Source organism: Hemiscyllium ocellatum, chromosome 42, assembly GCF_020745735.1.
Source record: "Hemiscyllium ocellatum isolate sHemOce1 chromosome 42, sHemOce1.pat.X.cur, whole genome shotgun sequence".
NCBI lineage: Eukaryota > Metazoa > Chordata > Chondrichthyes > Orectolobiformes > Hemiscylliidae > Hemiscyllium > Hemiscyllium ocellatum.
In genome coordinates, this window is record NC_083442.1 from 32360843 (window position 1) to 32432931 (window position 72089).

General features: G+C 43.4%; 2 protein-coding genes across 3 annotated transcripts in view; both read left to right on the forward strand.

Annotated features, from left to right (window-relative positions):
- The window catches only part of LOC132834721 (calicin-like), a 1788-nt gene extending 615 nt beyond the window's left edge, over window positions 1–1173 (forward strand). The window contains exon 1 of the mRNA XM_060853684.1: window positions 1–1173. This exon is cut by the window's left edge and continues 615 nt beyond it. Within this exon, the coding sequence (XP_060709667.1) occupies window positions 1–1173 (1173 nt within the window).
- A 4225-nt stretch (window positions 1174–5398) lies between these two features.
- Window positions 5399–54272, forward strand: tubgcp4 (tubulin gamma complex component 4). 2 transcript variants are annotated; one of them, XM_060853532.1, is made up of 18 exons: window positions 5399–5602; window positions 11224–11352; window positions 14429–14551; window positions 15749–15802; window positions 16313–16369; window positions 20046–20125; window positions 22475–22679; window positions 26250–26415; window positions 27405–27529; window positions 28240–28290; window positions 31159–31264; window positions 33524–33631; window positions 33990–34128; window positions 36363–36540; window positions 46910–47044; window positions 48510–48626; window positions 49508–49647; window positions 52882–54272. In XM_060853532.1, exons 1-18 carry the CDS (start codon window positions 5525–5527, stop codon window positions 52892–52894), a joined length of 2004 nt encoding a protein of 667 aa, XP_060709515.1. In that variant the 5' UTR covers window positions 5399–5524; the 3' UTR covers window positions 52895–54272. The 2 variants fall into 2 exon arrangements, with proteins under 2 accessions (XP_060709515.1, XP_060709516.1); XM_060853533.1 differs by lacking the exon at window positions 5399–5602 and having other exon boundaries at window positions 11223–11281.
- The last annotated feature ends 17817 nt before the right edge of the window (window positions 54273–72089 follow it).

Consider the following 72089-nt stretch of genomic DNA (forward strand, 5'->3'; position numbering starts at 1 on the left):
TTAGAAGACAGGAAAGGTTACTTTCCCAAACTTTTCTCTTACATTTACCTGAACGGTATCGCTGACGAGGTTCTGTCAGACATCAGCAGCAACGAGCCCCTCATCAAGAACAACACCACGTGCGTGTGTGCTATTGTGGACGTGCTGAGCCATCGCAAGCAGGAAAACCTGACCAGTCTCGCCTACTTCCAGCGAAAGGGGGCTTTGCTCGATGTGGCCCTTGTCCTGGGGGGTCAAAGTTCAGATGGCAGTTTCCGCAACACAGTCTACGCCTACGTTGTTGATGAGAACAAATGGATTAAAATCACCCATATGCCGTACCGTGCGGCGGCTCTGGGCGCTATTTGCACCAGCAAGTACCTGTATGTGACAGGGGGCACCAATGAGCAAAATGCCAGCCTGAAGGCCGCGTGGAGGTATGACCTGGACAAAAATACCTGGAACAAACTGCCAGACCTCCCACTTGGACTGGTCTTCCATTCCATGGTAGCCTGCAATGGTATCGTGTACACAGTGGGAGGGAGTGTGGCACCAAGGAAGTACATCTCCACCATTTATAGGTACGATGAGAAGAAGGAGAAATGGACTTCTGTTGGAAGGATGAGTGTTCCCATGGATTGTGCTGAAGTGGTGACCAAAGGCGACAGATACATCTACATAGCGACTGGGAGGTGCATGATCAATGACCGAATTTCCAGGGTTGGTGTCATTGACTGTTTCGACACCATAACAGGGGAGGTCAAGCAAAGCTTGACATTCCCCATCGAGTTCAAGCACAGGCCAGTCATCTCCTTCCAAGGGGACACAGCCCTCATCATACAGAGCCACAAGCACACCATCGAGGTCAGCTTGCAGAAGTTCAAAGCCAATAAGTTGCCCAAGAGGATCCCGCTGCTCCCCAACGCAACCAAATTGGAGGTGTGTCATGCCATGTGCCTGATCAGAGACATGATATTTGTCTGTGGTGGGACCTCAGCAACAGACGATGGCAATGTCAAAGAATATTCTGTCAACAAAAATGCCTACCTGTTAGAGTCAAAGATAGGAGCATGGAATGAGGTGGCGAAGCCTTCTGAAGCTCTGGAAAGTTCCGCCTGCTGCAAAAGCAAACTCCAATGCAAGTTCTTACAGAAGCCAGAAAAATCCCTCTCTAAACCCAAGCTTGAGCATTAAAAAGATATTAGATAAATATAATATTGAGTATAATATTTTCTGTCCGATTCGCATAAAAGAATAAAAGTGTCAAAAACATGCATGTTGTTGGAAAATGCATTATAAAATTATGACCAACTGTCCATGTGGAGTTTGCACATTCTCCCTGTGTCAATGTGGTTTCTTCTGGGTGCTCCGGTTTCCCCCCACAGTCCAAAGATGTGCAGGTCAGGTGGGTTGGCCACGGGAAATTGCACGGTTATAAGGATGGGGAGGGATCGGCTGGGACTGGGTGGGATGGTGTTCAAAGGGGTAGTCTGGACTCAATGGGCTGATTGGCCTGCTTCCACACAGTAGGAATTCTACGAAAATGTTATCCATTACTGTCCTCAATTACATGTTCCTTTTACTTTTCCTCATGCTAGGTTAACATTTACTGTCCATCCCCAATTGCCCCAAAGAGGGTAGCGGTGGGCTGCCTTCTTGAACCTCTGCAGTCCTTGGGGGTACAGAGACAGTGCTGTTTGGAAGTGGACCCGAGAAGGTCAACCCAGGGACAGTGAAGGAAGGATTATAAAGTTCCAAGACAGGATGGTCATAAAAGCAAAATATTGTTAATGCAGGAAATCTGAAATAAAAACAGAAGATGCTGGAGAAACTCAGCAGGGTTGGCAGCATCTGTGGAGAGAGAAACAAGTTAACCTTCCAAGCCTGTAAGGAAGGATCTTATTAAACTGGAGAGAGTTCAGAAAAGATTTACCAGGATGTTGTCAGGAATGGAGGGTTTGAAATGTACAAATCGTCTGGAAAGACTGGGACTTTTTTGACTGGAGGCTGAAGGCTGATTTTACTGGAGTTCATAAAATCATGTGGGGCATGGATAAGAGTCTTTTCCCTAGGCTCAGGGGAGTTCAAAACCACCTCAAAATCTCACATTTTGTTATTCATTCCCAACCTTTAGTTTTGTGGTACCTTTCTGTTTTCTACGCTTTGAGACTATGAACAAATAAAACAAGGAGCATGAACAGTCCATTCAGCCCCTTACGTCTTTCCCACCATTCTGTAAGACCATGGGTGATCTGATTGCAACTTCAAATCCTGGCGAGCTCTCATAACCTTTCAGCCCCTTTGCTTAACAAGAATGTAGCAACCTCTGCCTTAAGCATATCACCGCTCTGCTTCCAGCGCTTTTTCAGAGAATTCCAAAGACTCCCAACCCTTTGAGGGAAAACAGTTGACCTCTGTTTCAGCAAAATCTGATTTTTAAACAATGATTCTAGTTCTAGATTCTGTCAGCACATGGTAGAATTTGAATTCAACGAAACAATAATTCTGGAATTAGGGGTCAAGTGATGACTGTGAATCCATTGTCAATTGTCAGAAAAATCCATCTGTTTTTCACTCATGTCCTTTAGGGAAGGAAACTGCCATCTTTACCTGGTCTGGCCTACATGTGACTCCAGACCCACAGCAATGGGGTTAGCTCTTAACTGTCTTTAGGGCAAAATCAGGAATGGGCAATAAATGCTGCCTAGCCAGCAATGCCCACAGCCCATGAATGAATAAAAAAAGTCTTCCCACATCCACCCTGTGAAGACCCCTCAGGATAACGTATGTTCAATTAAGTTACCTTTTACCCTTCTAAACTCCAGTAGAGAAGCCAGTCTGACCTTCCTTCATAAGAGAATTCTCTCAGTCTAGGTATTAGTCTAGGAGGAGAAAGTGAGGTCTGCAGATACTGGAGATCAGAGCTGAAAATGTGTTGCTGGAATGAAATGTCGAATTTCCTGTTCCTTGGATGCTGCCTGACCTGCTGCGCTTTTCCAGCAACACATTTTCAGCTAGGTATTGGTCTAGTAAAGCTTCACTGAGCTGTTTCATTAGTGTTTAAAGCAATGCTTTGCATAAATTAGGTATTCAGAGAATGGAGGAGCATAAGCATGAGCAGGTTAAACACTTGCATGGATAGATGGGCAAATTAGCCTGTTTCTGCTGTCAGTAACATGCAATATTAATGGAGATGGAGGTTGTTGTGTCAACAGAGTTAGGCCTGTATCAGTTAACCATCTGTGTGGCTCAGTACAACACAATTATACTGTTCATGGCACCTTGTCATTGCTGAGAACTGCAGCAAGATAACTTTGGAGATAGGTGAAAATGTCTCCTTTAACCTGCAATTCCTATCTCAGTGTACAAATGGCAAAATAAAATATGCATTTACAATGGTTAGTAAGTTTGCAGGTGACACCAAAATTGGTGGCGCAATGGACAACAAAGAAGATTAGCTCAGAGTATAAAGGGACCTTGATGAGATGGGCCGATGGGCTTGCCAATGGCAGATGGAGTTTAATTTAGACAAATGTGAGGAATTGCATTTTGGTTAGGCAAATCAGGACAGGATTTAGACACGATATAGGGTCCTGGGGAGAATTGCCAATCAAAGAGACTTTGGATGCAAGTTTGTATAGTTCCTTGAAGGTGGAGTCACAGGTAGACAGGGTAGTGAAGAAGGTATTTGGTACACTTGTTGCCTTCATTGATCAGTGCATTGAGTATGGGGTTGGGATGACATGTTGCAGCTGTAAAGGACATTGATTAAGTCACTTTTGCCATAGTGGGTTCATTTCTAGTCACCCTGCCATCGGAAGAATATTGTTCAACTTGAAATGATACAGAAGAGATTACCAAGGACGATGCTGGAGGGGTTGTTTTATCATGAGAGGCTGAATAGGCTGGAGATATTTTCCCTAGAGCATCAGAGTTTGAGGGGTGACCCTATCGAAGTTTATAAAATCAGGGGCATGGATAGGGTAAATAGCCAAGGCCTTTTCCCCAGGGTAGGGGAGTCCAAAACTAGAGGGGTAGGTTTAGGGTGAGAGGGAAAGATATAAAAGGGACTTAAGGGGCAACCTTTTCACACAGGGGGCAGTGCGAGTATGGAATGAGCTGCCTGAAGTGGTGGAGGTTGGTACAATTACAGCATTTAAGAGGCATCTGAATGGGTATATGAATAGGAAGGGTTTAGAGGGATTTGAGCCAAGTTCTGGCAAATGGGATTAGGTTAATATAGGATATCTGGTTGGCATAGATGAGTTGAACAAAAGGTCTGTTTCCCTGCTGTACAGCTCTCTGACTCTACGACTGTGATTCTGCTTGACCTATTTTCCTTATTTCAGAATAGATAATGAGTCAAAATAGATCGGTATTGTCAATATGTTAGCTGTCCTCCACATGTAGGAAATTGGGAATGTAGATGTGGCGATGTGGCTTTCTGATGAATAAAAGACTGGAAGTTGGCTACTGTGGTACCACTATTTAAGAAGGGTGGTAAGGACAAGCCAGAGAACTATAGTCCAGTGAGCCTAACATCAGTGGTGGGCAAGCTGTTGAAGGGAATCCTGAGGGACAGCATGTACTTGTATTTGGAAAGACAAGGACTGATTAGGGATAGTCAACATGACTTTGTGCATGCGAAATCATGTCTCACAAAATTGATTGAGTTTTTTAGAAGAACAACAGCACCTTCCAACCTGCAATCTCTAGCATCTAGAAGCACAAGGTCATCAGATACATGGGTATAGTAGCATCTGCAAGTTCCACTCCAAACCATCCTGATATGGAAAGATATTGCTGCTCCTTCAGTGTTGCTGAGTCAGTATCGCTCCGTAAGGGGACTGTGGGCCCATCTATCCAATACTATCCAAGGAGGAAAAACTAGTTAAGGCAAATCAATAAAACTAGGAAATGAATTTACTCGATGTAGTAAAGTTCCATTTTGAAGTATACAAGGGGAATGGAACCAGTTTTTAATCCTTTCCACATTTCAAGAAAGATAGACCGACATTTTCCTGGCTATCATCAGTTCTGAGGAAGAGTTACTCTCCCCAAATGCTGCCAGACCTGCTGAGCTTTTCCAGCAATTTCTAATTTTGTCTCAAGAAGCACAAACACCACCAAAAATGGTTGGCTGCGCCACTGGATTCCATGTACAAATATTAAGAAATGTGGCTAAAACATTGACACTTGTACACACACATATGATCAGACGACCATTGTTATTAAACAACACAGAATGTCACAAAAGGGGGTGGGGGAAATACACAAGCCAGCATGAAAGATGGCAGCAGCCGCAGCCTGTTCCACCAGGTTCGTGCCAGCAACAAAGATGGCGGGTGGAGGAACTTGCCAGGACTAAACATAGCGGACAACGACGCAATCACTTTGAGCTTTCGGTTGCCAGTCTCAAATATGGCGGCGTCCGTCGGCGCCATTCGGCGCTCCGCGCAAACTGGTTGTTTCTAAAAACAAAAAAAAGCCCAAAAGGAATCGGAGCGTGAGGGCGGCCGTTGTCACTGGGGTCTACAGCGAGGAGATGATCCACGAGTTGCTGCTGGCATTGAGCGGGTACCCGGGTAGTATCTTCAGCTGGAACAAGCGCAGCGGCCTACAGGTGAGGCAGAGCCTGTAGCACCATGGCAACCGAGAGCTCTGGGCCCTTCTCACAAATAGATAGATAACACTAGCAAAGGAAACAACGGAACCCAGCTTTACTTTATTCAGAGAGTGAAACAGCGAAATAAACTATTGCACATAGAAGTATTGGGGCGCAGAAGGTGGCCATTCTGCCCATCGAGCCTGCCCTGTTTATGGACTGTCATTAGCTGATGCCAATCTCCTGCTGTTTCCCCACACCGTTATACATTATTTTTAGCCTGGTACTCATCCACTGCCCTGACCCACATTTCCATGGATTTCTGTCTGAACCACTTAGAGTCTGCAGCAGTTAAAGAAGGCAGCTCACCACCACCTTCTCGATGGGCAATAAATGCTGGGCCCAGCCAGTGACGCCCACATCCCACAATGATTTTTTTAAAAATTGAGATGTTAACAGCACAGAAAGAGATCCTTGTTCCCGTCTGTCAGCAAACATCCATCTATTCTAATCTAAAACAAAGAACTGCAGATGTAGGGGATCAAAAACAAAGAGAAATCTTCTGTTTTTGTTCAGTTTCCATCTATTCTAATCCCATTTTCCAGCACTTGGAGTTTCAATGAGTAAACACCTTGAGAGGTCCAGCTTCTGTCATACTTTCAGACAGATATTCACCAACCTCAAATGATTTGGATGTGAGCATAAGAGGTACAGTTAGTAAGTTTGCAGATGACACCAAAGTTGGAGGTGTAGTGGACAGCAAAGAGGGTTACCTCCGATTACAACAGGATCTTGACCAGATGAGCCAATGGCTGAGAAGTGGCAGATGGAGTTGAATTCAGGCAAATGCGAGGTGCTGCATTTTGGGAAAGCAAATCTTAGCAGGACTTACACACTTAATGATAAGGTGCAAAGGAGTGTTGCTGAACAAAGAGACCTTGGAGTGGAGGTTCATAGCTCCTTGAAAGTGGAGTCGCAGGATAGTGTAGAACGCATTTGGTATGCTTCCCTTTATTCATCAGAGTATTGAGTACAGGAGTTGGGAGGTCATGTTACGGCTGTACAGGACATTGGTTAGACCACAGTTGGAATATTGCATGCAATTCTGATTTCCTTCTTATCGGAAAGATGTTGTGAAACTTGAAAGGGTTCAGAAAAGACTTACAAGGATGTTGCCAGGGTTGGAGGATTTGAGCTACAGAGAGTGGCTGTACAGGCTGGAGCTGTTTTCCCTGGAGCATTGGAGGCTGTGGAGTGACCTTACAGAGATTTACAAAATTATGTGGGGCATGGATTGGGTAAATAGGCAAAGTCTTTTCCCTGGAGTCAGGGAGTCCAGAACTAGAGGCATAGGTTTAGGGTGAGAGGGGAAAGATATAAAAGAGACTCACGGGGCAACTTTTTTACGCAGAGGGTGGTATGTGTATGGAATGATCTGCCAGAGGAAGTGGGGGAGGTTGGTACAATTGCAACATTTAAAAGGCATTTGGATGGGTATACGAATAGGAAGGGTTTGGGGGGATATGGGCTGGATGCTGGCAGGTGGGACTAGAATGGGTAGGGATATCTGGTCGGCATGGGCTGGTTGGACCGAAGGGTCTATTTCCATTCTGTACATCTTTATGACTGACTCTAGCTGAAAAAAATCGTCCTTAAATCTCCTATCCATTGCCTTAAAACTGTGTCCCCTGGTAATTGACCCTTCTACTAAAGGGGAAAGGTTCCTTCTGAACTAGTCTATATATCCTCCTCATCATTTTCTATAACTCAATGAGGCTATAAAGGCTGCCAAGGCTCATAAGGTGGGCTGAGCATATGTTTGTTTGGGGATGGCCATCATCGGATGAGGTACTGTACCCCTAGGGCCAGACATACTATACCCACTCACCCAGAAGGATAAGAAATATTGAATTTGGTGATTGAGAGATACTGGCCCAATGTGTCTTGTTTGCTTCAAAATGGAAGTCCAGCACATTCACTTCCTAGCATGACTGGTTTTCACTCACTTTTCCCCCTGGACAATTCACAAAACCATTCACTGAACGAATATCTTGCTCTTAACAGCTGAGTGTGTTCATATTAGTGGCAGGAGAAAGTGAGGACTGCAGGTGCTGGAGATCGCTGCTGTGTGACCAGCTGTGCTTTTCCAGCACCACACTCTTCAACTAATGCCAGTGGCAGCCAGGTCGTGATCAAAAGAGGGAATGGTGCTGTGCAGTGGGGTGGTTTTCAGTTTGGTGAGAGGGATGTCAGTTTCCTGTTTCAGTAGTAGAATGCAAAGATTAAAATGGAAGAAACAGGAGTATCTGACATTGTACATTTATGGCTTATCTATGGTCCCAGCACCACTTTTCTGCCCACTCCCAATATCCCTTCATTTGAAGAACCAAAACTATACCTATCTCAGTCTGAAAAAATCTCCAAAGGAGAAAGTTCCAACACCAACAGAAAGACCAACTTTTACTGTTTTTTTCCCTTCTGTAAAGGTTTGTGTTTGTGGCTCTGGTGCGTGTTGCCCGCAACTCCAGCTCTGCAGTGTTCCCATTGAAGTTTGATTGAAGAGGAAATGGTCCTGGAGATAAAATGTCTTCACTAGTTTTGAGAAGATTTGTAGGTCAGGTTGAGGCTCTGGATGTAGGTTTGCTCACTGAGCTGGAAGGTTCTTTTTTAGATGTTTCATCACCCTACTAGGTGACATCATCAGTGAGCTTCCCAATGAAGCACTGGTGGTATGGCCCACTTTCTATTTATCTGTTTAGGGTTCCTTGGGTTGGTGATGTCATTTCCTGTGGCAGTGTCATTTCCTGTTCTTTTTCTCAGGGGATGGTAAATGGGATCCAAATCCATGTGTTTGTTGATAGAGTTCGGTTGGAATACCATGCTTCTAGGAATTCTCGTGCGTATCTCTATTTGGCTTGTTGTAGGATGGATGTATTGTCACAGTCGAAGTGGTGTCCTGCCTCATCTGTATATAAGGATACTAGTGGGAGTGGGTCATGTCTTTTTGTGGCTAGTTGATGTTCATGTATCCTGGTGACTAATTTTCTGCCTGTTTGTCCAATGTAGGGTATGTTACAGTTCTTGCAAGGTATTTTGTGAATTACATTCGTTTTGCTTGTTGTCTGTATAGGGTCTTTCAAGTTCATTAGCTGCTGTTTTAGTGTGTTGGTGGGTTTATGGACTACCATGATGTCAAGGGGTCTGAGTAGTCTGGCAGTCATTTCTGAGCTGTCTTTGATGTAAGGGAGAGTGGCTAGGATATCTGGATGTGTTTTGTCTGTTTGTTTGGGTTTGTTGCTGAGAAATCGGCAGGCTGTGTTCATTAGGTACCTGTTCTTGCATACACCTTTACAGTGTATTCAAAAAGAGTGGCCTTTTGTGGTGTGGATGTGTTAGGTTGTTTATTTCTGGATTTGATTTAGAATGTATAATCACTCTATCAAGGAACCCATCAGCCTTTTTCTAGGACAGCTAATAATAGGCAATTTTTGCTAGTGGTGCCATTTCCTGGGAATAAATTAAAAAATTCTGGGTTCACCTGGTTCCTTTCTGCTTGAATAATATACCTTGTGTCTCAGAGGCATGAACTGAACCCAGTTCTCAAACTATACAATTTTGACTAGTCTAGGTGGTAATGTACAATAATTAGCACAAGCATAATAATCTTCCTTAATACCCACCCTCAGCCACTCACTCAACCTTCTCTTTTACGACTGTCTTTAAAGCCAATGTCTTTGGCCAAGTTACTAGTAACCTGGCCTAACATATGCTTTGGTTTAATGTGAGGTTTTGTACGATGATGCTCCTGTGAAATTAGTTGGAATATTTATTATGTTAAAAATGTTACATTGTCACAAGATGTTGTTAATTTTATCCCCTTTGTGACAAAAAAAGGCCACAATAACTGACTCAATTGGTGGTGGTCCCTCAAATAAGTTTGAGAGTTTGTGGCCGAGCTCTGTACTGTACATAGACCCAGATTTCTCTCCACTTGCACCAGGAGGCAAAGGATTTCTGAAGAAGCTTTGTATAAGTATGGAGCAAGCTTTCTACCTGTGCCTTCAAATGGGTTAAAGACACACCTGTTCCCTTACTGCAATGAACCCATACCATTTTCCTGTATAGACTTTTTTGAGGCAATACTTTAGGCCAACCTTAATGATGTTTATTATTATAGTAAATAATAGTATTTAATTTTATATTATTGCAATCTCCATATTGTTCCATAATTTGGACAGTCTTGCAGTGATGTACTACACATTCGGGGGTCCTGTACTTCAATGGATGCACAGAATTGAGATTCTCTCTGTTTCTCTTTTCTGCTTTTTAAAATTCTTACATGGCTGTAGGTGCCACTGACTGAGCCAGTATTCACTGCCCATCCCTATCTGTACTTGAACAGAATGGCCTGCTAGGTATTTCAGAGGGCAGTTTAGAATGAACCAAGTTGCTCTAGGTCTGAAATCCTGCCTACACCAGACTGGGTATGGACAGCAGAGTTTCTTCCCTGAACAACAGTGGTAGATTGTAATGACAGGAGACGAGCACTATATTTCCATGCTGTTTTCAGCCAGTGTCCTAGATCTGTGCAAATATCCTGCCTACCTTGGTCTTAGTTTGCAAATAAAATGATGTGATATTTGTGATATGTGATATTCTGACCTAAAAAAACCCATCTCCAATAATTGGACTATAACAGTGCATTCAGCTTTGTTTATAACTTCACCTTTTTAAAGTTAAAAATCACACAACACCACGTTATAGCCCAACAGGTTTATTTGGAAGCACTAGCTTTCGGAGTGCTACTTCTCCCACAACCATGTGATGAATGAGCAGCGCTCTGAAAGCTAGTGCTTCCAAATAAACCTGTTGGGCTATAACCTGGTGTTGTGTGATTTTTAACTTTGTCCACCCCAGCCCAACACCAGCATCTCCAAATCACGATTACCATCTTTTAAAAACTTTTCTTTAGGTGCAAGATCTTTGAATGCCTTTCATTCTGACTTTAGACAAGCTTTAACACTAACTTGACCTGTTTCCACACTGTACGGAATCTAATCTAAACTCATGTGTTACGTAGAATGTGATTATTCTCTGGTTAAAGGGAAGTTCAGGATTGATATCACGTAAAGAGTGAACAATGCCTGAAATGGTCCTCCATTTATTGAGGATGGGGCAGGATTTGAAAATCAGCCATGGCCTGATTAAATGGCACAGCAAGCTTAAAGAGCTGTATTGTTTAATCCTGATCCAATTTGTTATATTCTTACATAAGTTAGAAAAGGCAAAACTCCAGCTTCATTCAAGCTGCAGTCAGATACTGTGGGGGGAGCTGTGAACCTGCATAAAAAGTCAACTTGAGTGAATTAAATCTGTACTGATTCGTGTAAACTCAACAACTGAAGCATTTATGTTTTTAATGCGTCATTCAACGTTCATAGTTTTGATTTCTATGTTATAGAAGGTTGTAGTTTGAGTTACATACATTATTGGCTTTGAGAGAAGAGAAATTTAAATAATCTCTTTCTTTGTCAGTCAGACTAGTTGTTGTATTGTTTTCGGGCTGGGCAATTGTAGTCACCATTGCCCACAAGCCATGTACATTTTTAAAAACAAACATTATTTCCATTTGTACCTAGGTATCTCAGGATCTGCCTTTCCTTCACCCCAGTGAAACCAGCATTTTAAATCGTCTGTGTAAGTTAGGCACCGACTATATACGCTTCACAGAGTTTATTGAACAATACACTGGACATGTACAGCAGCAGGTAGGTTCTGTACTGAGAAGGTTTCCTCTTCCTTTCCTGACTGACATGATGCTACTTGCTTTTTGGTACTTTGCCTGAATGAGCATTTTTTTTTTATGAAGGTATCTGGATAGTGGATGTCAGCAGAACAGGCAGAAATTGGAAGGCATCAAAATCAATCTTATTCCTTTTGTCCCTGACCTCTAAGTGCAATCAATTCCAACAGGAAGCTCTTGTAATAGCTCAAGAGCAGGACCCTCAGCACAGTTTCTCCTTCCTAAAGCAGACTGCACTGAGCTAGACTGAAAGGGTAGATCTGGGGTATCAAATAACGTTGGATAATTGAGACTGCCTGTTGATTGAACTGGGCTATTTTTTAATACATTTGTGGAACGTAGGCATCACTGACTGGATCTGCATTTATTGAACTACCTTCTTAAATAGCTGTGGTTTATTTGGTGTCCTTAAACCCATAATGCCTTTAGGGAGAGAGTTCCAAGTTTTCGGCCCAGCAACACTCAAGGAATGACCGTATTGTTCCAAATCAGGGTAGTGAGAGAGGCTTAGAGGGAAACTGCAGGTGTTCCCATGTATCTGCTGCCCTTGTAATTTTGAAAGGTAATGGTTTGGGTTTGAAGGTGCTGTCTGAGGAACATTAGTAAATTTCTGCAGTGCATTTTGTGAACTGCTGTTGCTGAGCATCAGTGGTGCAGGGAGGAGTAGGTGTTAGTGGATGTGGTGCCATTCAAGTGGGCTGCTTTGTCCTAGATGCTTTCAAGCTTAGAGTCATAGAGATGTACAGCATAGAAACAGGCCCTTCGGTCCAACCTGTCCATGTCGACCAGATATCCCAACCCAATCTAGTCCCACCTGCCAGTACCCGGCCCATATCCCTCCAAACCCATCCTATTCATATACCCATCCAAATGCCTCTTAAATGTTGCAATTGCACCAGCCTCCACCACTTCCTCTGGCAGGTCATTCCATACACGTACCACCCTCTGTGTGAAAAAGTTGCCCACCTCTCCTCTGGAGTTCATCTCTCATCCAGAACTCGGGCTGTGATGAGATGAAGAACTGAGTGCCTCTGGTTAACCCAAGTTAAACATCACTGAGCAGGTGATTGCTCAACAAGTGCTTCTTGTTGCCAACTGTTGATGATGACAACCTGCCATTATGTTACTGATGATCAAGAGCAGATGCATAAAGCCAATAATGTATTCCCCATGTTTGACCTGATGCTTTGAGATTTCATGGAGTTTGGGGTCAATGTTGAGGGTTCCTCTGGTAACTCCCTCCCACCTGTATCCCATTATGCCACCACCTCTGCTGGGTTTGTCCTGCCAGTGGGACGGAATTTAACCGAGGATGCTGCTGTTGTCTGGAACGTTGTGTTTAGGTATGATTCGGAGTCCGACTATGTCAGTTTGTTGCTGTAGTATCTGTGAGACAGCTCTCCCCATTTTAGTCCTGGACTCCAGATGTTAGTAAGGAGGACTTTGTAGGTTTGACGGGATTGTGTTTTCTGTTGTTGTTTCTGGTGCCTTAGTCTGTGTCACGTAGTTCACAGGATTTCATTCCTGTGCTTGATAGTTGAGTCATTTAGGCTGACTGAGACGTCAGGTCAACTATCATTATTTTTCCTGCAGAATTGTCTTAAAATGCAAAGTAAAATTTAATCATAGAAGTTATGCACAAACATAAACCATTCTGCCTATGCTTATGGCAGTCCTTTAACTAGAGAAGTCTGTTCTAATCCCATTTCCATCGCATTCCTTTTCAAAGACTTATATAATTTCCATTTAAATGATGCAGTGTCTGCCACTTTGGAGAAGCATTTTGTGCTGTAATAAATCTCTGTGAAAGCATTTCTTTCTGTTATTCTCCTGCTGCAGCTCAGCCGGTTTCCATATTATTGATATAAGTAATCCATATCTACTTATCCTCTGAAAAACCTTTCATAATGTTGATCCTCCTTTAGCCTTTCCCTTCCAGTGAATATGGCGTCAATATTTTAAGTTGTTTATCCTAAATATAACAGGAATACATAGAGCACAGAACAGAGAGAGAAGCCATATGACCCAAACACACACATGAGCCCCTCAAACCCGGAATCGTTCTTCAGTGCACTTTTCTAATGAGCTTCCTACATGCACAGTAGCCAAATAATAAAATAACAAATAACTAAGATGGTGCCGTAAGTAGCAAATTGTAAATTTTTCACTGTACTCATTTGAGTACATGTGACAATAAAGCTAATTCAATTCAATTCATTGTAATCAGTAACTGAGGTCTGCTTAAAATTTCAACTTGACTTCCTTTCTTTAATCTTCAACTAGGAATAGGCAATAAACACTGGTCCAGCCAGCAACGCCCACGTCCCACCAATGAATTAAAAAAAGCCCCTATGTCAAAAGCTTTAGAAATACCTTCACTTTTTCTTCCACATTCTCATGTTTATCTTTATTTTGTTTTCATTGTTTTTCATGTAGCCTTTCTGAGCATGGTAATAGAACCAAAACCAAATTCAGAATTCCATTAGATATAATGACAGGAGTATTATTGCGAACATGGTAATAGTGACACGGGTTATTAAGAATTCTACGTTATAACAGGAGGGTTATTGTGGAAGCAATGAAATTTGTTACAATAATTGACAATGTCAAGAATTAAACACAACTACAAAATTATAGTTGTAACAAATTCTACTATTTCCAGTTATTTTCTAACATTTTAACATTGCATTATAGCTGACACATTGTAAAGTAGGTATTTAGCTGCAGATAATGAATATACCTCAGTTTTCACTACATAAAGAAATGGGTATAATCAACAGAAGCCTTTGTTGGCTTAATATAAAACATTTAAGCACAATACATAAAGGGGAGTATGACTTTCTTTTCCACTTTTATACAAAATACAAAGAAAGTGCAACACAACATCAGGCCATTCATCCCAGCTGCTCAAAGTTAGCCTCTACCTTTGACAAGAGAAAATGGTTACAATCTCATTTACCCACCCTGTTCCTTTACCTATTTTTCTTCCTCTGATCTAATCTTGTCCTGCCTTCTTTTATGTGGTGAATCTTGTTTGACAGGAGTGCCACCCATCCCAGCAAGGCCAGGCTGGATTGCATGGGATTTATCTTCGTGCCTTTTGTACCGGGCTAGACTCCATGCTGCAGCCCTACAGACAGGCTTTACTTGATCTTGAGCACGAGGTACTTGTATTCAATTTATATCACAAATTGTTCAAATGCTAAATATGAGACTTGTGAATGGTTTTGCTATCATTTGAAAGAACGCTGCAGTATTGTTAATATTTCAGTAAAATTGTCAGGTTGAACCGAATACCCTACTCTGTCACAATTGAACTATGGAAGAACAACCAGCAATGCAGTTCTAGTTTCTTTGTTACTGAAATCTGATGCCCGCTCTCCTCGTTCTGAGATCCCATGGTGCTATATAAAGAACAGCATAGAGATCTACCGCTGTGCTGGTCAACGCTGCTCCCTCAACCAACATCGTTCTGATGTACAAACACGTGAAAATGACAGAGGCAAAGACCAGCTGGTTTATCACACCCATCCCATACAGTTATGGTGTAACTGAGAATCGCCAGTACCCCCAGCCAGCAGAAACCTCCTGAGATTCAGAGAACAAAACCTTGGGAAATTTCTCTCTGACCTGTTACTGAGATTTTTAAAAAAAACAAGCTTTAGGACTTCACGGTGACGATTTGGCACGTTGCTGAATATCCTTTAGTACATAAAGAAACAGCATGCAATTAGCTAGTACCTTTCCCAAGTTCACAATCTCATGACATTCCAAAACTCTTTCTAGCCAGATAAGTACTTTTCATGTATATCTGGTTGTAGTTGGGATGAACAGCAGCCAAGTTTAAGTGCAGCAAGCATCCAGAAGCAGCAGAATAATAAATAACCAAGTTTTCTGTTGTATTTTTAAACATTCTTTCATGGAATGTGAACATCACATTGTTAGGTCAGCACTTATTGCCCAAGCCTAATTGCCCTTGATCAGAGTGGCTTGCCAGCCCATTTCAGAAGGACAATTAAGAATCGACCACATTGCTGGTTGAGTCTGGAGAGATATGTAGGGCAGCCTGGGTAGTGATGGCAAATTTTCTTCTCGAGAATATATTAGTGAAGCAGATTGTATTTTTATGACAACCTGATAGTTTCATGGTAACTATTAATAGGATTAGCCTTGCATTCTTCATTTTATTAATTGACTTTGAATTCTACCAACTGCCCTGGTGAGATTGAACGTATCCCCCCAGCAGTACAGTATTACCATTATGCCTCTGTCTCCCTGATTGACTGCTGAAATTGACTATATGAAAGTGTTCTTTTTTTTCTAAAGAATTCTAATGTTGTCTTTGCATATCTACTTTGCAGTTCTTGGCAGACCCACATCTCTCCATCTCTCATGTAAACTACTCTTTGGATCAGGTAAGCCCCTGTTGCCACATTTTCAAATTGGCCCATTCCTGAAATGTGTCTCGAAATGTTTGCTGCATTACAGTACCGAAGATGAATCAGTGAATCTCTTGATGGGAAAGCTTACAAACACAGGACAGTGGACTGTGCAATCAGGATTTTAGGAGCTAGGACTTAAGATCAGAAATAAACCATTCACCCCCTCTGGCCAGATGATAAATGAAATTCTTAAGGATAACATGGAAGACTCTAAAGTAATGCAATTATGATTAGGGTATGCAAGTATAGAATTAATTATATTTACTCAATTGTACTGTTAGTCCTCTCATACCTTTCATTTTGTTTTTTTGATCGTAATCTAGAATTGTGGCTCTCCCAAAAACTGGGCCGAGACTGTCTTAATCCTTAAATGACAATTGATGATGGCAATAGAAGCTTTTAAGTCCTGAGACTTGCCGAGCCAAGATGTTCTGACACAATATTGCCTTCTCTTCGCTGCCTAACATTTTATTTCATTGCCAGTTTCAGCTGCTGTTCCCATCTGTTATGGTGGTAGTTGAACAAATTAAATCTCAAAAGGTAAGTGTTAGTTTTAAAAGATATATTTGTGACCCAAATTACCACCCAGGCTATTACTGTTCACAGTTCAGACTGTCTGCTCTTCTCTTGCAATACTTATTCAGTGAGATCCATGTAATATACTAATTTGATGATGCTTTCTGATTTAACTTCTCTTTCCCACCTTTGGGGTGTATAGATGAGAAATACATTAGGCACGGCTCTGTTGTAGTTTGCTCACCTTGGAGTCAGGAGGTTGAAGATGCTGACTTTAGAATGAGATGTGAAACAGAGTCCCTACCTACCCTGTCAGTGAGTGCAAAAGAGTTTGTGTACTGTATAGATTCCAACAGATCTATCAGACTTCAGGGAAAGAAGTAGGAGATTACAAACTTTTTTTTTAAAAGTACCTGCAATCTTAATGGGTTAATGGTTAGTAAATATGATAAATCTTATAGAGATACCAAAAAGAAATGATGTCTGTCTACCTTGTGTTCAAGGCAGGCTTAATAACTGTTTACACCATTTGCAGAACAACAAATTAATATTCAGTTCAAGGTCAAATATTCATTACCTTTTTAATTAACCTCAGTTCTGTGAAAGACATCTATACTTTATCAGCAAGCTTTGATATTTGTAGCTGTGCAGTTTCAGTGTTGTCTTTTTTGATCTCTTTTATCTTTTTTATTTATGTGGTTATAATAAATGGATTGTGCAATTCTTGTTTGAAGCTGTTATGTATGCTGCCTTGCTTGGTGTGCTTTTCCAGCCCCCTGCTTGTCTACTTACATTTGCTTTAGCTGTCTGTGAAATAAGCTCCGGCATTCACTCTCTAAACTTCTCACATCTGTCTCACGATGTCTCTTTTTCTCTCCCTTTCTTTCTCACGCTCTCTCTCTCTCTCTCTCTCTCTCTTTCTCACGCGCTCTCTCTCTCTCTCGCTCTCTCTGTCTCTCTCTCTCTGTCTCTCTCTCTCTGTCTCTCTCTCTCTGTCTCTCTCTCTCTGTCTCTCTCTCTGTCTCTCTCTCTCTCTCTCTCTCTGTCTGTCTGTCTCTCTCTCTCTCTCTCTCGTCCTTAAAGCCCATTCCCTGACGAAGTCCTGAATGAATATCTCCTTATGTGCTTCATTGGCCAAATTTTGTTTGATAGTGCTGCTGGTGGGACTTTTTGCTGTGTTGGTGGCACTATATAAATGCAAGTTATTGTCTTTTGGAAATATAATTGAATTCTGTAATCATTGGGTTTCAGGAAAGTGGGGTAAAAGACTATGTCACCTTGAACTTGTCACCTTGCATTCTTTGTGTCATTTTGTGACTGTTGGTAGTCTGTTGAACTATGTAAGACTTGGAGCAAATGGCAACTATTACAGTCCTGTCGTTTGTGATGGGAGTAATTTCTAATGATTAATTAAGAGTGTCATGCAAGGAACATCATTCACAGTCGAAAGTCACATCGACTGAAAACATTATTTTTTTCCTGTGGCGCATTGGCATTGATGCATAAAAATAAGCCTATTAATAGCATTGGGCTAATCCGCACAACAACAACTTGCATTTATATGGTACATTTAACACTCCAAGACACATCACAGGAGCATTATCAGGTCAAATTTGACATCCAGCCCTGTGACCTATTAGGACAGGTGACCAAAAGCTTGATAAATCACATGTTATAAGCAGCATCTTGAAGGAAGAGAGAGGGATGGTGACTTATAAGGAGGGAATTCTAGAGCCTTGGCAGCTACACAAAGAAAACCCAATGACACCAGAAGCTGTAATATAGAACACCCAATATAGCATGTAAGAAATTGGTTTTACAGGAGTAATCTCTTTCATACGTTTAAAAATTGTGACAATATCTTATGTGGTATTGTAGCTTACTGCAGCATTCTGCATTAATATCAGAAGGTCCCAGTTTGTGGGTGGCACGGTGGCTCAGTGGTTAGCACCAGGAACCCGGGTTCATTTCCTGCCTCAGGCAACTGTCTGTGTGGAGTTTGCACATTCTCCCCGTGTCTGCGTGGATTTCCTCCGGGTGCTCCGGTATCCTCCCACAGTCCAAAGATGTGCAGGTCAGGTGAATTGGCCATGCTAAATTGCCCGTCATGTTAGGTGAAGGGGTAAATGTAGGGGAATGGGTCTGGGTGGGTTGCGCTTCGACGGGTCGGTGTGGACTTGCTGGGCCGAAGGGCCTGTTTCCACACTGTAAGTAATCTAATTTTATTTTGCGACACATACCATGTCAGTGTTTGCACTCTACATAGGCTTCATCTTGCTCTCCTTCATCTCATTCTCTCAGCATATCCTTCTGTTCCTCTTTCCTGACTCGATCCAAGTTCTTCTTAAATGTATCTGACCTCCTTTCCTGACATGGCCTGCAATTTGACTCCAGATCCACAGCACCTATCCACTGAAATGGCTCTCACTAGCCACTCGATTCAAAGAGCAATTAGTGATGGGCAATAGATGCTAGCCCAGCCAGTGACGCTCACATCCCAAGAATGAATTTAAAAAGAACTACTCAACTGGATCACTCCCTGTGATAGAGAGCTCCACATTCTCACCACTCTCTAGGTGAAGAGGGTTTTTCTGAATTCCCCACTGAATTTGTTGGTGGCTGTGTTATATTTATGAACTCTAGTTTTGATCATCCCCACAACTGTTTTTTAGAATCCCTGCAATGTGGAAACAGGCCGGGAGAATGTGCAAACTCCACACAAACAGATGGCCAAGGTTGGAATCGAACCCAGGTCCTTGGCACTGTGAGGCAACATTGCTAACCACTGAGCCACGGTGATGCCCTTGGAAACACCTTCTCCAAGCCTGCCTTACTGAGCCCTTGCGTGATCCGAAAGACCTCTATTTGTTCAGCCCTCAGTCTTCTAATTTTTTCCAGCCTGGTCTGGCTTTCCTTATAGGTTTAGCTTTTCAGTCCCTGGTCTGTATGAAATTAACTGGTCTCAGTAAAAGCAGGATAAAAACAAGGACTGCAGATGCTGGAAACCAGATTCTGGATTAGAGTGGTGCTGGAAAAGCACAGCAGTTCAGACAGCATCCAAGGAGCAGGAAAATCGACGTTTCGGGCAAAAGCCCTTCATGAGCAATTCCTGGTGAAGGGCTTTTGCCCAAAACGTCGATTTTCCTGCTGCTCAGTAAAGCATCGAGGAGAAAGTGAGGTCTGCAGATGCTGGAGATCAGAGCTGAAAATGTGTTGCTGGAAAGCCCTTCCTGATGAAAGGCTTATGCCCGAAACGTTGAATCTCCTGTTCCTTGGATGCTGCCTGACCTGTTGCGCTTTTCCAGCAACACATTTTCAGCAGTATTAAAGCATGTACTGCCCAGTCAGCCTCTGTGTCACTGGGCGGAGGATGGTAAAATGTCGTCAGAATACCTTTGCTTGCTTGCTATGGAATCTTCATTTGTGAGTATATAAACATGGATGTTGGGTGAGGACAGGATTCAGTTTAATGTGATGCTTTACCTTATCATGCTGATACTCAATATCTCAGCTATTGCCATGGGAAGCTGTTGGTAGCTGGGTGACCCCCTGAGAGCCAGGAGGAAGGGAGAGTAGAATGGTGTCTCCAGAAACTAAACGTAATCGTTTTTAGTAATGTGTTGAATTCTAAGCTGTAAATGAATGGTTACTTATGGAAAAGATAGGTAGTGTTTCACTGTTCCTTCATTTTCCACCTTAGATTCATGGCTGTCAACTGCTGGAGACCGTGCACCAACACAGCTGTGGAGGGCTTCCACCAGTCCGCAGTGCACTAGAGAAGTAAGAAACCAGGCAGTTTATTCATACTCTGTTCCACAGGGCTTTTGTCTTTATTAGGAATGTAATCTTTGGTTGAAGACATTTCTTAGTAAATTTCTCATGGTTGTACACATAAGACATAGGAGCACATGGCTGATCTGATTATGGGGATGTGTGGGGAGGGCGGGTGAGGTGAGGTGGGGTCTGGGTGAGATGCTTTTCAGAGGGTTGGCGCAGATTTGATGGGCCAAATGGCCTCTATCCGCACTGCAGGGATTTTATGATTCCATGATCTGTCTGTATCTCTCTGCAGATTCTTTCTGTCGTCTGCATCGTTTGCCTTTTCACCTATTTTCTGTGTCATCTGCAAACCAGGCTACAGTCCCATTCACTTTCCGCATGCAAATCATTAACATCATTATAAATAATTATCACTCCTGCACTGATACTGGCATTCCACTAGTTATAGGTTGCCATCCTGAAAATGCCTCCCTTATCCCAAATCTCTGCCTTCTACTAATTAGCTAACCTTTTATCCATGCTACATACAACCTCCAATAGCATGTGCTTTTATTAAGTAACCTAATGTGTGATACCTTACCAATTGCCTTTCTGAAGATCCAAATATCTTACATCCACTGCTTTCCCTTTATCTATCCCGTTTGCTACTTTCTCAAAGAATTCCTAATAGGTATGGTTTCCCCTTGTTGAAGCCATATTGACTCTGCTCAATCATATTGTGTATGCTATAATTCTGTGCTACTGCATTTTCTATAAGAGACTCTAATATCCTCCCAATAGCAGACATTGAGCTAACTGACCTATACTTACCAGTGTCTTCTTTCCCTATTTTTTAAATAAAGGTGATGCATTGACAGTTTTCCACTCCAAATGGTAATAGTGTTGGGAGAGAGAAACTTCAGAAAGCCAGTGTTCAGAATAACCTAGTGACCAGAATCTGTAACTGCACTGTAGCATAGGAAGTTAAATGGCAAATATTGTCACAACAATCATTTGGGAATTATGTCAGAGAAATGGGACTACAAAACCATAACAGCAGGACGTGCATGCCCCGCTCAGATAGGGACCAAATGTAGGCAAATGGGGCTAGTTTAATCCTGAAAACTGGGCAGCATGCGCAAGTTGGGCTGAAAGGCCTGATGCCATGCTGTAGACCTATATTTAAAGATACTTGTTTTATTGGTAAATTTTCTCAGCTGAAAGAAATGTTGTTAGGCATTTGTTCTGCTATTCTCATATGTTTTTAATATGGTTATGTGAATTAGTACAGATGTGTTAGAATTTAATCTCCTGCTGTCGAACACTTCATATTAAATGGATGGAGATAGTCCCAGTTTCCAGATTGTTGACAAAGCAGCCCTTTGTGTGGTGTAGCATTCTTCCTGACATAACCCAGAGTCCACGTACAATCCAGCTCTCTTTCCACCATCTGCTTCTTAGGATTCTGCTGGGTCTGGCTTCAGTATGAGTTTGGCACCTGTTGTCTCCTCTGCTATTCAATGAGACAAAATAAAAGTTATGCTATCAGATAAGGCTGTTCAAGCAACCGTAGTCCCAGTGCCATTAGTACAGTCAGCCCTGTAATACTCCCCCCTCATTGCCACAGTCCAGGTTGATGTACTCCCAATTCAAGATCTGAGCTCAGTGGAGACTCCAAATGCTGCTTTCCTGAGAGTTGTTTTAGAACAGCAAGCTACTTCATCCTTGCAATGGGAAATGGAATTCCTTCCAGATTATGGGGAAAGGGAGGATATTATGTGCCGAACTCAGCCTTTGGTATTACTTTACAATTTAATGTTCCTCATTACTATCAGTACTGCCATCAGTAGGACAGGAAGGACCTTGTTGCAATATTTGCCATTAGAGCTATGAACAGGAGGGATTTCAAAATTTTATAATCTAATTACAGGTGAAAGTTCAAAGTGCAGAATGTCACAAGGGTTAAAATTTCTAGGAGCAAAGCCGGGAAGTAACAGCTGAGTGATTTTGAACTTGGATACTTCAAAGCATTGGAAAAAATGGGATCGGGATTAACACAGTTTTGGGAATTTGGGAAAACAATTAGTTTGGAACAAAGGCAAGAATGATACGTTTCTCAACTGCCCTTTAGTATGCCGTGGAACACCCTAACGCCGATGGAGTACTTCTGAAGTGTAGTCACTGTTGTAGTGGCATAGGAGATATTTGCACTTACCTTGATTTTCAGTGGTTAAGAAAGCAGCACTGGAAATTTAGGAGGTAAATGGAAAGGAACAAAGATCATATATAATATCTGATAAAATAATGAGCTGAGGGTCATTGGTAATAAATGCAAATATGTTAATGAGTTGCTGCCCTGTCCCAATGCAGGATCCTAGCAGTGTGCCATGGTGTGATGTACAAGCAGTTATCTGCATGGATGCTGCACGGGCTGTTGTTGGACAAGTATGAAGAGTTTTTTATCAAGCAAGGGCCATCCTCTGGCAGTGTTAGCTCCCAGCCCGAGGAGGAAGATGAAGAAGATCTGGGAATCCGAGGCTTGACCGGGAAGCAGCTCCGGGAGCTTCAAGACCTGGTAAGGAGTGGAAGCACCACTAGCTGAAATGACTGCAGTTTGTAAGGAAGTATCATATGCAGGTATTCCTGTGAAGCTGTGTGAGTGTACTAGATGGGCGAAAGTGAGGATTGCAGATGCTGGAAATCAGAGTCAAGATTAGAGTGGAGCTGGAAAAGCACAGCAGGTTAGGCAGCATCCTGATGAAGGGCTTTTGCCCGAAATGTGGATTTTCCTGCTCCTCAGATGTTGCCTGACCTGCTGTGCTTTTCCAGCACCATTCTAATCCTGACTCTGAGTGTACTAGATGACAAATGATGAGTGTACATTAGACAAGTTTATTCATTCATTACCACCTGCATTTAATGCTACATAATGTGAAGACTGTACCTTTTTGTGGTGTCTTGCGAACTGTTTAGTAGGAGAAACAGAACAGAAAGGATAATAATAAAGGATTTTTTTTTAGTTCTAGGCAAGCATTTTCCAGGTCTCCCCGAAGCATTTAGAAAGATTGATAGGAGAACTCAACTGGAGCCAAAAAAAATCAGTTTCCCCACAGCAGGTTAAAGTTTTTGCTATCAAGTGCTCAGCATCTGTTGGAGTGGTGGAGGTCAGGTGGCTCATGTGAGAGGCATTAATGCTTTTCACCTTGTCTCTCAGACATCTGCCGGAATGATAAGCCAAGATTAAGTGGTGATCCTAGATTGTACAAATTCTTGGGGAAAAAAGAAATTAGAAAAATAAAGAAATTAAAAAGTCCAACATTATAGACCTTCATCAGTACAATTGTAGGGAAGGAAATGTTGTCTGCATGTGTTTAAATATGGTGCCCATTGGCACAGCAGGCATCAGAACTTGCCACCTGCAACATTTGGTATTTTACCTGCACATGTAAATGTAATGAACTGAGAAGGAAGGAATTGTGTGGAAAAATTCACTCCACCCCTGATCCGAAGTCACCTGCTTAGTATGTAATTTTCATTTTTTTGAAACCAGTGTTGAGGAGTCCAGAAGTTAAGTCCTGCTTGTCTTTCCAGTCGGGTTTATTGATGATAGCCTGAATGCCTGCCTAGCTTGACCAGGTCAGGCTTCACCCTTAACATTGTAATTGAATTGAACTGAATTAGCTTTATTGTCACATGTATTCATATTAGTAGTTAAAAGTTTACAAGTTGCTACTTACAATACCATCTTAGGTACACAGGTGCCTCGGTGCAGGTTATTGAGTACAAATTCTTAAAGAAAAATAAAGTTAAAATGTCCAGCATTACAGACCTCCAAAAGTACAAAATCATAGTCATAAATTAGAAAAATAAATAATTTTTTTGAATAAAAGAGCTTCCATCATAATATAACAAAGAGGGAAAAAAAGAAATTTTGGAAAAATTTGAGGCAAAGTTGACTTGGCTCTAAGCCCAAGCACCACCCCTCCCCCACTATTGGAATCCCGGGCCGGAGCCACCATGATGCCAAAGAAAACACCGCATGGAGTCACAGACTGACACTGACAAAAATGGCCATTGAAACCAATGAAAAGGGCCCCAGGTTGCCTGCTGAAAGGAATCCTGGGTATTTAACAAGTCAGATTTCATGTGATTGAGATTTCTGTTGAGTTGATCAACATAGAGTCTTCACTCTGTAACATTGTAAACTTCTGTACAAAGGAGCTCCTTGATTGTAAAAGAGTGAAATAACTTAAAAAGTTTATACTCACTGAAGCTGGGAAGAGCAAGCCTATCCAGCCTGAAATAAAATCCACCTCCCCACAACAAACCCACCCTTCCTAAAACCTCCAGGTGGGGATGGAAAATTCCATCCACTGTCTTCCAGTCAATAATTTAGTAATTCTGTCTAAATGTACATAGCTCCCTCTGTGTGTGACTTCAGTCAAGATACTTTGAATTCAGACAGAGCTATCCCAGCCATCAGCAAGCACAATTTAAAAAATTCGCCTCAAGTGTTTTTGTTTTATTTTGCCTTCCTGTTGTAATAACTTGTATTTTAATTTAAACCGAACCTGTCAGTGGCACCAGCTTGGAGAAGTTATTTGACCTGACAGTGTGAAAGAGCTGAATTAATAGACACAGCTGAAGAGCCTTAGGTTAATGACCGTATCACCATTGATGTTCACTGAGCTTCCCCGGTTAGCTCAGCTGCTTCAAGCCTCTTGTCCTTACGTCACTGGCTTTCACCCCAGGAGCTGACTTGGAAAGCAGCCTAACCTGTTGGGTTCGAGAGTCCATTCCATTTGCTAGGGCTAAAGAGTTTGAGCAGTATCAAGCCAATATATAGTGAGAATTGCTCAAGATTTGCCATGGAGTTGTTGTCTGTGGCTAAAATATGCTTCAGCTGGCAATGCTCAAGACAAGGTGCCAGAGTGCAAAAGCCTTGCCTCCCTCCCATTGCTGAAAGAACCACAGTTTATATGTACCACAGCTCTGAAATGCAAAAGAAAGAGAGAAGGGAAAAAGAGAAGGGAAAGAGGAAAGACTTGCATTTCTATTCCACCTTTCTTAACCTCCGGGCTCTCTCCAAAGTAATACAATAAGTTATGTACTCTTGTTGTGTAGTTACCATTGCAATGGTGTAGACGAATTTGTGTTTGCTTTGATTTATGAGGGCAGGTTGAAGAGCAGCATGGCTGCAATCTATCAATTATGGCTCAGTTGGTCACATGCTTACATTTGAATGATAACATTTTAGGTTCAAATCTCACTCCAGGGCTTGAGCACACAACCAAAGCTCCATCTGTCTGCTCAGGTGGATGCAAAATATCCTATCACACTTTTGCAAATAAATAAAAAATGACTTGTCACTGATGTGCTACTGTTTGTGTCTGCGGTTTGTTTGATTGCAAATTGACAAGTGCATTTTCCATATTACAAACGTGACTACCCTTCAAAAAGTAATACAGACATCTGGGAGCTGTGGGAAGCACTGGATAAAAACAGGATTTTCTTTTCGTTTTGGATTGGTGTAATGTGGGAAACTTGTGCACAGCAAACTCCCAAAGGAGAAGTGTGACATTAACCAAATGATACGCTTTCCAGTGATAGGGGCTGTCTTTAGCCTTCATGGGAAATGATCTGACTGCAGTAACTGACATTACACAGGCCCACTCACCAGCACAGAATGATCCTACAAATTGCAGTGAATTATTGTGGGTCTGTTTTTGATTAGCATTCTTTAAGAGGGGAATAGCTTTAGATTTGCTGGTAAAGATTTGTTAGATTTGTTAAAAGATGCCATTGGCAATATTCAAAGAGTGTGCCTGACGTATACGAGGCTGTTGTGTTTGTCTATGTAACAGTTGCCTTTGGAGTTCAGAATACAGTAATTCAGATGTTCCAGTGTTTGTGAGCCCTTTTTAAGTAAAGAAGGCTTTCCCCCACATTACAACAGTGACTATTCTGGAAAGTACTTCAGTATTGGGAAGTGAATCACAAGGATTCAAAAGGTAGAAATGCAGTTTATTTCACTATATAGATCCTACACAAGAGGGATGTCATGGTAATTTAGTTGTTTAGTTCATTGAACAATCACTGCTGCTATGCAACACCAGATACTGACGTTTTTGTCTTTTACTGATAGCGGTTAATCGAAGAGGAGAACATGCTGGCTACGTCTCTGAAGCAATTTTCACTGCGAGCTGAGATGCTGCCCTCTTACATTCCTGTCAGGGTGGCAGAGAAGATCCTGTTTGTGGGAGAGTCCGTGCAGATGTTTGAGAACCAGAATGTGAATCACACCCGGGCAGGTAGGGCTCTGTGCATGGTACGTGCCTGATTTTCAGTGGGTCAGGGTAGTGTCCATTATGCTCGCCCATCACACCAGGCTCCGAAAGGCACTGGGTTCAATGGATCCTCTGCTAGGGCAGCTGATCTCCAGCCTTGCACACCATATCATCTGGGAAGCCATATTACTGTAACATCTATCACTCTGAGCATCTGAATGTGGCCTCAGCAATGTCACTCACATCATATGGGCAACTTCAAACAATCATTCCAGTACTGTGGAGCTCGACGGAGGGGATCACAAGCAGATCCCTTATTATTTTAAATAGAAAACTGCTAAGACTGGACTGCGAAACAGAAATTTTGGAAATGTGCAATGATTCTACAGCTAGTATATTAAACTCAAAAACAAAAGCTTAAGAGTTAGTGAAATAACAGAGGCTGATTTCCCGTTACTAAATTACTCTTTATATACACGTGGTTGACACTGGTCTGGCTCTCTCAGAGCCAACTCTTAGAGTGAGCAGGATTCCTGACACTCCTGTTCTTACCTGTCAGCCAGGGCTCCCTGATTAGACCAGATTAACTGCCCCAATCAGGGAACTCGCATTCTATGAGGCTGACCTTATTACAATTGCTACAGTTAGGAACAGGTGTATGCCAGTCAGCCCCTTTTGTCTGCCCTATCAATCAATAACATGATGGCTGACCTGATTTTGGCCCCCATACGCTTTCCTGCTTACCCCTACTACACTTCAACTCGCTTGTCATCTGTCTGCCTCTTCCTGAAAAGTATTCACTGACCTACCTCCACTGCTCCCTGGGGAAGAGAATTCCACTGATGGCGAATCTGATGTACCTCATTTCCATTGATTAACCTGACTTAGAGACATTTTCCAAAAGCTTCAAGTACCAGACAGGTTAAGTTAAATTTCAGAATTTGCAGGCGTCACTGTCAGTTCCTTACGTACCAAACCTAGTAATGTTGTACATTGTATGTGTGTTTGTGCAGGGTCCATTTTAAAGAATCAGGAGGATGCTTTTGCGGCAGAGCTGCATACACTGAAACAACAGCCCCTTTTCAATCTTGTGGACTTTGAAAATCTGATTGACAGGATCAGAAGTACAGTGGCTGAGGTAAGGGCGTAATCATCAAAGTAATTTGAGACATTTTCATATGGGTGTTGTTGTGCAGTTACCAATGTGTGCACTGGTTCTGCTAGCTTGAACTAGCCCAGATGTTTAAATGAGTAAATCCACTGTTTATATGCGATGCTAAACTCTACAGCCAGGATGGTCTCATATCTTCTCAGTCTGTGCTGCATTAGCTGTTCGCTGTGCTAACCACATTAATAGTGGGAAGAGAGAGTTTTAAATTCCATAAACTAAATAAAAGTCAAATGTGCTTACAACTATTGATCAACATAGCCCTGGGTCAATACAGGGTAAAATTAGTCACAGTTAATGTTTTTCTTTTTAATGGAGAGATCCATGTGAGAAATAGACAATATTTTTGTGAATCTTTGATGGGGACAGAATTAGGCTTAGCGTTAGTGCTGCCACAGTCACTATTTAATGGTCCTGGTTACTTGGTGTATTGGAGGGCTGCCTGTCAATGCAATGCCTACAAGATCATTCCTCAGAAGGAAGTTGATGCCTTCAGGAAAATTGAGTGGGGTGGGGAGAAAAGAGACTTAGGCCTGGAGTTGGACTGAGGTGAGTTTTTTTCGGATAGCTGTCGGACTGTGTCCCTGTGTTAGGTGTTAGTACACTCCTATGTTTATCTCCATTTGGATGGTTACTTCATAGCATCAAATAACCCTGTGTTTCTCTTTTTGTGTAACAAGCATTTATGGAAGTTGATGGTGGAAGAGGCAGGGTTGTTGGGACAACTTAAGGTAAGGTTGACCAGTAGTCGACATTCACTTTTTCTGTGGTTCTTAATTATATTGCTTTTAACATATCCCAAAACTTACTGGCATATCTATCAGATCCTTTTTGTTTAGATCCATTCTTGTGTCTGCAGAAAGTAAGAGTATTGCTCATTATCAGTTAATGTGATTTATTGCAAAACAAAAACTTTTTAAAATTCCTTTCAAGACCTCAGGACATGTCAAAGCTGTCCATAGCCAATGAAGTGGTTTTGAAACATGACCACTGTTATTACATAGAAAATGCAGCAGCCAATATGCACAAAGCAGTTGATTTTGACCAGGTAATCTGTTTGAGTGATATTGATTGAGGCCTGTTTATTGGTCCAGGACACTGGACGGAACTCCCCTGCTTCCATTTGAAGCAGTGCCATGGGATCTCTTACCTCCGTCTTGAACCGGGGTATAGCTTCGGTTTATCATCCCATCCGAAATGTGGCATATTTGACTATTTCATCAGTATTTCATCAGTACTACTCCAATAGTGCCGTTTTATACAATATATTTAGAAATCCTGATATAATAAGTGCAGGATTGCACTGTTTACATATTACTTAGCAGGTCTGACAGCATCTGTGGAGAGAAAGCAGGGTTAACATTTCGAAACGAGTGAGCCTTCTTCAGAACTGGGCCACTGGACTCTGAATGTTAACTCTGTTTCTCTCTCTCCAGCAATTTCTGTTTTTGTTTTAGATCTTCAGCATTTGCGGTTCTTTGTTTGACTTTAAAGTTTGGCCCGTTTGAGATAATGAATTTCCATTTCTCCACGTAGCTGTTAATAGCTGGAGAGTGGGAGATATCTGAGCATGTGACACACTTGGAGTTGATGCATGTTGTTGGGACTGGCTTTGCTCTGCATTTAATTCACGCTGTAGTTTGTCTAAGAGTGTTTGATACTGACACCTGATGTCAGGAATTGGAAGTACTGAAATTGTATTGAGTTTCCCAGTACAAAGATCGCTTTTATATATGGCAAATTCACAAAAGTTTATTAGCTTTTTTGAAAAGAGAAACACAGATGCTTCTGGTGGAAATGTGGCGCTACAGATGAGATGTGATTATTGCCCGCAGTAGTGTCCAGTGTTTATTAACATTTGAAGTGAATAAAAAGCTTCCACTATATTTACATCATGCAATAGAATCATAGAATTGCCACAGTGTGGAAGCAAGCCATTAGCCTTATCAAGTCCACAGTAGCCCTCTGAAAAGCATCCCACCCAGACATGCCCCCTATCCTATCCTTTCCACCCTGCATTTCCCACGGCTAATCCACCTAACCTGCATATCTTTGGACTGTGGGAGGAAACCAGAGCACCCAAAGGAAACGCACGCAGACACAGGGAGAATGTGCAAACTCCACACAGACAGCCTGACGATGGAATCGGACCTGGGTCCCTGGTGCTATGAGGTAGCACTGCTAACCAGTAAACCACGGTGACACCCTGGTGTTTATTTCAAGATTATCTTTGGAGCTGTCATGATGGTGAACCTTTAGGATTATATAAATGTGACGTACTGTTGACTAGTTTTTCTCCTACATAAGCTGCAAACAAGTATTTGCATACTTTGTCCTCAATAGAAACCTTTATTTTTCAGTGAAGAAGTATTGAATAAGACGGTACATTGCCTTCTGCCCAACCTCAACTCAAAAGCTACTGAAACCCTCATTTATGTCTTGATCAGATACAGACTTGATATTCCTTGTTACATTCTCCTTCATACTTGTTCCATCCCCTCATCCAGGGATCCGCTGTCCATATTTCAGTAACAGATAAGTCCTACTGACTGCTTTACCATACTCCCTTTTCTGGAAGAGGAGAGATTTTCATTTACAGAGCTCATTTCATAATCTAATGACATCCTAAAATGTCTAAAAGAGCCTTGCCTGTTACCTATTCTGATGCCCACTGCAAATAAACAGTTGACTGTATGCACATACTCAGGTCAATCTCTCAGATACAAGACAAAATAATTCCCATATTTATTTGTGCGCTTCTATATAAGAATTTTTAACTGAAATTTAACGTACGGATGAGGATTTGGGCTCAGGATAGGACTTACTGTTTATTTTGATGTACTGGAATAGTTTCTAATGTACTTTAACTATGATAGTGTACTTTAAGTATGATAGGGTGGTTTTCCTTATGTTATTACTCATTTGTGTGTAATTTTCTTAATGAATGAGCAATGTTCTCCAAAATGAATAATGCTTATGGATAAATACATTGAAATTGAATTAATTAATGTACAGTAATATTGGTCAGGAGATAAACGTTGACCAGAACAGCAGAGAGTCACCAGTCTCCTGAACACTCCAGTTGGCTATTTAATATCTACCTAAGAGCAAATGGAGCTTTGATTTACCATTCCACCTGAAAGACAGCTCCTCTTCCAGTGCAGCGTTCCCTGGGTATCGCAGGGTGAATGTTGGCCAAGACCTATGCTCAAGTCTCTGGAGCGAGACTTAAACTCAGATGTGGTAGCGTTATCTCTGAGCCAAGGCTAATGTTTGAATGATTCTTTCCAATGATCTCAGGGCTATGGCACAAGCCTTGTCTTCCAGTAACTTTAAACCCTCAAGCTCTTAATACTCTTCTTCACTGTTAACCAGTAGCTACAGCCTGATGTGCTATAACTTCTGTTCTCAACATTGTAGGATTGCTCAAAACAAAGTTTACAACTGTCATTATAGAGAACACTGCAGATCAATACTAAACTATTTCCTTTACTTTCCTTGCATTTCTTCAATTGTATTGGTAAATACAATTTAGATACTGTTGACTGGCAGATGTGGACTTCACTAAATATTCAGTTCTGTCATGGGCTGTTTTACAGATAATCAAAGATTTCTATCTGCTGGGTCGAGGGGAACTCTTTCAGGCTTTCATCGACAGTGCCCAGCATTTACTGAAGACCCCACCAACTGCTGTCACTGAACATGGTAACATGAGATTATTAATGGAAAGGAGGGAGGAGGGGTGGGAAAGCCGGTGTGTTGGGATCAGAATGCTGGTGTTTATCAGTATGTTTGCTAGTACTCATTTGGCAATATATATAATAACTGTGAAAGCACAATTTCACCAGAGGTTTGAAGAAGGGGAAATCCTCCTGCATTTGTTTGGGATGGCATTGCGCTTTAGAAATTAATCCCTGCAGGTACTTTGTTATAATAATATAATTCACCTGTTAGCACTCCAGATATAACACACTGCAGATTCCCTCTCCTCATTTTGCTCTTTTAAGTCTCAGATCAGTAGTTTTCTGCCAGTTACAGATATTAAGAGATTAGATTAGATTACTTAGTGTGGAAACAGGCCCTTCGACCCGCCGAAGCGCTACCCACCCATTCCCCTACATTTACGGGCAATTTAGCATGGCCAATTCACCTGACCTGCCTATCTTTGGAGCACCTGGAGGAAACCCACGCAGACACGGGGAGAATGTGCAAACTCCACACAGTCCAGTCGCCTGAGTCAGGAATTGAACCCGAGTCTCTGGCGCCGTGAGGCAGCAGCGCTAACCACTGTGCCACAGTGCCGACCACTAAGATGAAGAGGTTGGAAATAGGAGCAAATCAGCATGAATGGGGGAAGGGACATGTGGGCGCAAGGGGGAGAGGGGCATGAATTTGAGACCTCTTAGACTTCCTTTTTCTGACACATTCTCCCCCAAGATATCGAAGCTGTGGAATCTGAGTTGGCCCTACCTCATTATCACTTCCTGTTGGTCTCTTTCAAGATCATTGGGCTTCAAACTGTTGAAGTGCCACTCCTGAACCATCTTTGTTTTTCTGCCTCATTCCATATTTTCAGAAGCCTACTTCTGTGACCAGTCATTTCACTACTTCTTCTGCCACTAGTCTGTGAGATGTTGTGCAGTATTTTCTAAAGAACCTTACAACCGAATGTTGTTATTCACTCCTGCCCTGGGACTTTCACGGAAAAACTCTCAATCTAAAAACACTCTTGTCCATTAAGTGTCTTTCTATTCTTTGGTGACTGACTCCAGGAGGATGGTCTTCCAAAGCTGGTGACCATAGCTAGACTGACCAGGTTTCTCTGGGACTGAACTGTACTGCTGCAGCTTCTATGACATCATGTATCTCCTAAACATACCGAACTGAGGTTCAACCGCAGACTGAGTAGTCTATGTGATTCAATCGCACAGCCTTCACAGCTGGGTTCTGGCTCTAATTAACACATGAGGCATTACTTTATTTATTACTTGGTTAGCCAAAAATGTAAGTGAGCTTAATTACATAGTAAATTAATAGACTCTTGCCTATTAGATCTGTTCAGATATGGGCTGTGAATAAGCTGTTGACTGCATGCTCACAATTGGGACGCGCTTTCCCTGTTTTTCCAATGTGACACATTCCATGAGATTTTTCCTTTTCTTTATATGCCCATTTCACTGCCCTTCTATGGTCGTGCTTCTGATGTCTATATTCTATCAGGTCAGCATGAGTTTCAGTTTGTGAACCCTGTGGCCACGAAGTTGAACTTAAGCGCTTAGATGAGCAAACATTGAACCCGAAATGACTGGAACGGTTATGGCTCATCAGTACCATTTCTCCATCACCCAGGAAAGCCACTTCGTGTTAGCATTTGGATGTTTCTATTCTGAACCACCGAGTTTGTTTTTCTCATAGGTTTGCAATACAGAAAGGCAAGGAGTAATTCAACAGATAAGGTTACAAGATAGTTATAGTGTGTGTAGAGATGGTGTTTCCACTTACAGGGTGACCAAAATTAGGGGCCATGAGTATCAGAGAATCATTAATAAAGCCCAATGGGGGAAATTCAGGAAAAAAAGGTTTCTTTATCCAGAGAATGATGAGAAGCTGGAGTTTGTTTCCACGGGGAGTAGTTGAGGCAAATAACATGGACCCATTTGAGAAGAAGCTAGGAAAACACATAAGGAAGAAAGTTCTCAAAAAATATGTTGATTGTGTACATGAAGAGCAAAAGGACGAGGCCCATATGGAACATAACAACACAATGATTCTAATGGGTGGGGTTCTAGCAGTTCTGCCTTGGTTTCAATTTTGGAAAAAGTAGAAAAGCAAGCTTTATAATATCTCAGACTCCAATATTCATTATTAAACTCTAATCTCTCTCATTTTGGAGATGAGCGCAAATAGGATTATTGAATTTCTCATGAATTGTTTCTCCCCTTTGCCTCTATCACTGCATTTCAGATGTCAATGTAGCGTTCCAGAAATCAGCACACAAAGTGTTATTGGATGACGACAACCTACTCCCACTCCTGCACCTCACTGTCGAGTACCACGGCAAAGACCCAAAAGGTAGGTCAGGGCATGTGCCTCTCTCAATCATTCTGCACAAATGCCAGGTCTAGGTATACATGTATAGGACCTGTTTCAGATGGAAGTACGCTGGTAAAATGTATATTCTGTAAAGTTCATCTTCTGTTTGTCATCCTTAAATTAGGAAATCAACTCTCCACAGTATTTGAGCTAAAGTCTCACCAATGCTTTGTAGAACTGAAGCATGACGTCCTTACCTTTATGCTCAGTTCCTCTCATAATAAACGATAGCATTTTATTTGTGTTGACCATGGAATTAATTTTGTGCTCAGTTATAATTTTCCTGTCAGTTTAATGAATTGTTTCGCCTTCCACCCAACCTGCCAACTCATCACAGATACTGCACAAAGCCGTGATAACTCCCTGCGTGAATCCTCCCCTCGTGAAGCCCCTGCTTCTGGCTGGTCTGCTCTGGGACTCTCGTACAAAGTGCAGTGGCCTTTGCATATCCTGTTTACACCAGCTGTACTAGAAAAGTAAGTTTACTTGATGTATTTTGTTGTTTTTATTTTTGCTGTCAGTTTGAGGAGCGCTTCAGTTAACATTGCTGTTTCTGCCCTGCCGGCCACTGAACAGCGCAGGTTGTATTTGTTGCTACTGGCACCTTTTCACCACATCATTTGAAGTGTGCTATGCTTCATACCTGCTATCCTAGGCAAGGTGTTCAATGATAGTGGAGGAGTGGAGTCTGTTCCTGTCCTAACCCATTGTTCATCCATGTGCTTTGACTGACTTGCTTTCCCCTTCCTAACCAGATGGCTCACTGTGGGACTGATCTGGAAATCAATAGACAATAGACAATAGTTGCAGGAGTAGGCCATTCTGCCCTTCGAGCCTGCACTGCCATTCAATATAACCATGGCTGATCATTCTTAATCAGTATCCGCTCCCTGCCTTATCTCCATAACCCTTGATTCCACTATCTTTGAGAGCTCTATCCAACTCTTTCTTAAATGAATCCAGAGACTGGGCCTCCACTGTCCTCTGGGGCAGAGCATTCCACACAGCATTCAACCCCAATGCCTTGTCCAAGGAGTCATCACAAATGTGAAAAGATTTTAAATTTCTCTATTTTTCTGACTAATGAACTCCAGCAAAAAGAAAACACTCAACAGATTTCTGTATTTAACAAGTAATTAACTGGTCATTACAGACAAATTGACTTGAACCAAAGGAGTTAGAAAATGTGAATTGCAGCCATACAACTTTATAGCTTAGCTCCATACTGTCTCTCCCCCCACTGAGGCAGAGAGAGATTTTTCAGTGTTTTCTGTTTGTAGCCTCAGTTGCACTGCCTTGGTCAGGAGTTAATCAGAAAGCTGTTGTCAAGACATTTTCATATAATTTAGACACAATTGGCTCTGTATCTTGTCTACATCTTCTCTTTCTGTCTGAGGAAGGTGGGACATTGTGTACAGCTCACAGTGTTTTCTGGTAAATGCGAGACTGACTTTTTTGAGGAATAGCAAACTCTCACAGATTGCCACTCCACCCTTTTCTTAATAAAAGAAGTGAGCTCTGCATTTCTGATAGGAAATTCCAATCGGAGTTCCTTCAGAAGTAAGTGGAGCCATTTTCCATTCTGACAATTCTTTCACAGTGCAAACCCATTAGGGAAAACAAAGCACACCCCCTTTTTCATAGCAGTCAGAGTTAAAGGTCCTGAATCACTGGCAGACACTTTGAACGCAACTGTCAAACAGTAAATACATAATGTAAGTGTGAGGTTAAGGTGATGGCAGTGTAGATTGCCAGATTGATGAGTGCTGCAGGATGTCATTGACGCACAAGGATGTGGAGGCCAAGTCACTGAGTGTGTTTAGGTATATAGGATAGAGGTTCTTGATTAGTAAGGAGATCAAGCATTATGGGGAGAAGGCAGGAGAATAGGATTGAGAAATTTATCAGGCATGCTTGCATTGCAGAACAGATTTGTTGGCTGAATGGCCTAATCCATTTCCTATATCTTTTGGTCTTTGGGTAGATCATGGATACAGAGCAGGGAATGGGCGTTGTTGGGTCCAGAGTGAGAGATGGATACTGTCAATGCCAGAGTGGGTGCAGGGTGTTGGGAGGGTGCAGGGGGAGTGTCAGGTCAGGGTCTCGGAGGGTGTAAGCAGTCTGCGGGAGGTGTAGCTGAAATCAAACTCAGATCGGATGGGTTCTCCCATTCAGTTCGACAGATGAGAGTTCAGCGAGGAGACCCGTTGTTCAATATAGAGTTTTCTGTGGTTTTGTGTGTAGCTGAGCCATGTTTGATTTCCAGATATGATTGCAAATATTACATATGAAGTTGCTGTTGGCGGGGTGGTCGAAGGCACAGGCTTTGTTCAATATTTGCTTGTTCTGTAGGAACCTGACTGTTCTCCTGAAATGTTGAAATTGCTTCAAGACAGATATGTCTCTATTTGCACCTGCCCAGGGTTGTTCTGTTTATCTACATCGCGTGATTCAATCTACAGGCTCCGAGATTGGCTTTCAGAAAGTCCTAAGTTTAGGACATGTGCAACAGTATTGTGAGAACTTTTACGTTGATGAAAAAAAAGGGCTTTGATTTAATGTCTTGCCTGAACAAAGACACCTCCTTCAGCATTTCCTCAGTACTGCGCTGTGAGTGTGGTCTGATTACCTGCCACAGAATGGAAACAAAATCTCTCGAGTGCTGGGCTCCGTCCGCGTTTCTCACTCTGCCTCTCATTCTGTCTCTAAGGTACAACATTGTCTTCAAGTACCTGCTGAGTGTGAGGCGAGTTCAGGCAGAGCTGCAGCATTGCTGGGCTGTGCAGATGCAACGGAAACACCTCAGTTCAAACAAGTCGGACGCCACCAAATGGAGACTGAGGAACCACATGGCTTTCCTTGTGGATAACCTGCAGTATTACCTCCAGGTAACAGAATAAATGGTCACCTTCAGGGAAATATAATACAGGGTTACAACATAACCAAGGCTTGTATTCCTTGGGATATATAAAGGTAAGGAGCAATTTACTATAACTTTTAGGATTATGACTAAGGTAGATTGAGAGAAACCTTTTCCATCTGGTCAGGGAGAAAGTGAGGGCTGCAGATGCTGGGAGATCAGAGTCGAAGAGTGTGTTGCTGGAAAAGCGCAAGCGGTCAGGCAGCATCCAAGGAGCTGGAGAATCAGCGATTTAGGCATACGTCCTTCATCAGGAATCATCAGCCCTTCCTGATGAAGGGCTTATGCCCGAAATGTCAATTCTCCTGCTCCTCAGACGCTGCCTGACCGCCTGCGCTTTTCCAGCACCACACTTTTCGCCATCTGATCAGGGAGTCAGGGACAAGGTAATCTTAAAATCAGAGAGAAGTCGAGAGAAACACTATAGATGTGTGGGAACATCCTCCCACAAACAGAAGGAGCTGCCAGCTCAAGAAATAAGTTTTAAAATTCAAATTGATGTACATTTTCTAGCCATGCTTTATTAAGGGACGTGGAGCTAGCATGATCTCACTGAGTGATGGAGTGGGTTCGAGTGGCTTCTCATGTCCCTATGATATATACATTCCCTTGCACCATGTGGAGAATATTTTGTATCATTCCATGAATTATTACTTGTACAGGCTTCGTTTTAATTCTATTTTCACTGATTTGCAGCAAAGGAATTGTAGGTCCCACTGTGGCCTCTAATACCATTCACTTGAATGCAAAGAAAGGGAAAGGTGTGTTACAGGGAGCAACTTGGTGTTACAGTGAAATTCAGGTCATCCGGCATCTCGAGCTAAAATGCTTAACGACCACTTCTCTGAGGCCCTCCCCACTGAAAAAAACATGGTGCCTGTGATTGATGGATGTGGGTTCACAGAGGCATTTTCTAACCTGTTGCAAAATATGTTCTTTCTTGTGAACCTGATGCACAACTCACCTGCATTCATGCAAGCCTTATAAACTGCAAAAACAGTGTTTACACATTACAGGCAGTGCTTATTACAACAGTAAAGATTCTTCTAGCAAAAGATCGAGGAGGTGAATCCAGTCTGTTTTCCACAGGAATTTATTCACAATACCCTGTACAACATAAGTGCAGGCTATTTTTCCCTTCCAGACACCAGCACCTCCTAGGTGGACACTGGTACATATGTAATGAACCTGTTTGGACACATTATGACATACTTCATACCTTTTGCTTTAGAGATAGGGAGACTGCTACTACCCAGCAAGATCCCAGATATTTTTAAATTAATCTGTTTAGAGATATTTTGTCACGTGATCCCAGATTTTTATTGAATTCAGATCTCACTAGGTCTGGTAGGATTTAACTCATGTACTGGTACGTAGGATTGATAGTCCAGTGACATTACCACGACACCATTGCCTGCCCATCCAAAAGATCACGAGCTGTATTCTCCAATCTGGATAAACTGCTGTCAATCCCAATTAGAGCATGCGCACATACACATTCCATCGACACAGCATTTGCAGCCTTGGTGTTGCAACATCAGGCTGAAGCCCTTAGAAAGGCCTTAACTCAGATTGAATCAAAACAAAACTAGGTTCTGATGGGAATGCTTCATTATCACTACGATAGCCTGATGGTGTCAAGTGTTTGTCTCGGATATTCGTAATATTGGAATCACAATTGTGTTTTGAGCATAAGGCAACTTTTAATCAAATGTTATTGGCGTCAAAATTATCATGTGAAAGACCAATGTTGACACTCTGAGGAGTCTGTAAAGGAACTGGCTGCAATCAGTCTCCCAAATACCTAAATTATTTACTGACATTTTTGATTTACTGGAACCACTCCATCCCGATGTGTGTCCCTTTTTTTTATAGAATTACTGAAAGCTCTCCTTTGATTCGCACTGGATAGATCAACTAACCGTTTGTTTATTTGGTCAATTTTATAACGGAACAGAAGACACATGTTGCCAGGTACCCCTTTCTGGCAAGCAGCCCTGTGCTTTCACTGGGAATTATCTTGGCCAGCTCCATTAATGGCCCAGGAAGTCATACTGAAGGAGCATGCACTGTTGCCAGCTCCATCTTTTAGGTGAGATATCAAATCGAGGGCCCTCTCTGTCATCAATATGCTCATCCCATGAATTAATGTTTAAAAAGCTAGGATTTATAGGTAGGAAGCAGAATGAAGTGTTGTCTTGCTGGTTTGTTTTTTTTCAATGAGGCTAATTGTCTATAACAAGTGTCTAGTTCCCCCAAATCGGCTGTCCACGATTGACATTTTAACATCAAATCAGGCCAGTTTGTTATATTTTTGGTGTGGAAATCTCTTCAGTGCTGGACCCAGGCTCCCCAAATTCATTTCATGCACAACCCTCACAGCAGGCAGATCTTCATCCAGTAACTTGCTTTAGAGTTTAGATGTTTGTTGAAGGAATAGTGTCAACATTCAAATAATTAGTATAGTCATTCTGCTTATACTAGATCCAAAGCTGTCGAAGTGGGGCTTGGGCAGAAAACAGGTTCATAAATCCACCTTTCTACAATTGTCACTTTGTTTCCCCTCCTCTTAGCTCTCATGGAGCAGGTTATTAACTGGAAGTCAGGTGAACGGGCAATTTTATTTTCAAACATTATTTGTGCAAATGCATATCACAAAAGCGAACAGTCATTTCCTCTTGCTACTCTGCCAGTACTGAGCTTGTTGGTTATTGGAGTCCATAGTTGTAAATCTGGTTGCTGTTACCTGGTCCTTTTATGCATCACTGTGGATCAACTTCACTTGACCAATGTTGCCCCTGGATTAGACACAACAAAATTTGACCTAGCTTCCAGCTCCTTTGGGAAAGAGTTAATCTCTGTTGTAAAACTTCTCACTTTTTGAAGAGCTTGCCAATACTCAATCTCTTCACTTGGGGAAAAACATGTGGGCGGTTGCCAATACAGCAACAGCTAGAGCTAAAGTAACCAGTTTTCCTAACTTAAGCATAGAACAAGAATTCAATTAAAAGTCACAAATATCAATCTAAATTTAGAAACCTAATCCTCCTCCCACAACCCCAGAATATGTGCAAGAGGTGGGGAAAATGAATATTCCACAATTGCTGCTAGACATGCTGAATTTTTCCAGCAATTTCTGGTTTGGTTTCTGATTTCCAGCATCTGCAGTTCTTTGATTTACAAAAAAAAGTTTATTCTGCATCAATCAAATAAGATACTGAGCTGAAGAGTGGACAGCTTTTTTTCTGATCTTTTCCTTGAGGGATTGGGGCATATCAGAGAATGATGATGGTCACTGATGTACCTGAAATACTGACTCAAGACAACATAGAATTTGCTCAGTTGCTTTACAGAGTTTTGTTTGTCTCAGGTTTCCACCACCCGAAATGTTATCATCACGAGAGACAAGGAGAGCAGACACAAGACTTTAGGGAGTGTGTGACTCTGTGTTTTGAATAAAGGAAAGTGTGGGATACTGTGGAATCTGCTTGATCTGCCTGAGAGCACGGATGGGAGCATAGTGATCTTCCTCCAGCAGTGAATGGACATGACTGAGACAGTCGTGGATGAATGCTGAAGGAGGAGGCCTCCAATGGGTTGGGTGGTCATCTAATTCTAAGCTCCCAAAAGGTCCTACCTTCTATAACAAATGTAGGGGTAGCTGCTTGGTGGACAGAACTGGATAAAAAAAGACATGTTGTGGAACGTCCTCATTTTGCACTCATCAGGGCAGACACAAGAATGCAAAATTTCAAAAGAGCAGTCATTAATACTGCATGAGAAAAGGCAGCTGATTGGACAAGTCATTGCCATGAAGATTGCACAAGTTTTTTGACCCCCAGTCTTTTGTTTAATTTACAAAGAAAGGATGCCTGAACATATTCCCTAATCCCTTATCCCTTAATTTAAATATGTGCAGCTTCCAGCAAGCATAATGAACCACAATGCAAACTCAACTGATGATCTTAAATCGGTTGTAAGTATAATTCTTAACATACTCTGCGTTGCCCAGCAACTATTGTCCAATTGCAAAATCAGTTTTAACATTAGAATATAAGAGTGCTTTAGTTTTCTTATATAACGGCAACTTTATCTGTGGCCCCTGAGTTCCATATGTACTGATTTTATTACACTTATTTCCGCACCTATTCAGGGCATGCAGCGCTCCTCATTGTGCTACAGCACGCCAAGTAGCTCTTCCCCGCAGGTAGCAACGGCACGAGCTGCAGAGCGGTGTGGACGGAGTCAGTGCTTCCCACAGGCAAGTCGTTGCCGCAGTGGCTACGCTGGGAAGGGTCAGGCAACTCAGAGACCTGGACTTGCAACCTCAGAGGTGTAAAATAGACATGTTGCATAATAAGGATTAGTTAAGAAAAAAGTACTTTGATCCATTGCGAGCAAATGTCGCCAATTCAGTTGTTGGAACCTGATGTGTATGGGCGGGAGTGGGGTGGTTGGGCAGGGTTAGTTTGTCTGGTGTCATGCTTTTGTAATGTTCCTTGAATACACTGTTTTATTTCATGGGAAAACAACAACTGATGCTCCACCAGCAGGAACTGGCAGGTAGCCATCCCTGTACTTAGCATGACTTGTTTAATTCTCATCCCCTATGATTATCCCTTCATGTCCTGTAATATTATAGAATATTTTTCAGTTGGAGCCTGTCACTCCCTCGCTGGTGGTGTCACTTAATTTATACTCTTGGGTCGATACAGTCACCCAGTCATGCTTTTCCCCACTTGCAATATTCCTATTCTGACAATCACACCAATGTTTGGGTGGTTGTTACATTCCAAAGGCCCACACAAGATGGATTAAATTCTCTGCAACTACTTGTTTTGAACTCCCTATTAACTAAGTAAAACATTTCCCCTTCGCACTATGTAGGCACAAATGCTTTTTTGCAGTTTGACCATTCCACTTCTTAGGTTCCAGCCCGTACTGGAAAAAAGTCCTGTCTCTCTCCCAAGTTTTGGTCACTGCATTTCAAATTCTTTTTAGGAATGCAGAACAACCTTGTTAAAATAAAGAAAGAGATGCATCCAGGGCATGGTATGCCAAGTTCTGACCTGTGTTTAGAGATTCTAACTTGGGTGGTCAAACAGAATCTGAGAGATATAGATTTTCTTAGTGCAGAGAGTTTATTGATGATACCAGTCCATCAGTTCTGTCCCAGCCCCAACTGTTTCCCCACATGCTACATCAATAGTTGATGTGGGATGTGATAGTGACCTTCAATTTTATTTTATTTTAAACAGATGTCATATCAATAACAGATCTTGCCAGCAGGTTTAGTGCAACTCGTGGTCCCTTCCTCCAGCATCCTTTAGTAGGATTTCTAACTTGAGAAGATGAATGGGAAAATTGTCAGTCATAAAGCTACAATTATCTGTTTTTCACTTAAGTGCCTATTCCCAGATGCTATTAACCCTTCTTTAATATTTTAATTAGAGAAGCATCATTAGAAGATTGCAATAATGTCCAGATTATACAAACTGTAAATTCACTTACTTACCACAAACAATGACCTCATAGTATTCCATTATCCAGTTCTATTTGAGTCATTACATATGCAACCTGTCCAACAGTAACATTTCACTCGATGCAACAGTTGTGCTAATAAGTGGTTTACCCCAGTTATTTTACGTATAATTACAACTCTTTAGTGAATTTAGTTTATGGTCAGCCCCAAAGTTAATGCAGGTAGAATTCTCAAATTTCTTAACCCTTCTTTAGTCGTGATTGTTCAAAGAATCTGAGTAACATTTTAACCAATTCACTCTGCAAACTTAGTGTGTACATCCACTATTCAACTGAGCACAGTTGAATGAATGTGTGACTAAAAGATTCATTATTGGACTGAAGCTTCTTGTAACCAGTACAGTTTCTTCTGCCTGAACAGTCCCTTCTTCATCTTCTGAATCTTTTGAACCTTTGTGTAATGTATCATTTCAAAAACGTGTTATTCTATTTCCAACAACTCATTGCATAATGATATTTAAAGTTTAAAGTTGCATTTTAAAACTAGTTGACCATTCCCCAGGCATTCCTGGAGTTCATTCTGATGTTATAGTTTCCACAATTTGTTTTGTCTATCTAGTCACTGTAAGTGTCTCTAACCTCACTCCTTCTGGGTACAATTCTTCTTGCACATTCATTCATGCATTCCACAACCAGATGGTCCTGAAAGGTTGTTAACATTGAATTTGCCATTTGTTTTACTACTGAATGTGCCTTTTGAGCCCTGAAGGCTGATGGGACTGAATGTTTTCCCAGGAATTCTTGTTTGGGTTTCTAACATCTGTTCCAAAAGTGTCTTTCTTTTTGAAAATTTAACTCCAGTTAATACGAGGTGTTGAAGCACAACTCAGTACAGTCTAATCATTTAAATGGAAGTGCTGAGTTAGGACTCTTCTAATAGAATGTTTTCAATTTTGTTTAAAATCTGTTAAACGCCATGATACATTCTATAGAATCAACGTCCAGCTTACTAAATTTATCAGAGTCAGACCATACCTTGATTGCATTAAGTAGGTCATATTTCTTATAAACTTAGCTATTCATTTTATTAGATTTGAAAACTTTCCAATTGTTGAGCAACACGCTCTGCAAATATTTTACACCATATCCTACTTCAAATAGGAAGTGACAGAGCCTTGTTTTTTCTCTTAGTAAAGACATAACTTGTGTTCCCATATCCATGTCATTTTCCAATGATCATTACATTCAGCTTCACCAAATGTTGGTGAGAAACTGTACCCCAATACATTACAATGGGTTTCAGTCATTCGTCCCCTAAGTAACTCCAACTAAGTCTTGAATTAGAATGTGAATGAAGGAGGTATGGTTAGTAAGTTTGCAGATGGCACCAAAATTGGCGATGTAGTGGACACTGAAGAAGGCTAACTCAGAGTACAACAGAACCTTGATCAGATAGGCCAATGGGCTGAGGAGTGACAGATGGCATTTAATTTAGATAAATGTGAGGTGCTGCGTTTTGGAAAAGCAAATTAGGACAGGACTTATATACTTAATGGTGAGCTCCTGGAGTCACAGGTAGATGGGTTAGTGAAGATATGGTATGCTTGCCTTTATTGGTCAGTGCATTGAGTATAGGAGTTGGGGGTTCATATTGCGGCTGTACAGGATCCTGGTTAGGCCACTATTGGAATACTGCGTGCAACTCTGGTCTCTCTGTTACAGGAAGGATGCTGTAAAACTTGAAAGGCTTCAGAACGGATTTACAAGGATGTTGCCAGGGTTCGGGGGTTTGAGTTATGGGGAGATTTTCCCTGGAGCTTATAGAGGTTTATCAAATCACGAGGGGCATGAATCAGGTAAATTGTGACAGTCTTTTCCCTGGGATGGGGGGAGTCCAAAACTAGAGGGCATAGGTTGAAGGTGAGAGGGGAAAGATGACCTAAGGGGCAACTTTTTCACATAGAGGGGATACGTGTATGGAGTGAGCTGCCAGAGGAAGTGGTAGAGGCTGGTACATATACAGCATTTAAAAGGCATCTGAATCGGTATATGAATAGGAAAGGTTTACAAGGGTATGGGCCAAATGCTGACAAATGGGATTGGATTCATTTAGAATCTCTGGTTGGGCGTGGATGTGTTGGACCAAAGGGTCTGTTTCCGTGCTGTATATCTCTATGACTCTAAGTCATGGTTTCTAATCTCCACCTTTGGAATGCGGCCCTCTCCTACCAAGCTGGCATTTTTAGTGCTCTGATGAAGAGTCATCTAGACTCGAAATGTTAGCTTGCTCTCTCCCCATGAATGCTGCCTGATCCGCTGTGATCTGCAGCTGTTTTTGTTGTTAGTTAAGATTCCAGCATCAGCAGTAACTTGCTCCTTCTCCTATAAATGCTGTTAGATTCCAATCAGTCTGGTTTACTGATTGTATCAGTATGAAAGCTCTCTTCCCCAATTCCAGATGTTCCCCCTTTATTTTTTTTTATTTTCTTTTTTTAAAACCCCCACACTACCGCCTAACTGCGGTAGTGCTTATTTTTCCCCAGCACCCATGGTGTGTGTGTGTGTGTAGGTGTTAGACACAGTGAAAGACACAAAGTGTACAAATCTTCATTCAATTTCCACCACCAGGAAAATAGGAACACACCCGAGTGGCCAGTGGCAAGCAGTGCCCTTCACATCAAAGGGCAATGCTGTGTGATCAAACAGTGAAGGGGAGGGCAGGGACTAAATCAAAATAGAGTTGGAGGGGGAAATGTTCCCCCTTTATAAACACAACCATCAATTAACTAATTAAACTACATTTTTTTAAAAATTACCTGTTTCCTTTTAACCTTAACTACTTGTATGTTAACAAACATGAAACACTCCGTTTACTGACCATTAATTTATCTCAATTTCAATATATTAATAGTTCATTGAAATTACATGGTTCCATTAGGAGTGTTTGTCAAATGATTATAAAGAGAGTCCCTGACTACCTGTTCACTTTCCTGTAGGTATTCAGGAGGGTGTATGATTATTTCCAATCGTGTATCACTTTATGTTGTGCTTTGTACAGAAATCAACAAATTACAATCTGACAATGTGTGAAAAAATAAACAAAATAAGAGTTAAAGAATCAGGTCTTTCTCTAACAGGAGAAGCCAGTGAGCTGCTAACTTAGCAGCACAATAGTAATTAGCCCCTAACTGACTGCAGGAATGCTTGTTTGGGCCACTAACCCACAGGGATGTAGTGGGCACAAAACATTAGTGACTATAAACATCATGACTGTGGGGAACCATGGGCAAATTGACAGCTAGTCAACTGTAAAATTGTTTCAAGCAGGGATTTAGCAAATCCAATCAATTATGGCAGCAAAATATGTCTTACAATTATTTAGACATCTCGAATTGTATTTGCATTGCATTGCAGACATGTCTGTATGTGCACAAACTGTTTATTTTCTGTCCTGAGTTTGAACAGCAAGAAATTGTATTGCTTCTTTAGAAATGTGTCACTCAATCTCTACTAATCGTTGCAGGGATGCTATGTGTAAAATGTAACACCTGGCACCAAATTATACACCACAAGCAGACCCCAGTCTTCTTCTTTTAACAGAGTTGGTTGACCTTATTTTAGCCAACTGTTGAAGGCTCTTCGATTTCCTCAGCTTCCCAATCTTTGAGGAAGCAAATAAGGATGCTGTGTTTGCCACTCCTGGAATGTGTGCATGTGTGTGTGTTATTATCTTAAGATTTATGTACAGTTCACTGTCAGGTAGCCTGTTGAAACGCTCCAATGGACTCATGTGATGAAACACCATCTCTTATTTCTTTATCACTCTCTCTTTCTTAATCCAAATCTTTTTTCTTTTTTTTAACGATTAATGGTTCTAATCATCCTTCCTCCTCTATCAGTTTCTGTCTTGATTGTTCAGTCCTCATTATTAAGGAGAGACACTGTAAACCCTGCTGTTTTAATTCTCCGATGGCCCATTGCCCTCACATACCAGATCACCTCTAAGCCAGTGAGTTGCAGCACAAAGGTGCTGAAGGTTGTAGGAGGAATTCAAACTAATGGAGCACTGTCTGTGAGATGCACTGAACCAGTACACTAACAGAAAAGTGAAGCTACAATCCTGAGCTATGCCTCAGCAATGACTGAGACACAGTTTAGAAATAGGAGGACTCCTGTTTGGGATAGAGACAAGAAGTTTTTTTTCTCTCTGAGAGTCGTAAGCCTATGCAATTTGTTTCTTTAGAGACAGGCCATGTGGCCCAACAATCCACACTGATTCTCTGAAGAACATCCCACCCAGACCCATCCCCCTACCCTTGTAACCTTGTATTTCCCCTGGCTATTGCACCTAATTTACATAGCTTTGGCCTGTGGGAGGTAATCCACGCAAACATGTAGAGAACATGCAAACTCCACACAGACCATCGCCCGAAGGTAGAATCAAACCTGGGTGCCTGGCTTTGTGAGGCAGCAGTGCTAACCATTGAGCCCCAGAAAGCATTGGAGGCTGTAACATAGAATATATCCAAGACTGAGTTAGCTGGACTTTGATTGATTGATGAGGGAGTAGGGGATTATTGAAGACCGACGAGGAAGCAGAGCTAATGCCACAGTCAGATCAAGCTCAAGGGACTGAATGGTCTACTTCTCCTCTTAGTTTCTATCTTGGTTATTAATATAATTTGTTTTGTATTTGTTTAAAATAGAACCTTGTAAACTATATCCATCAGTAGGGTTAAGAGTTTGCCCAGTGCAAATATTAGTCTGAGGCTGGTGTTCTTCAAAGCTCCCTTGGTATGCTATACTTTCAGACTTAGTTATACCACACTGCTAATTAGCAACTTGTAATATTGCAGGTAGATGTTCTCGAGTCCCAGTTTTCACAGCTCCTCCAGGAGATAAACTCTATCCGAGATTTCGAGAGCATTCGGTTGGCCCATGATCGCTTCTTGAGTAATCTGCTGGCTCAGTCATTCATCCTCCTTAAACCGGTGAGTACACTTTCCCTGAAAGCAAGGAACCTCGAGAAAACACAGGGTTAGGCCTCAACTGGAGTACTGTGTTAAATTCCAGACTGCTACACCTAAAAAAGATGTCAAGGCTTTAGAGAGGAAAGTTTTACTGGAATGCTACCAGTGGGGAAAGGCTTCAGTGACGAACATGATTGGAGAAGCTGGAGAAATTTAGATAAATGCTAAACCGTTTTGCTGGAGTGAATTTTTCAGTAGCCAGTGGACACAGACTTGGTACACGGTGTATCGATGATCAGCAAAGCTGAAATGAGGGGACAAACAGATGAATTTATCCAATGAATTGTGATACAGGGCTCTGGGGAAAGAGCTGTGCCACTTGAACAGCTGTCTCAAAAAATTAGTTCAGTTTCAATGGATCTATTACAATTCTAGAACGTGGAATTTTACTGTCTTATTCCTTCATGGGATGTAGGCTTCACTACAGTTGCCATTAAGAAGGTGGTTGTGAGCTGCCTTCTTGAACAACTGCAGTCCATGAGCTGCAGGTAACCCTACACTTCTGTTAGGGAAGGATTTTGACCCAGTGACACTGAAGGAAAGGTGATATATTTCCAAGTAAAAAATGAGGTCTGCAGATGCTGGAGATCACAGCTGCAAATGTGTTGCTGGTCAAAGCACAGCAGGCCAGGCAGCATCTCAGGAATAGAGAATTCGACGTTTCGAGCATAAGCCCTTCATCAGGATGGTGAGTGGCTTGGAGGGGAACTCACTGCTGGTAGTGTTGCCTTATATCTGCTGCCCTTGTCCTGCTAGATGGTAGTGGTATGGGTTTGGAACGTGTTGTCTAAGGACCTTTCATGAATTTCTGCAGGTGCATCTTGTAGATGGTACATATTGCTACTACTGAACATTAGTGTTGGAGAGAGTGGATATCTGTGTACATGATACCAATCAAGCAAGTTGCTTTGTCCTGAATGGTGTCAAGCTTCTTGAGTGTTGTTGGGGCTACACCCATCCAGGCAAGTGGGGAGTATTCCATCACACTCCTGACTTGAGCCTTATAAATGGTGAGCTTTAGAGTGGGAGGTAAGTTACTTGCTGCAAAATTCCCAGCTTCTGTCCTGCTGTTTGAGCCGGTGTTAATATGGCTAAATAACGACCTGGTATGTTGGAGATGCTTAGCAGGTCAGGGAGCATGTGTGAAGAGAGAAACAGAGTTCACCTTTCTGCTGATGACTTTAATTAGATCTGGGAGAAGCTAGAGTTTTCACAGTTTAATTACAGATTGGGAACCTAGAGAGAAAAAGAATGGGAGGAGAGAGCAGAAAAAAGTGTTCTATGATAGGATTGGTACAGGGTGAGGAGATGTCAGGAGCAAAGAAATGGCAATTTGACAGATTTTCAGAACTCCATCTCAGAGAACACTTTATTTCAATGAACAGAGAGCTTCTGACATTCACATTCTTACTCCCATTCTGTACAGGTGTTCCATTGTCTGAATGAGATTCTGGATTTATGCCATAACTTCTGTTCTCTGGTCAGTCAGAATCCAGGGCCGTTGGACGAACGTGGTAGCTCACAGTTGGAACTTCTTGTGACGGTAAGACCAGCTGTAAACTATTGTTCTTTATGTATGTGTCTAACTGCATCAGCTCCTTGTGTCTGAGCTAGATTCCTGATGGGTTTGAGCTGTGCTCTCGTGCCTCTGTGCATGCAAGTTCCATTCTTGAATGTTAAGGCAAAACCTCTTCATCCTGCTAAGGTGGTTGTCAAAGATCCTTTGGTTGTATTTGAAGATGAGCAGAAGGTTCGCTGACCAACATTTCCCTCGGAACCAGCCTGAAGAAGGACAAACTGACTAACTCTTTTATCATTTGCTGTTTTGGGGCACTTGCTGTGCAGAATTATCAACAGCTGTGGTCATCATAACAATAGTCATTTATTAGGAAGTCCCTGAGGATCTAAATAAAGATGATTATTCATTTTATCCTCTTACCCACTCTTCCTCTCTCTCTCTTTCTCTCACTCTAGTATTTATGTTTCTACTGGTGTCTTTTTCTCTAACTTTCTCCCTCTCCCTTTTTTCTTCTGTCTCTCTCTCTCTCTCTTTCTTGCTCTCTGTCTTTATGTCTCTGCTTGTGCCTCTCGCTCTCGCTCTCGCTCTCTCTCTCTCTCGCTTGCGCTCTCTCTCTCTCTCTCTCGCTTGCTCTCTCTCTCTCGCTCTCTCTCTCTCTCTCTCTCTCTCTGTCTTTCTCTGTCTCTCCCTCTCTCTCTTTTAGAGTCTGGTCAATAAACTCAAGGTTAGAGCCACAGGTTATATTAGCACCAGAAGTCTGAGATCTTTGCAAACACATGGGAATTTAGTGGGGGTTTAATCATTACTTCTGGTGCTGATGAGTCCAGGGTAATCGTTTAAAAGCACAGACTATCCTCCTTTTGGAATGCTGCTCATTTGTTTTCCTTTTTGTTGGTAAAACCTAGGGTTTTAGTCGTCAATCGTCCTTGCTTTTCAAGATCCTCTCCAGTGTTCGCAATCACCAGATTAACGCTGACCTGGCTCAGCTTCTGCTGCGACTTGATTACAACAAGTACTACACCCACGCTGGGGGCACACTGGGCAGGTAAGACAGAGCAGACACTATGGAGAGGGCAACTCCATCACCTACTGGTTAAATACATGGCTTTGTGCAGTGCAGTATGTCTGTCTAACATAATTCTGTATTTGGTGTAAATACAGATCTGGTGTACAGCTGTACAAGAGGATAAATACAGATCTGCTGTGGTGTTGGACGAGAAGATAATTACACATGTGATGCTGTACTAGAGGATAAATACAGGCTGTCTCACCTTACTGGAGTGCACTAGCAAAGAAGCCCCACTATTCCCGAGCTGTCACAGAAGTCAAACATTTTATTAAAGTACTCAAAGTGCCCAATTTCCTTGTGTTTTAGACTCAAGTTAACAGGAAGCATGAGCCAGGTTTCTGTACTTAACAGGAATTACTATTCATTCCAAATAGGTTCTAGCTACAGCTAAACAGCTATAAATTGTTGACACACGACCCTAAATCCCTCATTAAGTCTCCCTCTATATACATACAGACAACAAAACATTGGTGTTATGGGTGGTGGGGAAAACTAGGAAGGCCGTTCAATGATCCCTGCGTACAGAATTTCCAGAGGTGAGCCTTTTAGATCACCAGGACCCACTGCCCTTCAGTCTCTCTTCTCCAGCTACTTTCACTTGCTGAGTGGCGGGATAAAGTGATTGTTTCACAATTTATAAACTTCACAATTTATAAACTTATTGGTTAAAAGCAACACCTTTCAACTACTGGTAACGGAAAATAAAGGGCTTCCTTCCTTTCCAGAGGTCTGGAGGATTTTGGCCTTTCTTGTTCACACGCACAAGCTGGTCAACTATTTGGGAACCGATCACATTGTTGCGCAAGCAGAAAGCCTTTGTCACTGACAACTGGTCACCGTTAAACAGACCAATCAGCAACTTGTTGCTAGCTGAATCTTCCTTTATACACACCCCCAGCCCCAGTTCATCTGCAGTTAACACCATCCCTCTGCTCTTGGTTTTCACAACACTCCTTTTCCCGTTTCAGTCCACAATCAAAAATACATGAAAATAAAAGATACAGAGTCATAGAGCTGTACAGCACAGAAACAGACCCCTTGATCCAACTTGTCCATGCCAACCAGATATCTTACATTAATCTTAGTCCCATTTGCCAGCATTTGGCCCATATCCCTCAACCCTTCCCATTCATATACCCATCCAGATGCCATTTAAATATTGAAAGTGTACCAGCCTCCACACCTCTTCCAGCAGCTCATTCCATTCATGCATCACCCACTGTGTGAAAAGGTTGCCTCTTAGGTGCCTTTGAAATCTTTCCCCATTCACCTTAAGCCTATGTCCTCTAGTTTTGGACTCCCCGATACTGGGGAAAAGACCATGACTATTTACCCAACCGTGACTTTATAAATTTCAGTATAGGGTCACCCCTCAGCCTCTGACGCTCCAGGGAAAATAACCCCATCCTATTCAGCCTCTCCCTTTGGCTCAAACCTCCAACCTAGCAACATCCATGTGAATATTTTCTGAACCTTTTCAAGTTTCACAATGTCTTTCCTATAGCAGGGAGACAGAATTGAACACAGTATTCCAAACGTTGCCTCACCAATGTCCGGTACAGCTGCACATAACTTCCCAATTCCCATACTCAAGATATGGACCAATAAAGGCAAGCATGCCAAATATCATCATCGCAATCCTGTCGGTCTGTGTCTCTGTTTTCAAGGAATTACGAAACGCACTCCCAGGTCTCTTTGTTCAGCAACACTCCCCAGGACCTTACCATTAAGTGTATAAGACCTGCCCTGAATTGCCTTTGCAAAATGCAGCATTTCACATTTATCTAAATCCATCTGCCACTCCTCGGCCCATTGGGCCATTTGATCAAGATCCCGTTACACTCTGAGGTTACCTTCCTCACTATTTATTACACCTCCAATTTTGGTGTCATCTTCAAACTTACTAACCAGACCTCCTATATTGATGTGCAAATCATTTACATAAATGGTAAAAAGCAGTGGACCCAGCACCAATCCCCAGTAGTGCTGTACTAGGGATAAATACCCTTCAGGTGTGATGCTATACTGGGGATATATACCCATCTGGAATAGGGCTGTACAGGGGATAAATACCCATCTGGTGTAGGGCTGTACTGGGGATAAATACCCAACTGGAGTGTAGGGCTGTACTGGGGATAAATACCCATCTGGTGTAGGGCTGTACTGGGGATAAATACCCAACTGGAGTGTAGGGCTGTACTGGGGATAAATACCCAACTGGAGTGTAGGGCTGTACTGGGGATAAATACCCATCTGGTGTAGGGCTGTACTGGGGATAAATACCCAACTGGTGTAGGGCTGTACTGGGGATAAATACCCAACTGGTGTAAGGCTGTACTGGGGATAAATACCCAACTGGTGTAGGGCTGTACTGGGGATAAATACCCATCTGGTGTAGGGCTGTACTGGGGATAAATACCCAACTGGTGTAGGGCTGTACTGGGGATAAATACCCATCTGGTGTAGGGCTGTACTGGGGATAAATACCCATCTGGTGTAGGGCTGTACTGGGGATAAATACCCAACTGGTGTAGGGCTGTACTGGGGATACGTACACATCTGTCTACGCATGCTGGGTTCTGTGTGCACACACACATCATGTGCAAGCAGATACAATTTCTTGACTTGGCTGCCCCTGTTCCCAAACAAGCCCCTTCCTCCCTGGACATCTGGTGCCTGTAGAATCATGTCCCAGGATGTGTTATTTTTATATGTAGGTTTGAAACTGGGGGGGAGAATAGTTTTGAGTTTGGGAGATTTGAGCAAAAAACAAAGTAGTTTTGATTTGTCCAACTCTACAAAACATTTAGGGGAGCAATGGCCTTGTCGTATTATCACTGGACTGTTAATCCAGAGACCCAGGTAATGTTCTGGGGACCTGGGTTCGAATCATGCTGCATCAGATGGTGGAATTTGAATTCAATTTTTAAAAAATCTGAAATTAAGAGTCCAATGACGGCAATGAATCCGTTGTGAATTGTTGGAAAAACCCATCTGGTTCTCGAATGTTGTTCAGGGATGTAGGCAGCCATCTTTACCTGGTATGCCCTACAGACCCACAGCAATGTGGATGACTCTGAGCTGTCCTCTGAGCAATTAGGTTTGGGCAATAAATGCTGGTCTAGCCAGTGATACCCTCATCCTGTGAATGAAAGAAGGAAAAAAACCTTGTTTCTCTAACAAAGCATTTTATTTTATTTTATTTTTCAGTTTTGCCATTTGATGTCTGAGCAAGATGGACTCCTGACCCAGCCGGGTTCTGACCTTCACCAGCATCTGACCTTCCCTGTCTGTCTGCGGAGTGAGCTTGTGTCTGAACCTTCTAACTCAAAGACTGGCTGCAGCTCATTCCCTCACAGAAATCAACCAACTGCTCGAAACCTTCACGAATGGAGACTTTGTGGGCTTACACTTTAGACCTGTAGCCATTTTATACAAACTTGTTGGCCAGGGTTTGTGAGCTTTTCTCTTTACTGACATTTCGCCTCGTTTCTCTCAAATCTCTCTCTCTGTCTTTATCTTAGTCTTCCTTGAATGCTATCGCTATCTCTGTGTCTGTCTCTGACTCCCTTTATCTTTCTCTGACTCTCACGTTCTCTCTGTCTCTCTCTTTCCCGTCCGCTGATTGTCTCGCTTTCTCTGTCCCACTCTCTCTCTTCCTCTGACTTTCTAACTATCTCAGTTTATATGTGTATGTGTGTAGCTCGCTTAAGTTATTTCAACTTGCCATACCATTTTATCTGAAACTTTATAAAATCCTCATACATTCTGATTTTTTGTTCACATTATCCCCATTCTCCTCTCTCTGACAGTTTGTTTTAGGGAGAGTTGAGGTTGAGATGTGAATGTGTTACAAGACCTGATCTCAGATCCACTTTCCCTGGTACCATAGCTCATTTTAGAATTACTCATGACAAAATTCTCAGTAGTATGATGAGCCTTTCAAGATTTCTGGACAGTTATCATAAAACATTGATTGGACTGACCAAAAGCCATGAACAACTGAGAATCCCTGCACTGTTTGCCTGTTTCTGGGAGATATTGAGAATCCCTGCACTGTCTGCCTGTTTCTGGGAGCTATTGAGAATCCCTGTGCTGTCTGCCTGTTTCTGGGAGCTATTGAGAATCTCTGCGCTGTCTGCCTGTTTCTGGGAGATATTGAGAGTCCCTGCACTGTCTGCCTGTTTCTGGGAGATATTTGGAATGGTGCAGGTTACAGTTGCCTACAGGAGTGCAATATCAATGAAACATCAGTGTCCTCCTGCTTCAACTATTGATTCCAATCCTCTTCTGCCCCATGCTTCTCTGGTTTCCCACTGGGCAAAACACTGGAGTTTCTGCTTCGATCACTGGTTTGAAATCTGACCCACTATCCCCCGGATTGCGTTAGAATTCCCGTCGAATGACTGTCTTTAATTTGGGAGTTGCATGAACCGCTATGGTGAGGACATTTTACTGGGTCTGTGGTGTGTTTAATGAGGTAAAACCAAAGGAGCAGTTGTCATTGACCATGTTGTGAAGATGCTTGCTGCAAGAAACAACAGCAAGATCTGTTCCAGACGTGACCTGCTCCGACAAGAAAATAAAATAATAGAACCTTTCATTGCCTTCCAATGAAGTAGTGATTGCTACATTCTGTTTTCAGACCAGTGATTGAATGGTTGTTGCTAAACACAGTGTAATTTCATCAGCTGGTTTTTGATCATCAACATTACAGCTCCACAAGCCATTCTCACCCACTGCTGTCCCAGGAGTAACGTGAACTGGGCCCGTTTTGTACATAATACAAAACCGAGTCTGTGCACAGAAGTGTGTACCTGTGATAGGGCCCAGTCCTGTGGCATTGGTGTAAATAAAGCAGCAACCAGCACCCACTGTACAGAATCCCTACAGTGAGGGAGCAGGCCAGTCAGCCCATCAGGTCCACACTGACCCTCCAAAAAGCATCCATTCCCCCTACCTTTCCCATGGCTAATCCAACTAGCCTTACATGTTCCTGGACAATTCAGGATGGCCAGTCCACCTAACCTGCAGATCTTTGGACTGTGGGAGGAAACCCACACAGACATGGGGAGAATGTGCAAACTCCACACAGTCATCTGAGGGTGGAATTGAACTTGGGTCCCTGGCGCTGTGAGGCAGCAGTGCTAACTGCTAAGCTCACTGTGCTGCCATCTTGATTGTGGTGGTTGTGAGTTACTTAAACCGTTTAATGATTAGTGCACAAGGGGATACACATCCTTACCAATCCCTTAATTGCCCAGAGGGTAGTTGAGAGGCAGCCACATTGCTGTTGGTGTGGAGTCACATGGAGGCCAGATTTCCCTCCCTGCAGTGCATTAGTGAACCCGATGGGCTTTTAACCAACAATGGTCATTAGTAGATCCTTAATTCCAGACTTGTTTAACATTGAATTCAAATTCTACCATTTGCCATGGCAGGATTGGAATCTAGGTCCCCAGGAGATTAGCTGAGTTTCTGGATTAATAGTCCACTGATAATACCACTAGACCATTGCCTCCCTGTGTATCTTATTTTACTGCTGCAGTTCAAGGCAATATTTTGAATGCTGCATGAACTGCTGTGCTCTTCCAGCACCACTGATCCAGAATCTTATCTATGTGCTTCTGTAACCCACAACATCCTTCGGCACTATCCACAACTCTGCCTACCTTACTAACCCATCCTTCAAACTCAAATCCAGGTCATTTATAAAAAAATGACAAACAGCAGTGGCCTCAAAACAGAATCTTGCGGTAAACCACTGGTAACTGAGCTCCAGAATGAGTATTTCCCATCAACCACCACCCTCTGTCTTCTTTCAGCTAGCCAATTTCTGATCCAAACCCATAAATCACCTTCAATCCCATAACATCGTATTTTGTGCAATAGCCTACCATGTGGAACCTTATCAAATGCCTTTACTGAACTCCATATACACCACATCAACCGCCTTAACTTCATCCACCTGTTTTGTCACCTTCTCGAAGAACTCAATAAGGTTACTTAGGCATAATTTATCCTTCACAAAACCGTGCTGACTATCCCTAATCAAATTATTCCTTTCTAGGTGATTATAAATCCTATCTCTTATAACCTTTTCCAACACCTTACCCACAACCAAAGGAAGGCTCACTGGTCTATAATTACCAGAGTTGCCCCAGCTCCCCTTCTTAAACAAGGGAACAACATTTGCTATTCTCTGATCTTCTGGGCACTACTCCTGTCGACAATGACAACATAAAGATCAAAATCAAAAGCTCTGCAATCTCCTCCCTGACTTCCCAGAGAATCTGAGGATAAATCCCATCCGGCCCAGGGTATGTATCTATTTTCAGATCATCCAAAATTGCTAAAACCTCCTCTTTGTCAACCGCAATCCCATCTAATCCTGTAGTCTGTATCTCTGTATTCTCACTAGCATTACCCTTTTCCAAGGCTTCAGGCTCACTGCCTTTATTCCTGACGAAGGGCTTTTGCCCGAAACGTCGATTTCGCTGCTCGTTGGATGCTGCCTGAACTGCTGTGCTCTTCCAGCACCACTGATCCAGAGTATTTTGAATCTGCCTTTTCCAATCCCCTGTCCATCCTTTTAATCCTCCATCAGGTCACCCAACCCCACCTCAGCCCACCCACTTGCACATAGTTGTTCCTCCATGATGAGGTAACAAGTGACTCTTTATCTTTGCAGAACAAGAAGCCAAATCCTTAAAGTGATTTGCAAAACATGAGAAAAAAATCTCTTGAGTGTTTGGGGTATGGACATGTGGTGGAGGCAGATTCATTTAGACATTTGAGAGGATACTGGACAATTACTTGGATAGAAATGATATGCAAAGGAAAAAGAAGAGATCAGCACTAGAAAAAGACAATAATTTGAAGATCTAGTGCAGGTACAGTGGGCTGAATGGCCTCCTATACCCTGAGATTTCTGTGAATTGTGCCGCAGATACTGCGAATGTTGCTTAAAGAAACGAAGACATTGAGACAGTCATTAAAAACAACGAACTGTGGATGCTGGAAAATCTGAAACAAAAACAAATGCTGGAGAAACTCAGCAGCTCTGACAGCATCTGTAGAGAAGAAAACAGTCGACCTTTCAAGTCCAGCGATCCCTCATCAGAAACATTAAATCTGTTTCTCTCTTCATGGGTGCTGCTGGACATAAGTTTCTCCATGGTTTGGAGGTGCCAGTGTGAGACTGGGCTGGGCAAAGTCAGAAGTCACATGACACCAGGTTATAGTCCAACAGGTTTATTTGAAATCGTCAGGTGAATCCGACAAAGGGGCAGCGTTTTGAAAGCTTGTGATTTCAAATTAACCTGTTGGACTATAACCTGGTGTCACGTGATTTCTAAGTTTCTCCAGTACACTATTTTTGGTGGAGATAGTGATTTAAAGTACTTTTGAAAGACTGTTACTGCGGTAGTGTTGCAGTTCTGTGCAGCAAGAGGAGGAGGTGGCCATGGGCCCTGGACCTGTCACGGAGCAGCAGCATTGCTGAGCCTGACCCCTGTAATTGTGGAGGACCACAAGAGTTAACAAAGACTTCTTTGTCCCCTCCCCCTCCCTTCCATTCCTCTCATTGACCTTCCTTCCAGCCACCCAATGGATTCACCCCTCCCATCGTTCAACCAGGTCGTACCTTCTACCTGTGTTAACCTATCCCTACCCTGTCCCCCCCCCCCCCCCCCCCCCTTTATCTGTGGCTCCACTTACACCCACCCCCAGTCGAAGAAGGGTTACAACCAAAACATTGATTTCTCCATCCTGATGCTGCCTGGCTTGTTGTGTTCTTCCAGCCTCCTGCTTGTCTACCTTGGATTCCAGCATCTGCCGTTTTTCTGTCTCTAAATTTGGATGTGAGCATAAGAGGTATAGTTAGTAAGTTTGAAGATAACACCAAAATTGGAGGTGTAATGGACAGCGAAGAAGGTTACCTCAAGAGTACAATGGGATCTTGATCAGATGGGCCAAGGGGCTGAGAAGTGGCAGATTGAGTTTAATTCAGATAAATGCGAGGTGCTGCATTTTGGAAAGTCAAATCAGAGCAAGACTTATACACTTATTGGTAAGGTCCTAGGGAGTGTTGCTGAACAGAGAGACCTTGGAGTGCAGGTTCATAGCTCCTTGAAAGTAGAGTCACAGGTAGATAGGATAGTGAAGAAGTATGCTTTCCTTTATTGGTCAGAGTATTGAGTACAGGAGTTGGGAGGTCATGTTGTGGCTGTACAGGACATTGGTTAGGCCACTGTTGGAATATTGCGTGCAATTCTGGTCTCCTTCCTATCGGAAGGATGTTATGAAATTGAAAGAGTTCAGAAAAGATTTACAAGGATGTTGTCAGGGTGGAGGATTTGAGCTACAGGGAAAGGCTGAACTGGCTGGGGCTGTTATCCCTGGAGCATCGGAGGCTGAGGGGTGACCTGATAGAAGTTTATAAAAGCATGAGGGGCATGGATAGGATAAATAGACAAGGTCTTTCCCCTGGGGTGGGAGACTCCAGAACTAGAGGGCATAGGTTTAGGGTGAGAGGGAAAATATTTAAAAGGGACCTAAGGGGTAACTTTTTCACGCAGAGAGTGGTGCATTTGTGGAGTGATCTGCCAGAGGAAGTGGTGAAGGCTGGTACAATTACAATATTTAAAAGGCATCAGGATGGGTATATGAATAGGAAGGGTTTAGGGGGATATGGGCCAAATGCTGGCAAATGGGACTAGATTAATTTAGGATATCTGGTTGCCATGGTCGGGTTGGACCGAAGGGTCTGTTTCCATGCTGTACATCTCTATATCCCTTAACACCTCCTTTGTCATTCAGCATTGTTAGCTTTGGTAGTTGTTCAGTATTTTGACACCAGAGGGTGCTTTTAGCACATGTAAGCCACACTTCAATTACTAATAAGAGTCATCGAGTTAAATAGCACAGACTTCTCCAAATGAGCCCTGGCTGATGGATATTTGGAAACGGGGACATCACAATTCGGTCTAAACACTGCAGAATACCGTGTATGTTGGGGGGGGGTAATGACTAAACTGACTTCCCTGCATCATGGAGAGACTGCCTTTCCAAGCTGTTGCGTTAAGGTAGCACAGTGGTTATGTGACTAGACTGATTTAGAGACAGGGGTTCGCATCCCCACACAGCAGCTGGGGAATCTAAATTCAGTTAACTCCATAAATTGGGACTAACAGGTGATGCACTTGGGCAGACAAACAAGGCAAGGGAATACTCCATGAATGGCAGGACCTGGGAAGCACTGAGGATGGGAGGGATCTTGTTGTACAGGACTTCAGGAGAGGTGGATAGAGTGGTTAAGCAGGCAAAAGGGATACTTGCCTTTATTAGCTAAGGCGTAGAATATGGGTGCAGGGAGACTATACTGATTCTGCATAGAACATTGGTTAGACCATAGCGAGAGTATTGTGTGGAACCCTTGGTATAGGGGAAATGTGATAGCACTGGAGAGGGTGGAGGGAGATTTACCAGGATGTTGCCTGGGCTGGAGAGAGAGACAAACTGGGGTTACCTTCCTTAGAGCAGAGGAGGTGGAAAGGGGCCAAGATTGAGAATACATTTGTGAGAAGCATAGACAGGGGAGACAGGAATAAACCTGGTCCCTGGTCCCCTCTGAGCAGAGGCATTGATTTAAGATACGGGGAAGAATGTTTGGAGGAATGTGAGGATGAACCTTTTCTCCCAGAGGGTGGTAGCAATCCGGAACTCACAGCCTGAAGGGGATGGGAAGGCAGAAACTCTCAATATATTCAGATGTGCAACAAAAGCAGAAATTGCTGGCAAAACGAGGTAGGGTCAGGCAGCATCTGTGGGAGAATGCAGAGTTAACGTTCAAGTACAAGTTAAAGCTTTAACTCTGTTTCTTCCCCGCAGTTGTTGCCAGACCTGCTGAGTTTTGCCAGTGATTTCTATATTTATTGCAGATCCCCTGCATCCGCAGCTCATTGTTTCAGTTTAAATGTGCACCCGTGATGCCCAAACATACCAGGTTATGGGCCAAGTGCTGGAATATGGGATTAGAATCGTTAAGTGGTTTGTTTTTGACTGGCATAGGTTCGATGGGCTGAAGGGTCTCTTTCTGTGCTGCTGACCTCTATGGCTGTGTTAATAACAGTGAGGGTGACTGTGAACATCCTAGAGAACCATAAAACCCCTTCCCATTCGGGAATGGTCTCTCCAGTTGAGGAAATCCTTAGCCCCCAAACCCCTCTCGATGTGACTCCAGACCCACAACAATATGACTTTACCATCCCCTGGAAATGGCCAGCCAAGCTATTCAGTTGTGCTTCTGGAATTAGTTCACCATCACCCTCTCAAGGCCAGTTAGAGATCAGGAATAAATGCTGTGCCCCAAGATTGAATAAAACTAAAAAAAACTCAGAAGTTAACACTGCTGCCCCACAGCGCTAGGGACCTGGGTTCGATTCCAGCCTCAGGTGACTGTCTATGTGGAGTTTGCACATTCTCCCCATGTCTGTGTGGGCTTTTGCATGGTGCTCTGGTTTCCTCCCACAGATGCGCAGGTTAGGTGGGTCAGCCAGGGTTAGAGGGATAGGTAGGAATAGATAGGTGGGTCTGGGTGAGATGCTGTTTGGAGGATTAGTGTGGACCCGATGGGCCGCATGGTCTGCGCCCACACTATAGGGATGCTATGATTCTCAAATGGCTTTGAAGTCTCAGGAGTGGAAATCCTTGAGTGTTTATTTAAGAGGAATGTACGGAAATGAATAAGTGACCATAATAATTATCAGCCAGGAGTGAACAGAAGAGAATTTGTGACTCAGGTAATAAATATCTGTCAGGAAATGATAGTGTGGAAAGTTAATGGTTAATGAAACCCTTTTGAAGAAATTGAGAACAGTTTAGCCAGGAAGTTCTATTTGTGGCGTGAACTACTACAACTATTCCTCAGAACAAAGTCACCAAACGATTCAGGAATGGACATGTCCTGAGGGATAACTTGATGTGTGCCTTTCATGGGAACAAAATCTGATGTGAAATGGAGGAGCCCATCAGGGTATTTCACAGAGGGACAGAAGGTACTGTTTGTACAGAGGGCTGCTGCACCTACTGGAAACCGGCTCTGTCATGTGTCAATCCCCCACCCCTCTCCAGTGTCTCCTGCTCAGTCAGGACGTGTTACTGTGAGCCAGGGAAAGGAGGATGCTAAATGGGAACAAACAGCCTTTCATGAAGAGGACACACTCTGATCCTCGCAACGCATGTAGTGATGGTTCTGGTGTAGTTGGTTACTGGAGCTGAGCAGGAGGCAGTGAAAGTGTCCAGACATCAGCATCAGCCCAGCTAAGGATTTATTATCCTGGCTTATAAAGTTATATTGCATATAAATGTTTTCTTCCACAGACCCACTGGCCAGGCCAGCATTTGGTTCCCAGGGACCATTTCAGTGGGTATTTAAGAGTCATACAACGTGGAGGCAGACCCTTTGACCCATCTCAATCATGCTGTCCATGTTTACTGAACTGAACTAGTTCCATTTGCCTGTGTTTGGCTCATTCCCTCTAAGCCTTTCCTATCCATGTCCACATGCCTTTTAAATGCTGTCTGTACCAGCCTCTATCACTTCCTCTGGCAGCTCATTCCACTCACCCTCTGTGTGAAAAAAAATTGCCTCTTAGGTCCCTTTTAAATCTTTCCCCGCTCACCCTAAACCTATGCTCTCTAGTTTTCTACATTGCTGTGGGGTCTGGAGTCACATGTAGACCAGGCCAGGAAAGGATGGAAGATTTCCTTCCCTAAAGGAAACCATATCCATATAAACATGGAAAACAGGAACAGGAAGAGGCCATTCGGCCCTCTAAGGCTGCTCTGTCCATTCAATATGATTATGCTGATCATCTGACTCAGTCCCCTGTTCACACTCTCTCCCCACACCCTTTGATCCCTTTAGACCTAGGAACCGTATCTAACTCCCTCCTGACAATATTGTATTTTTTTTTTACCTTTAATTACTTTCTGTGGCAGAGAACTCCCCATTCTCTGGGTGATGAAATTTCTCCTCAGCTCACTCCTAAATAGCTTACCCATATCCTCAGACAGTACACCTCTGGTTCGGGACTCACCAGTCATCAGGAACAGTGCTTACTCTGTCTCACCCTGTTAAGAGCTTTACAGGTTTCTATGAGATCTCACCCTATTCTTTTAAACTCTAGTGAGTATGGTCCTAACCAAACCGATCTGTCTTCATATGTCAGTCCTGCCGTTCCCAGGGATCAGGAGTTGAAGAGGAAGTGAGGACTGCAGATGCTGGAGATCAGGGTTGAGTGTGCATTGCTGGAAAAGCGCAGCAGGTCAGGCAGCATCCGAGGAGCAGGAGAGTCGATGTTTCGGGCATAAGCCCTTAATCAGGAATGAGGTCATTCTCCAGCTGCTCGGATGCTGCCTGACCTGCTGTGCTTTTCCATTCCCAGGGGTCAGTCTGATCAACCTTTGTTGTACTCCCTTCACAGCCAGAACGTCCATCATCAGGGAGAGAGACTAAAACAGAACACAGTATTCCAAGGTGTGTGGTCTCACCAAGATCCTGTACAGTTGCAGTCAGACATCCCTGTCCCTGTTCTTGCTCTAAAGACCTTCTCCACCACCTGCTGCACCAACATGTTTATTTTGGTGTGGAAGGGCACTCAGGTGTTGTTGCACCTCATCCTTTCCCAATCTATTGCCATTCAGCTACTACTCCACCTTCCTATTTTTGCTAGCAAATTGCGTAACCTCGCATTAAACTTCATTTGCTGTTCATTTGCCAACTTATTCAATGAGTTCACGCGTTTCCTCATTTCCCCTCCCCCCCCACCTTATTCCCGTTCCATACTTCCAGCTCAGCACTGTCCTCATGACCTGTTCCCATCTATCTGCTCCACCCTTCTCTCTGACCTATCACCTTCACCCCCAACTCCATCCACCTATCACATTCTCAGCTACCTTCTCCCCAGCCCCATTCCCCTCCCATTTATCTCCCTCTCCCCTTGGATCACAGCATCATTCCTGATGAAGGGCACCTTGGTGGTTAGCACTGCTGCCTCACAACGCCAGGGACCAGTGTTCGATTCCAGCCTCAGGTGACTGTCCGTGTGGAGTTTGCACATTCTCCCCGTGTCTGTGTGGGTTTCCTCCTACAGTCCAAAGATGTGCGGGTCAGGTAAATAGGCCATGCTAAATTGCCCATAGTGTTAGGTGCATTAGTCAGAGGGAAATGGGTCTGGGTGGGTTACTCTTCAAAGGGTCAGTGTGGACTTGTTGGTCCAAAGGGCCTGTTTCCACACTGTAGGGAATCTAATCCAAAAAAAAAGGGCTTTTGCCTGAAACGTCAATTTTTCTGCTCCTCGGATGCTGCCTGACCTGCTGTGCTTTTCCAGCTGTAGTCTAATCTCCAGCATCTGCAGTACCCACTTTCACCCAACTCATTCAAAATGTAGTTTCACTCAAAAAATGGGTTTTACAGCAATTGATGGTAGTTGTGTGGTTCACTGTCACTGAGAGCTGCTCTCAATTCCAAATTTTGTTAATTGAATTCAAATTTCAGTTGATCCTGTGTACCCAAAGGATTAGCCTGGACCTCCATCCACAATGCCACCATCCACTTGTTCTCCGTCGACCGCTGCCCGGACACACCTTCACATGCCTATTTCCCCACTAGCCGGTGGGAATGCCCTGAGGGAGGGTTCTGAATGTGGCAGTCCTCCTTCTTTCCGGTGGAGATCTGGGTTGGTGGGTGCTGCATGCAGCAGTCCCGTATAACTGCGGATTGTGGTGGTTCACCAACTCCCAGCCGAACTGCTTATTTTGCGACGCTGTGAAGTCAGCTGTATGTTGGTTGTGAGAATTTGCATTCCCTTTTCAGTTACCTAAAAAGAAACCCTGTTATTATCTTTTTGATTGCATTTCAGCCCCATGCTCCTGATCTTTGGGCACCCGGTGCTGAGGCAGATCAGAGGATCTCCTGCTGGGTTTGCTCCTGGGCCTGACCAGACTGGCCATAAACAGCTCCAGGCCGCAGGCAGTGGAGGGGTGCCGTTTCTGCTGACTGCCTGCCCCTCTTCCCTGGTTATAGAACATAGAAAAATACAGCGCAGTACAGGCCCTTCAGCCCTCGATGTTGCGCCGACCGAAGCCTACCTAACCTACACTAGCCCAATAACCTCCATATGCCTATCCAATGCCCGCTTGAATGGCCATAAAGAGGGAGAGTCCACCACTGCTACTGGCAGGGCATTCCATGAACTCATAACCCGCTGAGTAAAGAATCTACCCCTAACATCTGTCCTATACCAACCTCCCCTTAATTTAAAGATGTGTCCCCTAGTAACAGCTGACTCCATACACGGAAAAAGGTTCTCACTGTCAACCCTATCTAAACCCCTAATCATCTTGTACACCTCTATCAAATCTCCCCTAAACCTTCTTTTCTCCAATGAGAACAGCCCCAAATGCCTCAGCCTTTCCTCATACGATCTTCCTACCATACCAGGCAACATCCTGGTAAACCTCCTCTGCACCCGTTCCAGTGCCTCCACATCCTTCCTATAGTATGGCGACCAAAACTGCACACAATACTCCAGATGCAGCCGCACCAGAGTCTTCTACAACTGCAACATGACCTCAGGACTCCGGAACTCAATTCCTCTACCAATAAAGCCCAGTACACCGTATGCCTTCCTCACAGCACTATTTACCTGGGTGGCAACTTTCAGAGATCTGTGTACATGGACACCAAGATCCCTCTGCTCATCCACACTACAAAGTAGCCTACCATTAGCCCAGTAATCCATCTTCTTGTTACTCCTACCAAAGTGAATGACTTCATACTTAGCTACATTAAACTCCATTTGCCACCTTTCTGCCCAGCTCTGCAACTTATCTATATCCCGCTGTAACCTGCCACATCCTTCCTCACTGTCCACAACTCCACCGACTTTCGTATCATCCACAAACTTGCTCACCCAGCCTTCAAGCCCCTCCACCAGGTCATTTATAAAAATGACAAACAGCAATGGTCCCAAAACAGATCCTTGTGGAACATCGCTAGTAACTGCACTCCAAGATGAAACTTTACCATCAACTACTACCCTCTGTCTCCTTCCAGCCAGCCAATTCCTAATCCAAACCTCTAATGCACCCTCAATGCCATACCTCCATAATTTTTGCAGTAGCCTACCATGGGGTTACGAACGCCTTGCTAAAATCCATATATACCACATCTACTGCTTTACCCTCGTCCACTTCCTTAGTCACCTTCTCAAAGAACTCAATAAGGTTTGTGAGGCACGACCTGCCCTTCACAAAACCATGCTAACTATCCTTGATCACATTATTCCTATCCAGATGTTCATAAATCCTATCCCTTACAATTCTCTCTAAGACTTTGCCCACAACAGAAGTGAGACTCACTGGCCTGTAGTTACTAGGGCTGTTCCTGCTCCCCTTCTTGAACAAGGGGACCACATTCGCTATCCTCCAGTCTTCTGGCACTATTCCTGTAGACAACGACGACATAAAAATCAAGGCCAATGGCTCTGCTATCTCCTCCCTAGCTTCCCAGAGGATCCTAGGATAAATGTTCAAGCCTGGGTGTCCCTGGAGAGTGAGCACCTGGTGTCCATCAGTGCACTCAATGCCTTTCGAGGGGCACCATGGGGGATACAGTGCTTTATTTCCAGCTGTATTTTGATTTGATCTGCCACCGTCACTTATTTCACGTAAGCATTAAACTCGTCGGGCTTTGCTTGCAACTGGTTCACAGGCCACGTAAAAACATCTATTTAAAAACCAATTGCTATCCTTACTTCCTTTTATTAAAACCCAAGGTGGTCTCAATGGGTGCTGGTGATACATGTGTATAGACCTGTACCTCTGTTGGTTGATTTATTGTTACAGAAAACCTCAGAACTCTGGGAAGCATGAGTTTATGTTTTGGGACAAATTGTCCCTGGCTTTGTCTTGGCACTGCAACCTCTGCCCCTGACACTAGATGGCAGCATTGCTACACCACAGTGAGTTTGCCATTGGTGAGCTCTCTGGAGAATGGGGTCATGTGAGTGGATTCTAATTAACCGATCAAATTAGGACAAAGCACAAAGTTTGTCATTTTGCTGCTATCTTTAAATTGGATAGGGTGGAGACGTCACTCAGACGAAAAGCTGCAGCAGAGGGTTAAGAGCAGAATACTGAAAAGGGAACATATTCTGTAGGGATGGAGGAGAAGGCTAGCTCTTACAAAGAGCCAGCCCAGGGACAATGGGCTGAAGGATCTCCATCAAGCTGCATTACTGTGTGACCCTGTGAACCAAAAAACAGTAGCTCAGGTTTAGGAATTGACTCAAAAAGGCAGACAAAGATAAATATTCAACAGCAGCAACATAATTCAAATAATGTTGGCTGTACATTTAACATCACGTCGTCAGGTTAAAATAAGGATATCCACGCTCGCTCCTGGAAGGATTGGTGTTTGCTAAGGTACAGTCCCCTCAGCAATACACTACATTTGGTCCCTCACCCGTAGAATCCTAGAAGCAGAACATTCAGCCCAATGAGTCACACCTACCCTATCCCTGTACCCTGCATCTCCCATGGCTAATCCAACTCACCTGCACATCTTTGGACTGTGGGAGAAAATTGGAGAACCTGGAGGAAATCTACGCAGACACGGGGAGAATGTGCAAACTCCACACAGACAGTCACCGGAGGATGGAATCGAACCCAGGCCCCTGGTGCTATGAGGCAGCACCGCTAACCACCATACTGCTTCCTGCTAGTGCCCATGGCCTCTTCACTCTATGAGCAAGCTGTTCACCTGTAGGGACATTGCAACCTGAGCTGAGCTCTGTCCTGACCCTTAGACTGGGAACAATCCCACTTGGAGGGGCAGGGTCTGGACTCCGTGATGGGAACTGGGAGTGAAGCCTTGGCTGGTTTGAATTTGCTGGGATGGAATATTGTTCAAGGTGCTGGACAAATTCACTCAATGTGCTCTCCAACCTCACTCTCCCCTCTCCCACACACCGCCCTCACCTAGAACCTTAGAATATAGGCCCCTTATAAATGATTCTGGGAAGACAGTTATGATGAACGAGGAAATGGCAGAGGAGTTAAACAGATATTTTGCATCAGTCCTTATAATGGAAGATGCTTTGAACATTCATTAATCCTAAAAAGTACAGAGAAGGAACTAAGTACCATCACCATCACTAGAGGAGGAGTAATAATCAAACCTAATGGGACTAAAGGCAGATAAGTCCCTGGCCCTAATGGCTTGCATCCTAGGATCCTAAAAGAATTAGTTACATAGTAAAGGATGTATTAGTTATAATTTTTCAAAAATTGTTGGATTCTGAAGATGTTTGAATTGGAAAACTGCCAATGTGACACCCCTAATCAAAAAGGGAGAAGGGCAAAATGTGGATAACTATAGAGTTATTAACCTCACATGGATTGTTAGGAAAGTATTGGAATTAATTATTAAAGAAAGTAGGAGAACATACAGAGGATCATAACTCGCAGGCAGATAGGATAATGAAGAAGGCATTTGGTATGCTTTTCTTTATTGGTCAGAGCATCGAATATAGGGGAGTCAAGGAGCAGAGGGAACAGTCTCAGGATAAAAGGGCACCAATTTCAGATGGAGAGGAGGAGGGATTTCATCTCTCAGAGTGTCTTTGGAACTCCTAGGTGCAGAGAGAGCTGTGGGACGGAGTCCTTGTTAAGGCTGAGATAGAGAGATTCTGAATCAAGGAGAATCATGGGTAACGGGCAGGAAAGTGTCCGTGAGGAATGTTGGATCAGCCAGGATCCTACAAAATGGTGGAGCAGCATCAAGGGGCTGAATGGCCTCCTCCTCTTCATGTTTCTTATGGTCTTCACCCTCATCTCTCCCCCTCACTGACCCTACTTTAACCACTCAAATGAACAAGGTGACTGGGGGCAGTGTCAGAGCCAGCAGCCCACCCCACCACATGCCCAATCACATCCACATCCAACCCACTGTGTCAATCAACGTCCCCCCATTTCCTCTTCCGTCTGTCCCGGCTGCTGAGAGGATCTAGCCATTTTGGGCATGTGCCCCACAATCCACCCTCCCCCTCCCCCTTACCCCCACCCCCACCCTCCCCCTCACCATCACCTCCTCTCACCCTCAGCTTCACCATCATCCCCACCCACCCCCTCCCCTCCACCCTCACCTTCACCCCCACCCTTTCCCTCCCCCTCACTCCCACTCTCACCCCCCCTCACCATCACCTCCTCTCACCCTCAGCTTCACCATCATCCCCACCCACCCCCTCCCCTCCACCCTCACCTTCACCCCCACCCTTACCCTCCCCCTCACTCCCACTCTCACCCCCCCCTCACCATCACCTCCTCTCACCCTCAGCTTCACCATCACCCCCACCCTCACTCTCCCCTCCATCCTCACCTTCACCCCCACCCTCAACCTCCCTCCACCATCACCCCCACCCTCACTCTCCCTCTCCCCTCCACCCTCATCTTCATCCCCCCCCTCACCCCAGCAAATGACATCTATGTTAAGACAAGTTGGAACCGTGTTTCGGAACCCTGTTCTGTAAGAGCCTGCCTTGTTTATGTCCTTGATTCTGACCATCTCTTGCCTTGTTTCTCTAATCACTGACCCCCACCGTGACAAAGCACCGCTTTGTTTCGGAGACTTTCAATCCCATTATTAAGAAATAAAATGCAGCAATGTTCAAAGTGACTGTGAAACGGCAAATGGCCAGAAATCCTTCCGGTTCACACATGCCCCTTTGTCGGGGAATATTGTTGTAGGGAATCAATCTCCAAACACCACCTTGCACAGCCCCAAATTTAAAAGCCCTCCCTCCTGCAGATGGGAATTGAACCGGTGTCTTTGGGGCTGTGAGGCAGCAGTGCTAACCCCTGAGCCACTATACCACCACCCAGTCTGTGACCGGTGCTAGTTTGTGAAACGAGGCTTGTGTTATCGCGAAGGGGACAAAGAGAAATCCACAGATTCGTCCAACAAATAAAAGCAAAATCCTGCAGGATGCTGGAAAACTGAAGTTAAAATAGGAAGTGCTGGAGGAATCCAGCAGATCTGGCAGCGTCTGTAGGGAGCGAAAGAGTTGACGTTTTGAGGCCAGTGTGATTTTTGAGCATTGATTTCTAAAGGGGAAACATACACAACCAACTTACTGATGTGTTTTGAAACAATAACAGAGAGGGGTGAAGCTGTTCATGTGATGTTTATGGATGTATCCAAAAGGCATCAGCATAGACAGCCTGGTGAGGAAAGCAGTAGGTCAAGAAATAAAAGGGACAGTAACAACGTGTACCGATTGGCCAAGGGAGAGGAAACAGACCGTCATGGTCAATGGGCTTATGCCCGAAACGTCGAATTTCCTGTTCCTCGGATGCTGCCTGACGTGCTGCGCTTTTCCAGCAACACGTTTTCAATTTTGGGCGAGAGGCAGGTTTGTAGTAGAGTTCACCAGGGGTTGGTATTGGGTCTCTGGCTACTTTCTGGTCTAGATCTTGATACAGAGCGACCAATCTCAAAAGTTCACAGATGACACACTTGGGAGATTTGTAAATGGAGTTGTGAAGGGATTATAATGAGGTCAGACAGTCGGACCTCATAGAGTGTGAGTTCCCTGATTGGGGCTGTTAATCTGGTCCAATCAGGGAGCCCTGGCTGACATGGAACGGTTGTGTTCTTGATGAAGGGCTTTTGCCCGAAACATCGATTTTCCTGCTCAGATGCTGCCAGACCTGCTGTGCTTTTCCAGCACCACTCTGATCTTGACTCTAATCTCCAGCACCTGCAGTACCCCCACGTCTGCCATGAAAAGGTTGGATGTCAGGGATACCGTCACTCTGGATGAGGCAGTGCTAAAGTCAAGGACTGTTCATGTGGAAATGAAAAGGTGACTTGGTGACAGGATACTGGCCTCTCTGGAGTTACCTCAAGGTTCAGTAGGATTTCAAGAAGATCTCGACAACTTAGGGGAGGGGGCAGAGAGAAGGCAGCTAAAGTTTGATGCAGAGAAGCACGAGGGGATGCTCTTTTCTACTGAGAATGTGGGGAACCAGGGAGGGTTCTGTTCGGAAGGGTGTGCCTAAGTTATTCAAACTGGCAGGATCAGTGAAGAGAGCTGTAAAAAAAAAAGCATATAGTGTTCCAGACGTTCCCAACGGGCACGAAGAGCAGAGAGGTTCTGCTGACTGAGTGGGACAAGATTCAACTCTGGTCTCCCTCCTACAGGAAGGATGTTGTGAAACTTGAAAGGGTCCAGAAAAGATTTACAAGGATGTGGCCAGGGTTGGAGGGTTTGAGCTATAGGCAGAGGCTAGGACTGTATTCCTTGGAGTGTCAGAGGCTGAGGGGTGACCTTATAGAGGTTTATAAAATCATGAGGGGCATGGAAGGGTGAATGGACAAGGTATTTTCCCCAGTGTAGAGAGGTGCAAAACTAGAAGGCATAGGTTTAAGGTGTGAGGGGAAAAAATTAAAAAAGACCGAAGGGGCAATGTTTTTTTTTTACAGAGGGTGGTACGTGTATGGAATGAGCTGCCAGAGGAAGTGGTGGAGGCTGGTACAATTACATTTAAAAGATGTTAGGATGGGTATATGAATAGGGAGGGTTTACAGGGATATGGGCCAAGTGCTGGCAAATGGGACTAGATTAGTTTAGGATACCTGGTTGGTATGGAGGAGTTGGACTGAATGCTTTGTATCTGTGCTGTACATCTCTAGGACCCTGATAGTTTGACCTCAGCTGCAGTGTTGGCTCCAGGTCCGGCTGTCCACACCACTGAAAGGATATGAATACATCAGTGAGAATGTGGAAGGAGTTTACAAGAATGGTTCCAGGAGGGAGACACTTCAGTGATGAGGAATGACTGGGGAATTTGGGACCGTTTTCACTGGAGAGAAAAAGGCTGAGACAATAGTTTTCATAACGAGAAGGGGTCAGGAGACAGCGACTGGGGAAATCCGAGGGAACAGTGTGATAAAGTGTCACATAAGAAGCAAACACACAGTGGGAATGAACTCGAACACAGCAAGTGGTTGGGAGGTAAGGATCCACTGCCTGAGACTAGTGAAGGCAGATTCAAATGAGGCACTCAAGATGGCACCGCATAATTATTTGGAGAGAAACACTGCAGTTTGTTGGAGAAATGGCAGGAATTCGGTACCGAGGCAAAATGCCCAGAGAGCCAGCACAGACATGATGGACTGAATGGTCTCCGTCTGCACTGTAACAAATCGGAGATATCAGGGAAGTGCCGCACTGTTGGAGGTGCCGCACTGTTGGAGGTGCCGCACTGTTGGAGGTGCCGGGAGGAGAGATTAAGCTGATGCCCCACCTCTCAGCCCACGAACGGGACCCAAAACGGGGCAAGGCTTTTCCCAGTGACCTGGTCATGTGACTCCACCATCAATGGCACCAAAGTGAGATTAATTACCCCTTCACCTCATTGGCATTTGTATGGATCTCCCTGTGCACAATATGGCAGACCCACTCAGCAGGAGCACATCTAAACATACTTAACATCCTGAGGAGAGTGACAGGGCACAGGATAGGAAGAGGCCTGTGCTCATGTGTGACCATCTGCATCGCCAGGACATCCCTAAAGATGAAACTGGGGGCCAGCAGTTTAAAGAGCTCAGCCGAAGGGCCTGAGGGGAGATGAGCCGAATATTTTTAAATGGGGTGAGTCCTTGTGATCTGGGATGTGAGGCCTTTCTGGGAGCTGGTTGCAAAGTAACTTTTCAAAAAAGGGGTAAAAGTAATTGATAGGTAAACAGCAGCTGTTGGGGGGGGTGGTGCAGAGTGGGCAGCAATGGAAGGGGCTGACACAGGCACCCTGGGCTGAATGGCCTCATCTTGTGCTGTACAATTCTATGAATTGAGTAGAGCTGTACAGGAGACACCCTTCAGCCCATTGAGCCCATACCACCAAACCGATACTAAATCTACACTAGTCCCATCAATAGACAATAGGTGCAGGAGTAGGCCATTCTGCCCTTCGAGCCTGCACCACCATTCAATATGATCATGGCTGATCATCCTTAATCAGTATCCTGTTCCTGCCTTATCTCCATAACCCTTGATTCCACTATCCTTGAGAGCTCTATCCAACTCTTTCTTAAATGAATCCAGAGACTGGGCCTCCACTGCCCCCTGGGGCAGAGCATTCCACACAGCCACCACTCTCTGGGTGAAGAAGTTTCTCCTCATCTCTGTCCTAAATGGTCTACCCCGTATTTTTAAGCTGTGTCCTCTGTTTCGGCACTCACTCATCAGCGGAAACATGTTTCCTGCCTCCAGAGTGTCCAATCCTTTCATAATCTTATATGTCTCAATCAGATCCCCTCTCAGTCTTCTAAACTCAAGGGTATACAAGCC

Bases quoted from the DNA above. Each gene is read 5' to 3' on its own strand.
- tubgcp4 (XM_060853532.1), top strand. From the start codon at position 5,525: ATGATCCACGAGTTGCTGCTGGCATTGAGCGGGTACCCGGGTAGTATC. The intron at 22,680-26,249 runs GTAAGGAGTGGA...TTTTACTGATAG, and splicing joins TCCGGGAGCTTCAAGACCTG to CGGTTAATCGAAGAGGAGAA. The intron at 34,129-36,362 runs GTAAGTTTACTT...TCTGTCTCTAAG, and splicing joins ACACCAGCTGTACTAGAAAA to GTACAACATTGTCTTCAAGT.